General features: G+C 33.5%; 2 protein-coding genes across 6 annotated transcripts; both read right to left on the bottom strand.

Moving 5' to 3' along the window:
- Window positions 1-423: 423 nt before the first annotated feature.
- Window positions 424-28963, bottom strand: LOC129001741 (uncharacterized). Of its 4 annotated transcripts, XM_054429158.1 has the most exons (15): window positions 28823-28963; window positions 24153-24408; window positions 21501-21639; window positions 16736-16953; window positions 15121-15193; window positions 14019-14155; window positions 9400-9587; window positions 8444-8651; window positions 7227-7462; window positions 6076-6211; window positions 5406-5504; window positions 4589-4636; window positions 2873-2958; window positions 1993-2150; window positions 424-1603 (listed from the first exon to the last, which is right to left on the bottom strand). In XM_054429158.1, exons 2-15 carry the CDS (start codon window positions 24336-24338, stop codon window positions 1563-1565), a joined length of 1953 nt encoding a protein of 650 aa, XP_054285133.1. In that variant the 5' UTR covers window positions 24339-24408; window positions 28823-28963; the 3' UTR covers window positions 424-1562. The 4 variants fall into 4 exon arrangements, with proteins under 4 accessions (XP_054285133.1, XP_054285134.1, XP_054285135.1 ...); XM_054429159.1 differs by lacking the exon at window positions 4589-4636 and having other exon boundaries at window positions 28823-28961; XM_054429160.1 differs by lacking the exons at window positions 24153-24408; window positions 28823-28963 and adding an exon at window positions 23094-23273.
- Window positions 28964-34516: 5553 nt separating this feature from the next.
- Window positions 34517-51396, bottom strand: LOC129001058 (plasmanylethanolamine desaturase-like). Of its 2 annotated transcripts, XM_054428210.1 has the most exons (6): window positions 50912-51396; window positions 44828-45039; window positions 42387-42605; window positions 41601-41692; window positions 37267-37448; window positions 34517-36711 (listed from the first exon to the last, which is right to left on the bottom strand). In XM_054428210.1, exons 1-5 carry the CDS (start codon window positions 51081-51083, stop codon window positions 37280-37282), a joined length of 864 nt encoding a protein of 287 aa, XP_054284185.1. In that variant the 5' UTR covers window positions 51084-51396; the 3' UTR covers window positions 34517-36711; window positions 37267-37279. The 2 variants fall into 2 exon arrangements, with proteins under 2 accessions (XP_054284185.1, XP_054284184.1); XM_054428209.1 differs by having other exon boundaries at window positions 34517-37448.
- Between the last annotated feature and the right edge of the window lie 9552 nt (window positions 51397-60948).

Here is a 60948-nt window from a genome sequence, read left to right as displayed (position 1 = left end):
TAAGTGATAGGATGTATCAAATAAAATAAAACAAATACTTTTTACATGTTGATTTTGAATTTTGTGATAAACATAATAATAATTTAGTAAGTAATCTGAAGATTTTAACAAATTATCTATTCCTCACTAGTACATTACAAAGGTAATTCTTTAAATCATGTGTAAATGGCAGTTTTAGAACACAAGTTTCCTTAGCCTAACATACACCATACATAAAAGCCCCTATGGATTACAAAGGACCATTAATTTTACGTACACTTTGTTTTACAAACAATTAGCCTATTGTTTTTATTTTAAGTTTTATTAAAAAAATAAATTTCAACACTCAAAGCCATAATTTAGTCAAATAATTGTTGCAGGGTTTAATATATTACGAGATTTATACATTTGTCATGAAACGCTTGGTCTAAAAGACATCCGATTTACAACAGTAAAACTATGCGGAGGAAAAAAGGTTTTTATGAAGTCGATTATAATATACTACAATAAATAGTATACTACGTACCAATGACTTCATCTCCATTCAGGCTCTATTGCGTAGTTTTGTTAGGTTACATAAAAAATATTTAAAATTCAACTTAAGTAGGCCTATACACATTGTGGAAAAAAATTAAAAATTTCATATGAAGAAATATGCTAAGTAAACTTTTGTGCCATCGGGCTACGCCAAAATCGATAATCACAAAACTTTGTGCAAAAATAAAACTGCAATTGACTAAAGTTTTCAATTTCTGTCACTACATTTAAAGCTAATATATTCGGGATTATGGTAAGAATATGATCTAATAAGTAAAAACACTCATAAGACCGACAATGTAAGTTTTAGGAGACTTGTAAAATGAATAAATTTCTTATTTTCTTAGTAACAAGGAATTAAAGCTTATGGAAAAATATTCAGGTTATTTAGGTCTTATTTACCTGTATTTGGAATAACTCAATCTATTTTCTATTTAGCCTTTTCTAATAATTAAGGTACTTGGCATTACACAATCATGCTTCTCGTTAAAAGCTTCATATTAACAAACATATTATAACATTTATTAAAGTGGTTGAACTGGTGAAGGTTGTAAATAAAATATCAATCCAATTTTCGACTTTAAAGCTGTGATGATAAAATTCTATTGATTAAAAAGAACGATGTATTGAATAGCCTGAGCAAACAAAACTACAACCACCTAATACTGTACAGGTGAAATGGAAGGATTGTAACGTAGCACACGTATCACTAACAGACTTTGATTTCAATAACGTTAACATTAAGCTATTTAAATACAAACAGTTCTATATTATAACTTACCTGTTCATGTACAAAAATCACATTCAGCGACTTATCCTACATATTCACAGTTAAAGACTTTAGTACATGCCCCTTATGTATTTACATAAAGCTTGAAACTTAACAAATCAAACTTCACAGTACGAAAGTAGGTAACTTAAAGCTAATAAAACATAAAAACAATCGTTTCTTCGTCTGTACACCGAATATAAAATACTTAGGCTTTAATTCGCTTAAAATGACTTCCGTTATGAACGTAAAATATGTTGTTGAACAACAACAGTCATTACTGAAATTCTTCTTCGTCAAAGAGTACATTGTCCAATACTGGAAACAGAACATTAAGTTAGAGATTATTTATTACATTAAATGGTTTTAGCTGCTTACTGTGTATTATGGTGAAAAAGTATTTAAAACATATGTATATAGACATACATAAGATAAGATATGTATAGAACATTATTTTCACGTAAAAGAAAAACACTAGACTTTCAAGCAGATTTTGGTCACATCAATGCAACAACAATTAATTGCTTATTTAACGATTGACAATAGGAGTTGAAAAAAGCTAGTTTTAAAAATGTATTTAGTAAATAATATAGTATGCTAAAATAAAACAATCTAAAGGTATAAAAGTAAATACTGTAAACGGAACTGACAAATGAATTGACACAGCATATTTCCAAATTTTTTTATCATATTGCATGCTGCTTTACCTTTGAGCATGGATTCCAGCCTCTTAAGATTCCTGAGGGTGGTGGCCAGTTCCCGGGACGGACTCTTGACTTGAGGCGACCCTGGCTCACTGGCCTCCAGCTGGTCAATCATGGCACTCAACTGATGGTTCTTGGGACTGTCCTCATCATACAGGAACCTACAACACAGAAAAGGTTTTGACTGAGAATCAGTACACAGTATGTTAGGGAGCATTCTATATGAATATTCTATATTTTGAGTAGGGTTGGGAAAATACATTCCAGTTCATTGGGACGGGATTAAATTTCATTGGGAATTTTCTTTGGATGGGATTTGTTCCCCCATTCTCAACGATTTTGCGAGTTGCAACTGATGATAATGACATCTCCCCAATCACGGAAGACATCGCTGGTTATAATGTGACACAAATTCAACATTTAAAAGATTACATATTTGGTGTTAATTTATTTATACTGTATTGCCATAGTCAATGGTACATCCCCAGTCAGAGAATGTCTGATGTGTTATATTTACATGATTAAATAGGTACTACTAAATCATTAAATAGAGTTACCTTTGTCAATCAGCTCATAGTAGTATTTACAATGTTACGGCCGTTTCAGCATCTTCGTGCTATCATCAGACGTTCAGCTTTAGTGGCGTTGTTAATATACAAAAACACAAACTGTCACACGCGACGTAAACATACATAATCATAAACGGCCGTAACATTGTAAATACTACTATGAGCTGATTGACGAAGGTAACTCTATTTAATGATTAAGTCACAAGATCAGCTCAGGGGCTAAAAAATGTGGATTTTAATTAAATACTAGTCGCTAAAATTAATTTGTTTAAAGTTTAGTATTTAGAAAATGTACTAAATATCTAGTTTCTTACCTTAGCTTGTTGAGTAAGCTGCAAGAGTTGCCCTTGAGTTTGCTAGAGAGTCCAGCCAGCGCGCTGATCACCAGTGTGTCAACACCCTGTAAAAATCATCAAAATAATACAACCTAAGTCATAAGTTTATCCAGAAAGTCACAAAGGTACTTTTGACAACTGAGTTCAATCAAAACCAAAGCGTTGAACACAATAAAAAAAAAAAAAAAAACTGCTAAATATTCTGATTTGAAAAAAGTATAACTATTAAAAACCAAGAGTCTGATAACAAAAATAACAAGTAAAAAGTTGGTTGGTAAAGTTTGTCGGAGGGATTTAAAAAAATGTGTGAGCAAAGTGTGTGGTGTGTGAACACTACTAACTGGAGTTTGTCATTGAATGTGAAAATTGTAACACAACAAAGGTACATTAAAACCCAAACATAAGCTACATATGACTGGTGAAATGATTTATGGTAACTTAGCTACTGACTAACATCAGCTGATTCATTAGGCAGGATTGCTGATATCAAAAGCCCAATGTTAAAAAACAGCTGGATCCAGTATGAAACCATAAAAAAGATTGATAAAAAAGATAACCATCTGATTATTACATGAGTATTGTTACCACTCAGCTTATTTGTATTAAGTTATAGCTTTTATTTATAGAGCAGCACATTTGACATCAAACATGCATCAAAGCAGCTCAAGATCTTGTAACGGCAGTGGGTGGTATGTATTTGGTTGTTTGGTATAGTTAGTACTGTATCTACAAACAAAGGAAAAGTAAATGATAAAGAAAAAAATTGAAGAAAATTAATAAATTATTTTTCTAATTAAGATAATTAACAATTGTATGGATGTTCAAAATTATTTTTTAACATTTCAAGATGCATATTGAACTTGTATTAAATCACGTTTATTTTTTAACATCCTACGGTTCTGCCACAAATGGACATAAAGTTATTGGAAATTATGGATTGATGCAAACATTTAATCAGGGTTTTGTCAAAGTTTTAGTTGCTTACAAATTAAAATCTGTAATTTTTATAGTAAACTCAATAATTTAAATGACAGAAAAAAAAAACAATAATAAATTGGAAAGCAAATCCTAAAAATCATCTATAGCCCTGCCAAGCTTTTGTAGGTGATGAAAAGTGAAATGTGTAGCAAAGCCACTCATACTGCAATGAAATGAGGCAATAAATAGTACAAATTCATGGTGTCTACTGGTCACGGTAGTCACAGCACTGATTTTTAGGGAGTCACTGAAAAGTCACTTAGGGGGGTAACTGAAAAGTCGCTGGTTTTACTAGGGGGTAACAAAGTGGTCACTGAAAAGTCACTGATTTCACTAGGGGGTCACTAATTTGGCCAGGGGAAGTAGGGGGAGGGGATCACTGAAAGTAACAGATTTTCATCTTAAAATCCCAAAAGGCCCCTAATCGAATCTAACTACAATACAACTTATTACCTTCTTTAAAGGTATATATGGTGCAATATTGTTGATCTTTAGATATATATTCACCCTACTTAATTCCTACTGGTTGGGATATGTTGTGTTTATATGTAAACAGGGGTGAACCCTTGTTGAATAACTATTGAATAACCTGTTGAATAAATAAAACTATCCATGAAAGCAATGTGATGATGATGAATGGCTCCAGACTGTCAATAAGACTGGTTAGTTCGGCTCAAACACAATATACAAACACAACACATGAAATGTCACTCTCACCTCACTGTCTGCTCGACCCTTCACTTTTATAAATACTGGTTTTGTCACCTACAAAACACAATCTCTGTATTTTTAACCTCAAGCTTTATGTTACATTAGAAAACTGTGAAATAATTTTATTTCTTCCAGTTGGTGGTAACATGGCAAAATTCGAATTGAAATTAAAATCCATCTTAAAAAAAGAGATAAAGTTTATGACTTTGTTTATTTTTATTTTTAATATTTTTTTTTTAATTTAGAAATTTTATTCACAATAGCAGTAAAGGCAAATTTAAGACTAATCCTAGGAGGTTAATTTAAACTTTTTTTAACTACAGAAATTAAGTTAGCAAAGCAAAATTTCCAAAAAACAAGGATAATATTTGTGGGATGGTAAGCAAAAATTTTGTTAATATTTTTGTTAACATATTGTATTCGGTCAAATGCCACGCTCAATACTCCAACCCTAATTTTACATACCTAAATTTTGTATAAAAAAGTGAAAGTGTTGAATATCATACATCATCACATATCTGCAGAGAGATCAAACTTAAATCGGACTAATCATCTGAGGTGATTTCTTTAGGTATGTCTATGTGTTTGTTCTGGGTACACTAACATTATCAAACTGAGTGGGATTAAATAAAAAAATTTTATCAAAAACACAGCCAAATATATAGGCTTGAAAATATAGGCCAATTGTTCACAGTGAGAGTTTCTATATTGCTTTCTTGAACTGTGAAATTTCCAAATGTATCAAAGCACATCACCCTTCCAATATGTAAAAAAACCTGCACATCAGCCAATAATTAATAAGAAGGTAATGTACAAATCTTACCTCAAGTTTTGGCCTGTTGCGCAACGGAGGGGTGGGGGAGTTGGAAGTGTTGCTGTACAAGGAGACACGGCTGCCTTGAGGAGTGTTCTCTAAGGAACTCTACAAAACAAAACTTTGTTGAAACTTTAAAATGGCGTGCTTCTCCTTAACAGTAGAGTACAGTAAAGCCTTAACTATCCAACCTCCCAAATAGTTTCCTTTTGACAAACTCAAGAATTGGTGTAAAATTTAAGTTTCAGTTTATCGGCTGTTATGCAATATTTTTTTCCCGGTCAGGGAAGATAAAAATATGAAGTTTTTGAGATCACAGGAGATTTTAATTTGGCTGTGATCGCAGGATAAGGTGACATCTTAACTCATAGAAGAGGATTTTCAAAATCTAGCTGCTATGGTACTAACGGCTTATGGTCAATTTGTTCTTGACGTCATTTTATGTGTGAAAAACAAAATTCCTAATGATGTCCCCCCAAGAACCTACACATCAATATAACACTAGAAAAAAGAACTCTACTGTATAAGGTAAAATAAACACAGATTGGAACTCTGTGAAAAAAAAAAACAACTGCTAGTGAGAAGTTTGAAAAAATAATCCCAGAATGTCATGCAATGTTTATGGGTAACCACTTAAATATCAAATCCTCTGCTTAACGACTGAGTAAATGATAGTTACCCTTGGAACCTGTAGTACTGGCCAGTCTTCATCTTCGTTGGAAAGTGTGATTTCTTCTTCTTCCTCCTCCGAAGACGAGGCTGTCAACTGGTGAGTGCCGTGGAAGGAAGCGGATCTCAACACGGGGTTCACAGGACTGAAAATTAACATCAATGAAAAACAATAAGCTGTAAGCAAAATAAACACACACAGCATTACAGCATTATAGCTATATCGTGCATGCTGGTAATATTACAGCTAGGTACAAAACTTTGGCAATGAGTAGAGAAATATCTAGCAACCAATGAAACTATAAATAGTACTATTAAAGTTTGGTATAATAGTACTTTTAGAGCATAGTGGGTGACCTAACGTAAGTTGTAAAAGGTCTTAAGGAAAAGGGTGTAGTAGTTCTACTTTTTTTGTCTTAAACAAAGCTTGTACTAGTACCTAAGAATCAAGAATTTTTATTCATCGTTAACGCTATGTACAACACATGCTATGGATGAACGTCATAATAGTAGCCTAAAGTTTACGGGCAATAAGGCTAAATAAATATAAACAATAAAATATTAACAAGTGCAGTGTACATGCCTGAAGTTGTATATGAAGGACGTCATATACCAGTATTTAACAAAAACACGTTTTATTCTTTAATACGTTTGGTTACATTTCAGATACAGTCACAACGTGTCTACCTAAGAAGAGGGCTGATACCAATAAAATATATCTTATGCAAGTTAAGCTTGGTAAGGTACTGTATGGTTACATAATGTTAGGTTAGGTTTAATTTGATTAGATTAGGTAAATTTACATCACCATCATTTTCATAGTGGCGACCCTCTTCTTGGAAAGACCTGACACTTTTCAATATATGACTCACAAAAAAAGTCATCTTCTTTGACTCTTTAAGATTAAACAATGATGAACCACTTGGGATTACACACACAACACCAAGCCGTGATCCAAAAATTGAACTTGCTTCATAACAAGACTCTCGCTAACAAGTCAACCTTGATAACAAGTGTCATTTTCAAATTCTCTTGAATTGTGATCCCTAATCACATGTTATCGCAAACCTCGATAAGAAGTCAACCTTAAAACAAGTCTTATTAAATAATACTTAAAGAGTCTTTTTATCGAGGTTCTACTGTATAAAGCAAACCCCTTACCTCTTAGGTGTCGTGATGGTAGAGTTGGTAGACTGAGTCATGGCTGATGGAACCTGTTTTTTCGCTGCTTCCTTCTTCTTACCCTCGGCAGCTGCTTTCATCGGATCGTAGCTTTTGCGTTTCTTCCAATTCTGGTATTCCTTTTCTTTGGAAGACAAGGTTGAGTTGCTTCTACCTCCCCCAATGCTTAGCTTCCTAACGGGTTCTTTCTTGATGGTCGGCGCTGTTACAGGGGCCTGTAAAAAGGGAACTGTAAGTAACTATGTACCGTAGTTTAATAAAAATACTCACATTTTACTATTCAACTTACAATTTAAGAAGCCAAATTGTTTATATTCCTTCTGGATTTGTTTAAGAAAACAATTATTACAGAATGACGTATGCAAATCTTTCTAAAAAATATGTTAAGTCCATTAGTTTAATGGTTTAACTAAAGAATGTTCCATTGAGTTACAACTATCACGGAGCTGTAAATAGTTGAAATAACAAAATAACAGTGAGCTTTTAGCATGGAATATTAACATTGACTTTTGGTTATGGAAGTAGACATCCCATCTATATGGACCAGCTGCAGCCAATAAAATAAAAAGTTAAATGAGGACGCTGTTTTCACTTTTTTCTTGTTTATTTTTTTGGTACTATGATAATTATTCGACATAAAAGACTGTGTTGTCCACAATAAGTTATCGTTTGGATTTGGCTGTGTTAAAAATTTTCCGTATTCAAAATAAGTATAACATCAGCACATGGTAGGATTGGGAGTTTTATGAGGAAAATTGAGTTCCATAAACTCCATAAACATAAAACTTTGCAGTTTCTTTCTGAACTGTATCAAAGGGCTTTAAAAACAAATAATTTAATACAATGGAATGTTGTTGTAAATTAGAAATTCCAACCTTATTGTTGTAGGGACTGTTGTAGATTGCTTGATTATGGATGTATTTAAATTGAATTTGGCAAATTTATTTATTTCATACTAAGCTATCAGCATACAAAAAATACACTTCACTACCTTCCCTGTAGCAACAAATCTCAAATAATGAAAAATCAATGTTTTTTAGATAGGAAATAAATCTGACAATTTTATGGGAATATTTTGTTGAAAATTCAGCTAGTAAGTGGAAATTTGCTTAGTCTGCAGTTTTGCTGCGGCAGGGGTATTTATTCTAAAACTTGGTACAGTTTTAGCATGGCTACAGTCAAAGGTATTTCTTCACCTGATGGAGTGGTCGAGGAGATCTCATACTAAAGCGGCCACAGTCGGTCCGAGCAAAGGTAGACACAGGAGCCGAGCTGGGCGGTGGATCCGACATTCGCTTCACCACTCTCGGAGGAATCGCTTTGGCAGGAACATCTTTAGTTTTGTTTGTAAACAAAGAGGATGTACTATTTTTCTTGGGCTCTTGTAGCCTTTCTCTTCGTAAACTAGAAAATAAAGTGAATGTGATCAATGATAAGCCTTGGACAGTACACTAAATTGGACCTCACATGTCGATAAAATATGTAATAAAATTAGCTCCGGTATTTTTACTTTAAGACGACTATATCCCCTTTGCAGTAAAGAAATTTTGCGTAGAAATTATGATTTGCTAAGTGGCAAATTACACACTTTAGGGAACAAAAACTTTAAAAATCAAGTACAAATTTAAGTGATTTTGGTCAGGAACCTGATATTGCAAGCAAAGCAACTTGGTTTATGACTTGCCAATGGTTATTATTCACAATCTACATTAAAATTATTTTGTTTTTGGTGCAATACAGGGGGGGGGGGGGTTCGAGACAGTGGCTGTGCTGAGGCTTCCGTGACGGAGTGCCGTGCTGTGTGACGGGATGCCGGATAAAGCTGTAAACATTTCTGATTCTAATTTTACAACTAGAGGTGTGCAAGCAGAGGTGATTTTCTATCCAAGCCAATAGTCAAACGTAAGACCTCTAGTGATCAAGCTTTAACTATGCTTTTAAATTCAGAGGCGCTAAGCAATGTTACACCACGACAAACCTTAAGGCACCCACCTCCATCCCTAATTGCAAGATATATTATTTCCTGAATGGAGAAGTATGAACGAACAATACAAGGAAGTAAGTTACTAAAAACCAAGTCAATACATTAAACTCAGTAATAGCCCATGTCTTATTTCCTAGTTTCTCTCTTCGAGAGTTTCTAGTGACTAACCTGACACTCCTGTTGTACCGCAGACCTCCCCCGGAGTCTCTCCGTTCCGCTACATGATGCAAACTGTTCTCGGCGTCACTCTCACCACCAGAGTCCAGTGACTGCGATACCCTGGCTTGTAACACTGAGATTGTCCGTTCTGTCTCCTTGGCCCACTTGTCTCTCTCCGGCTCCGGCGTTGTCAGCTCCTACATCAAATAATTGATTATCTTTCAAACGTCCCCTACGGGCTACTCTAACTGTAGTACCTCACTAGCACTCCACGTGGACTACTAGAAATGTAGCACTGCGCTCCCCTCACTAACATCGCGTCGGTGTGAGCCCAGCATTCGGTGGGAACTTTGTTATTGTTGCCGGTTTTATATGTCATTTGGCTGTAATTCATTTATGGATCGGCCTTTTTTGTATCTTACTGTGTCAGTGCTTTTGACCCCTTGTGGGCTTATATTTAGTGACATGAAAGAAGATAACAATAATGACTATAGTGTAGCATTATGGCAGGAACCTAACCTCAAAATTGTGCTTGATGCCTTTTTTGCAGTATTTTCTTATGGTCCTACATTTGGTAATACTGAGGGGATGTTACATTTAGTACTGCTATCTGTTGGTTTCTTGTAAAACTACGTCCACTACACAGTACATGCCTCTACTGTATATTTAACAACAATTTAAGTATATGTTAAATTTAAGTAGTTTAACAAGTTACCAAAAGCCTTGCTGTATTGTATTCCTGGCAAGTAAAAAATCCTTTTTATCATCATATAGATGAATATATGACATGTGAGTTTTTGTTGCCTAGTTAAGATGACCTTATTGTAGACAGATATTAGTTTACCCTCATTACAGAAATTCAAGAGTCATATTCTTGTTTTACTGCACTCCATTACCAAAGAAGAGGCCGAGACTTTGATTAGACCAACCCATACTTGACTCTGACTAAAAATCCTCGACCCTTTGACCCCCCCCCCCCCCCCCCCCCCCCCCGCCCTCCAAATGTCTTTTTGTAGACAGATATTAGTTTACCCTCATTACAGAAATTCAAGAGTCATATTCTTGTTTTACTGCACTCCATTACCAAAGAAGAGGCCGAGACTTTGATTAGACCAACCCATACTTGACTCTGACTAAAAATCCTCGACCCTTTGACCCCCCCCCCCCACCCTCCAAATGTCTTTTAGCGAATTTCCCTATAGGGAAGTAGCTATTACCGTAGGTGGCACGGTAAGACCTAGACCCGGGACCGATTTACTTTTTCATTTTGATGTCCCCAGAGGCCAAAAACACCATTCGTTCAAATTTTTATATATGTATATATATATATATATATATATATATATATATATAGACTTATATATATATATACGTCCGTGAACGCGATAACTTGAGTAATTTTTGTCCGATTTTGATGAAATTTGGTTTAAAGGTGTAAAGCAAGATAAACTTGAATGAGTTCGCGAACCAGCACGATCGGACCATGGGAACAGGGCTTTACGGGGTAAAAATTGGTTTTTCTCACTTTTGACCCTTAAAACACAAAATTTCCCGATTTCTCTTTAGACCTTTTTAAAGAGCTTAAAAAAACAAATAATTTAGTATATAAAAGTATTTTTGTTTGATTATTAGTAACGGAGAAAATTAAAAAAAAAAGTAAATTTAAAATTCCCATGTTATTCTTATGGAGAATATTGTCAAATGTTGCAGTTTGCTTGTTTATGGATATATTTTGATCAAACTTGGCAAATTTATTTATTTTGTACTAAGCTATCAATATTTTACTCAAAAACACACTTTATTAGTTTCCTTGTAGCAGCAAACCTAGGTACTTGTTAAACCTAATGTTTATTAAAATATATTTAACTGAAAATCAATTCAGACAAATGGAAATTCGCTTAGTCGGCAGGTTCGCTGCGGCGGGGGTATTTTTTATTGAACTGGCCGACATTCTCAACCGCATTTCAGTTTTATTTTAAATAATTAAGAAAAAAAAATCTCTCATATTCAGTTTTTGCCCTTAAAATTTCGCAGACTGATAACAACCAGGCCTACGCACAGGCACCTGCCCATGTAGGCCTATCCCATAAGTATGGCAGATTCATTAACAATTATAGTTGTACTACTATAGTTATCTTGCTCTCTGTTTTTATTTATCTGTATCTTTCTGTACAATATTGGGATAAATAAACGTATTTCATTTCATTTCATTTCAGATTAGATATATTTTTGTGACATTTATATATTATGTATCTTTTGACAGAACAAATATTTGTTGTCTTGTTTAAATTTAACGATGTCCATTAGAATTTGTGTATATTGTTGAAGGAATAAATTTGTCTATTGCCTATAATAAGCCTCTAGTAATGGATGAAACTAAATTTAAACTTTTTCGTCCACTCATCTACACAGCACATTAAATGTTCCTGGATCCGGTCACAGCCAACTACAGTGAACGTGTTAATACATTTTACATAACATTAGCGATCAATATCGATGCTTCTTTACTAGACAGACTTGGTAATATCTTTGTACTCCAGAAAGACAATAGAGAATGGTGCTTAATTGGTATGGTGTTGATTGAGTAAAGCCTTCAACTGTTTAGGATTTAATAAGAGATTCCATCACGTCATGAGCTCAGGAAGAACACAACAAGAGACAGGCTAACCTCTATTAGGAGTAAGGAAGCTTTCCATAAAAACAGAGTTAGTTTTGTCACCTTGAGGGAGAGGTAAAAAATCAAAGTAAAAATAGGACTTGTCCACTATCCAAGAATGGTTTAGAAAGCATCTGCAGTAACATTGTTTTAAATGATAACTTATTAACTTACCAATAAAACCCCAGGAGATAAAATAACAAATGTATACCAGTTTATTTCTATCCTAATATTTTATTTTTACTTTTATGTAAAGGGAAAAAACATTTAAAATATTCTAGTATAGGAAACAGTACAGTACAAGAATATATTCTTCAAAAGTAATAGTTTTACCAAAAAGACTTTTCAATACGTTATTAAATTTTATTTTTACCCTTTTATAAAAATTTATTAAATACAAAATTATTATGCATTATAAAATTATCATTTTTCTATTTGGTACAAAATATTGGTGGTCAAAACCAACAATTTGATACCAAAAACCTGTGTAAGTAGTTATTTTCAATTATTGCGTAAAGGTGTTAAGTTTACTTAAAATATTAAAATACAGTTATTTTGTAAATATTGAGTTACTTAGTTTGAGTAAACTTGGTTTATGAATCATTTTCACTTTTTTAACGAGTGAAGTGAATTATTTACGCAGAAGATTCTTCAAGTGGTAACTGATATCAATAATGACTCATCTTTACAGTGACATTAGGCATCCACTGATAACGCTGACAACCTATTTGACTGATTGCTCAGTTTAAATTGCTATAAAAGAGGATCGTTAACTCATTTTGTACCCAAGCTACAACTCTAGCTCTCTTAATATTTAGTAAGATGATACTTCAACGTTGTTCTTATAACACTTGTTGAAAAGGATTACTTCATCCAAACAGTTAACCAATTTTCTCAAGCTCAACTTACTAACTTTGAGAGCCAAGGGGACAAGCCATAAAATTTTTTTTTAGATTGGAAATAAGACAGAAAAACATTTCCCGTTCATAGTAGTAAGTTTCATGGTCATAGAATACACAGTTTGGTAAGGCACATAGTCCAAGTTTTGTATTACAGCAGAGTCTCTTAATAATCTGATTTTCATTTATCTAACCTCCGTTTTATCCGAGCCTCTCTTCAGACGACCGAGTACAGTGAAATTGTGCACTATTTCCGTTTGGACTGAGCACTGTAGTGCAACCACTTCTATTCCCTAACTGCGCTTGGAAGATGTGTGCTAGGCTTAAGATACCTGCACTTAGTTGTCCTTCCAGATTACTTTAGCACACTGCATACTAAACAGTTTGTCATACATTCTCAAACCTGTACTCTACTACTCCTGTACTCCTGTACTCTCTACTAACCTTCACGTCTTAGTTGCACAGCAAACAGAGACCCATGGTATATGGGTGAGAACCGCTTTACCTTATATTTTACAGATACAGCTGTAGTGTGTGCAATAATTTTACTTTGTCTGTTATTTGCTAAGTTATTTGTTATGGCTTCAAAACAGGAGGAAGTTATTGGTTTCAATAGTAGACAAACAAAGGCCTTGAATAAATATTTCAACAAGAAGACTTGTTTAATTTTATTATTTCAACAAGTTTGGCATGGTTTTGTAATGATTTCCATCTTGACCTTTTTGCTTATACGACCTTGGTGTATTGGTTTAGTTATTAAATAATTGATTATGATTGAAACTCTATTCTATACTAGATATCTAGGCCTAGATAGATAAAAAAATTATTGGAAATTACATATTGACTATTACAGCATGAAATTTTTGTTCTAGATATGAGATACAGACAAGTACACGTTCATTGATCTTGATTAAACCAACAGTGTCATTTAGACATTACAATAATATCCCATTTCTTGTTAAACTACTAACTTAACAAATAATGCTACACTACAACTAGTTGTAGACAGTACACACAGTACAAGCGTTAGGTTGGTTATTCCCCCTAACACCACAACTAGTGTTTGCTCCTACCTGAGCTGCGGCCGGGTACGACTTGCGGTTGAGACAGGACCTGAGAGGCTCATGTTCCTTCACAGGAGCCACCAGTGGCAGCCGAGATCTCATGTTGACTGGGGACGGGATCTTGCTCAGGTTGATACTCGTTGTGTCTGAAAGAAAAAAGTTGTTGAAAAGTTGTGAAATGACTCTTCACCTTGACTAGGATCTAAAAACATGAGAGATGACTCACAAACTTTTTTTGTAATTAAATCATAGAGAAACTGTGTAAGCACATTTGTTGTTTAATTTAACATTACTTTGACATTACGTTTGACATTACATTACATTTGATTTGACATTACGTTTGAATCGTTCAAAATCTAACACTTGTTACCCCATAAAATGTTAGCAAATAATAAAAAAAAAGTAAAAAAAAAAAAAAACACAAGGCATATTAAACTGGAAAATCTGGAGGGGGGGCGGGGGAGATTTTGAAGAGTGAAATGAGGTAAAGTCAGTTCCTAAAAAGATGTGTGTGTGTGTGGTACCATCTTGTAAGACTACTAACTGGCAAAAATATAATATATTTAATGAATAATATACAAGCGTCCGGAAAAATACTCAATCCTTTTAAGGAGATCTTACTTAATTTGGAAAAATGTGATTTGTTCTTTAAGATTATTCTGGTTTCATATATTTTCTGTGCAAAGTCAACATTTGCCTCAAAAATACAACTGGAACGCAAAAACACTCCAAATAAGCTTAACAGTCAATTTAATAAAAAATGTAGTGATTTATGTTATTTATGGTAACCAACAGGAATAAAACAAACTTTTTATCGATTTATATTGTTGATATTGTGCTACCATGCATTGCGTTTTTGCCATCCTCAACAACAGTAGGTAGTGAATTTACACATTCTATTGGTGGTTAAGATAACTAACAATGGCAACTAATAAAAAAATATAATTTTGCCAGTATTAGTGTATATTTTTTTCTGTGTCATTGGCAACCTTATTTTTTAAGGCAGACGTGTTTATTTTTATAAATAAATTCTTTTCTCTAACTAATGGTGGGAGTATACTCCCTCCTGGTATAGTAGATGATAAAATTACAATTTTTCCACCAAAATCACCTGTTTTTGTTGTGATGGTAGAGTGCTCTAACCATTGCGTGACCTTGGTAGATTTGGTGTGAGTGGAATTGACCTGAAAATAATAATGACAAATTATAATGTTTACATTACAAACATAAAAAAAAACTATTTAAGATTCCAATTACTATTAAAAACAATCAGGATATAACACGAAAAAAAACAATTGAGAATAACGCTTAATCTCAAGTAGGGAGATTTAGATAAAGAACATTTCCACACCCAACATTCTCTGAATGACAGTAGAAATCATGTACTGATAGATAGATAGAACATGCTGTAAACATTTTCCGGATTGAAATTAGTGGATAGAAATTCTCATGACATAATGAGTGGGAGGAGGGGGGTATTGCAATGCGAGCTCATATTTTGAATATTTATTGAAGAAAAAAACTAGTCATTCTAATTAAAATTAAAAAAATAATAGAGAGGGTTGTTAAAAAGCCAATTCTAACCTATCCAAGCTAGCACTACTTTGTCTAACGTTGGTAATAGTGAATGCTAATGGAGATGTTTCCACAAGTGATAACTGGAATATCTACACAATTGATTTCCAACTCATTCAGTTACCATATTAATAAATTCCAGATGACATAAAAAATCAAGTTTTCAATTTTACGACGTGTTTGTTTAGCGTCAGAACCAGTGTAAATGAAAAGATTTTGTTACGTTTGCTAACTCTAACTATGGACTTTCTTTACAGACTAAGGTTACGAGCTTGTGATGTGCGGTTTTAAAAATAGACTGACATTATATGTCTGACACTTAGGGTGCTATACACAGACCAATGTAACATATTTGTGACTTGAGTTTGTTCTTGCAAAACATGTCCTGGCTGCCAGCCAGTCTATCTGATTGTCTTTAAATGCATATCAGACTACAGCAATGTCTGTTACACACGTCCACCTAGCCCTTGTAAATTCGCTTTAGTAGCAAATGGTCCTAAGTTTACGAGCTCCAAGATTTATAACAAGATCCCAAACGAAATCAAAAAAATTGAAGACATAGAAAAGTTCAAGATTTTACTAATGGAGTAGGTTATCTATTGAAGAGGCCACACTATTCACCGGCAGAGTATTTTGAAGATGAATGAAAATGGTCACTATTTTTGACGACCACGGCACAGTGACGCTTCCCGTGAGAAATCTTTCAAGTATCAAGTATGTCATGTTACCTGCATGTGAGACTTTTTTTCGCTTCAGGGGTGGGGGAACACCCCAAAATCTGCACAAAATGTGCAACTTTTACTTTTATAAGTGAATTGGGTGTTTTTAAGGGGTTTGAGTAAATTAAACATTATAGGCTAACATATACAAACATTTTGATCTAAGGAGTTGGATACCAATTTGTGTTTGGTCTGTACGAACTACATATTTTTTACATTTGGTATAATACAAATCAATACCCATGCAACACATTTATGTAATGAGCATTAGCAAACATGTTGGATTAACTTAACACATTCACTACCCCTCATACAGAGGAGTGTGACAGCTGGTAGGCAGCTAGTTAAATTATCCATGGTGGGTGTCCTATTCCATGTAAAAATCTGAATATGTAAAATATAATTTATTCGACTAAAAGACAACCGTCTCACCTGGTTTTTCTTCACCTCCACCGTCTGACTCTGCACTCCGAAGACAGTATCGATGTTGTTCCTAGCCGTAGTCACCTCGGGGCTGTCCTTGTCAATGGTGTAGGTGCCGGTCTCACTGACTACGTCGGAGCTTGTGTCATCGTCCTGCTCATCCCCGGCCCCCACCATCACCTCCGCCTCTCCTCGTCTCTCCTGCGCCGCATTGGTCGACTTGCCACCTGCAAGTGTAGAATGGAAACTAGTCATCCAAAAGAAAAGTGGTGGAACCCAATTCAACGTCAATCTTATTTGAAAAAGTAGTTTTTAATGTATAAAAACAATACTAATATGGACAAATAAAAAAGTTAGAACAAATAAATTAACTAAAATCGTGTGATTTAGCTTACAAAACCCAATTTGGATAAGGACCTTGCAGTTTGATATTGCAACAACCTTTTCCTGGTAGCAGAAGCTTAAAAAAATTAACAGTTATCACTTAACACGACACATGGCCGGAAATTATCCGCTGTTAATAGAAAAAAAAAGAAACTAGCTGAATAGTTCAAGAAACATGACTTTAGTAAAATGTATACTAAAGGTACATCAGCACTGTGGATATATTTTGTTTAGCAGAGCAGGTACCGGTATAAAGGTTAGAGTTGGATTAAGTATCGGGTTAAAATTCAACCAATTTATCAATGATTAAGCTATAAGATAGTAAGCAGATGGTTTGAATACTAACTTAAATACAATTGAAAAAAAAAACCTAATTGACAAGAGTGCTTTTATGGCACGTAGATTATTAAAAAGGTTTAAAGAATCCTAAAAATATGGGGGCACAGCCTAGATAATGTTCTTGACTGAAAAAACCATTAAAAATCGGATGTACCTAATATGTAATAAACTGTAATAAATAATTAATTATTTTTTATTTGAAAATATTAAACCAAGTATCAAGCTGATAAAACCATCAAAGCAAGTTACAAATCAACCATTTATTTGTACAACTTGTCTTATCATCTTCTTCAGGGTCAAGATGAATCAACAACCTTTGCCGTTGTATTTCCTTATTTTATACATAAATAGCATATCATCGTCAATATACGCCATTCATAATTTTAATATCTCGGATGATTAAAACTTCAATGACAAACTGCAATATTACCAAGACGATCTGAACTTCATTCCTTTGATAAAACAACACGCAAAATTACTATTTTTACTTTCCCCCTCTATAAATAGTATATTGGAGAAAGTATTGTTTTCGTGAACATTTTTGAGTTTGAGTTTTGAGTGGATATATCTGTTTTGGATCCCCCTGAACCCAAAAAAGTGATTTTCAAAGTGATGACTGTGTGTATGTCCATGTGTGTGAATGTGTACAGAGCTACAGACCACAGGCTGCAGTCCGATTTTCATGAAATTTATTATGTTGGTAGGTACTAATCCATGGTATCTCCAGATTTTTAAATTTTTTCAAAATTTTGATTTTTACTGGTGATATTCCCATAAAAACCTGTAAAGTAACGGAAAAATCAGATTTTCTCTAAAACGCGCCAAACAATTTAGATACAAATTTTGTATGTTGTAGTCCTTTAGATTTTGAACAAAATTATACAAATCCCGTTTCCGAAAAATTACGGTTCCAAAAATATTGTAACTTATGTTATTTCCCCATAAAATAACAAAAAATCTGTTTTTAGGAAAAAGCCAGATTTTGATTAAAATAATGTGTTATGGTCCTTATAATTCTAAAGAAAATAGTGCAACCACCATTGCTGCAACAATTACGGTTCAAAGGTTATTGCAACTTTTACAATAACCTTCCCTATAAAATATTACAGTTACTACCACCGCTTACCTATGATAAAGGTTGTTGACAAGCTTATGTGAGAAAGTATGTGTCAGATTGCTGATACCGTTTATTAACTAAACAATTAAAACATATGACTTTAATTTGTATGTATAAGTAAACAGTTTTCGAGCAAAGTAACAGTCAAATATATTGAGATTTTTAATAAATGGTCATTTAACTTACCTTTAATAGTGCGTCAAGCACATAGCATTTACATGGTGGCAATTAAATTTTAATTGTACAGGCTCTACAATTCTACACCATTATGTTCTCATTACCAAATCAATTAGACCAATTGATTAAACATTTGGCTTTAATTTTCTTCTATTCATTTACGTTTTTTTTTATACCAATGACTAGGCCTACTTAAAAAACGAAAAGGCCTAAAAATAATAGTGTTTGCACCTAGTCTTGATTTAGTACATTGCTTAGTGGGAGTTGTTTCATGTAATTAATTTCCAAACAGATATCTATACTATTATAAACTATAGGCCTAGTTCACGAATAATTCATTCTGTCCCAAAAATATAACTAACACAACAAAAATGTATCAAAACTTAGGACATTTTATGCTTTAGGGGGATGTTTAAAAATATGATATTAAAATTAATTTTTAACAAATTTTTTATCAGAAAGATTTCCAGGGACTTTTTCACAATTAGCCATATGCCTCACCAAAAATACATTTGGAAAAAATATATTAATTAATTCAAATATCGCTAAAAATGTAAAGTACCCAAAGCATGTTGCAACAAAATCTTACAGAGAACCAAAACTCTTTTCTCTCCAAACAAAAATTAAAGTTACAGAATTGAAACATAATTAAAATAAGACAACTCTGAATTTCAATTAAATGTACAGTAAAAGTAAATTACTTTGACTTACGGAATTTAAAGACGTTGACAGTAGAATAAAACTGTTTTAACTTGGACATGTTGGTGCCAAGAAAGCCAGGATGCCAATGTGCCTTTGAAACCAGGACTTTGACCCCTTGGGCCTAGCATGGACTACTAAACACGTTCAAACAGTGTCCACCTTCCGTATAGGACACTGTGTGTGTTGGAATGCTTATCTTAGTCCCCAATAGACAGTTATAATTCCTATTTTGTAATTTTTAGTGGTCCTAAAATTCCTATTTATAACTTGTCAAGTTATATAATTTTTTCTTTGCAAATTATAAACCATGTTTGTTTGTAAAATTTTAAAATATGGTTATTATTTTTTTTTCTGCATATTATTTTGATGTAGATATTTTATGAATTTTTAGAAAAAGGCTGCGGCAAAACATTTTTTTTTTATTGCAGCAGGATTTAAAATTGTTATGTATTTTTTAAAGAACATAATGGTTACATGTTTATAATATTTATCTCTACCTTGGAATGCATTTATAAAATTGCCCGAATTGTTAATATTTTATTTCAGTTCAGTTTTAATCCTACTTTTTAACAACAGTGCAAAAAATTGATGGACTCTGAAATAAGTAAAAATTTCAAAACAGCTTTTAAAAAATACAGTCCAACCTCAGTAAAACGAATCTGAAGGGACCGAACTGAATATTCGTTATATCAAGGATTTCGTTAAAACGAGGTTCGTTATATAGAGGTTATGTTTGCAGGAATTTCGCTAAGTCGAGGTTCAGAACCAGCGTCGGTCAATATAGGTCGGGATTAGACATCATTAAAACACAATTAAAGTAGTGTAGGCTACAATACTTTACAGTACAGTGTTTAAATTGTACAGTAGAACCTAAATTATCCGGCATAAAAAGGGGAGGGATCTTGAATATTGCGCAATCATGAAAATGGCATTGACCTTGGTACAGGTTAAACACTGTTTAAAAGTTTAAAATCACAGCTTGTTCTAACCTACTTAAAGTACAGTACTGATTTATCACAACAGAGGAATGTCAATAATAATCATTAACTATAGCATTGGTGTTGCTAGTTGAAACAAATCGTATTGAAAACAATAAATTATTAGATAAGTCATTATAAAAGTGTATAATCATAGCCAACTTAAGATAATAAAAACACTCGAAAAAGGAATGTTAAAATAACAATGTTGCTATTCTTTCTCTTTGGTTTTGTTTTTAAATTCTTTCTTAGGTTTCACTTTATCCAAAAATTGTACAATTCACCATAGTTACTTATCGCCCAATAACAGCCTACTAAACATTACGTCGTCATCAGTCCTCAGTGAATGAAATCAGCTCTCAGTTGCAACATAGCGTGCGCAGCGACAGCAGACAGAGATGTGTAAAACGGAGCAGACGAATGTTAGCGCAAGCAATTACGTCACCTTTCCATTTCATTTGATAAAGAAACAGATTTTCAAAAACAATAATGGGGTAGGGGATTTGTTATATCGAGGGAAAGACGTAGACAATTCGTTATGCAGAGGTTAAATTCGCAATGTAGAGGTTCTGACAATGATAAATTTGCTATATTGAGGTGTCTTATTTTAGCCGAAATCACGAAAAATTTGTTAAATCAAGGTCGTTGTTATGGTTTGTTCGTTATGTAGAGGTAAAATATACATTGTGTCTTATGGAGAGTTCTAGGGGATTTAAAAAAATTTGTTATATCAAGGATTTCGTTGTATTGAGGTTCGTTATACCACGACAGTCTACAGTCACTATAGAGTTACAAGTAACACAATGTTATGTGTTAGACTGTTTGTAAAATAGTGCCACCATCAACAATTATGTAAGAGCTGTTTTTTCATTATATCTTATGGTACGGTAGGCTACCTAAACGGTTAACACACCCTTTAAAAATGTTAAATAAATATTTTGAGTTTCTTACATCCTTTTGTGCCTACTAAAACAATAAATTTAGCTTTAATACTTGATACAACACTTGTGTCCCCAAACTCACATACTTTAAAGTTAAATTTAATAAAAGAACAAAAATAAACTCAAAGATTTCTTACCTTTACCATCAGTGTGTTTCAACTTCATCTCAAACAGCTTTGGTTTAGAATCATCTTCAGGATCACTGGAGAAATATCCTTCTGAATGGTTTCCAGCTTTACGAGTGGCTCTTCCATTCACAGGACTGTCATTGTTTACCTATACAGAACATACAAAATATTGTTCACCTCGGTTCTCCAAATTTATGGTTTCAAAGTTTTTTTTATTTTTTCACATTTATTTTACTTTGAACGATCAAATTTACTTTGAACGATCAAATTTACTTTGAACAATCAAATTTACTTTGAGTTAAACTTCAAATTTAATATGATTCCATTATAATTTCCTTTTAAGCATGTAATTCTTATTGCTATTATTATAATTGTTATTACTACTAACTATATATTTCATTCAAATATTTCAGTCGATTCAAAATTCTCACTTTATACAGCTCTTATATTTATTATATTTCTATGATGGTCAAGAGCAACTTGGATACACTTATGGAGAGTCAGCCCTCTCACAAACAAGATACATACAAGATACAAAAAAAATAATAAAACCATTGCAACATAGACTAAAATTATTTCATTTATCCCCACAATATATGGGACCCAAAATTTATAATAAGCTGCCTTCATCAATAAAAGAAATTGATTGCATATTGAAATTTAAAAAAAAACACTCAAGATATGGCTTCTGGAGAAGGCATTTTTTTCACTGGAAGATTTCCTAACAAATGTATAATTATTTTTAATATTATGATTGTTGTTTTGTTACAATAGATTTTAGTTTGATGACAAATCACCTGTCAATCATTGATGTAATGTGATGATAATAAATAAATAAATACAAATTGAGCCGGGGAATCAGCCGGGTGCATATTTTAAATCAAATATGAGTGAATGATGAGTATAGAAAGAGTGAGATAGGCTACATTTTACAGTAATATTAGATCCACTTTTACAAAAAATAAATGAATAAAACATAACTAGCCTAACTAAATATTTTAAATACCTTAAGAAATTACAGAAGCATGTAAATTACAAAAATGTTTAAAGAATAACAATGGGATTTTATTTACATACAGAAAACACATTTTAAATATTGAATCATTAAATAGGCCTATTGTGCTGGTTTTATAATAATTAATGCCAAAATAAAATCTCATTTGAAAGATAAAAACTTAAGAGTTAAAAAACACAAATGGTATTAAATCAAGATAGCATTGGTGTCTAAAACTGGACATGATTCCAGCTAATAAACAAGGTTTGGTAATGCAATGCATAAAATATAATTGCACAATAAATGTATTTTAAAACTGTAGGCCTACACAACTATCAACTGTAAGTATATTTTTGGGTTTTATTAAATTACACAAGTTTCTCCTATGATTCAAGTCAAATTAACACCTCCAATAGTTTAGGATTTGATTTAAATTGTGTATTCTCCAAAAATGTTGTTATTTTTCTTACACAAGTTCTCTTGCAAAACTTTTGAAAATTTTAACATATACCTACATTGATTAAGAAATTGCAAAAATTAAGTAATGTTCAAAACTGTAAATAACTAGATACAAAAACCACCATTACAAGCCAATTACAAATACTCACACTGCGAAAACTCGTGTTCCGGTGTACGATCGGTGGCCGTCTAGTCAGTGGCGTGGTGATATCTCTCATAATTAATCAAGTTCACGAGGTGTAACCGCGTTATAAAACCTAATGGGTCTGTAGGCACTGCAGTTACGGTGTTAGTTGTACGGTAACCGTCACATTATACAAGACCCCCACTTTCCCGAACGTTACCACTCGTCACTTCACTCTCTTGGCCTACATCAGCACTTATCACCTGGCGGGAGTGATAGCGCTGCCAAATCTATTTATAGCCACACTAGATCTGACGAGATTCCTTCCACAATACACAACTGTTTGTCAACGACGGAGCTATTTCGGGGTTGGAAACTGTGTTATGTGTCAAGATTGAACTGTGTTAGTTTTTAAGTTTTGTTTTCCTTTTGAGGTTTTGAAATTAATTTGTTGTTAAACGGTTTTATTTTAGAAAATTATTTCTGTAATTAGATTAAACTGTAGAGCTAATCAACTTGCAATTATATGTACAAGTAATGTAAGGTAATTAAATTTATTCAATAAACATTGTGTGGCTATTTTATTTGTATAACTATTTTTTATAGCAAAATTTAACGCTGCAGTGAATTAATCTTACAATAAATATTTATAGATAAGTTACATACTAACTTTTTATGTTTTTATATTAGAATTTCAGTTGCAAACAAGAATTTTGAAAACTATTTTTAAATTGACTGAAATAAATTGTTTGCAGTGTAAGAGAAAATAATATGTTAGTGTTTTAGTTTCAATTTTGAAAATTTATTAACCATATTAGCTCTAACTGTTAAAAATCTGCATTATGTTTCTAGCTCTTATAAATTGTTCAAAATAATAAATAATACTAATAAAAATTAGTGGCATAGACCATTATTGTGAGAAACATTATCCTCTATTTTCATTTAAATCATAAAGATACAATTCTATACTGCACCTCTTTTAATGCTTTTTACTGATGAAAAGCTTATAAAATTATGTTCATAAAAAACACATTTACCTAACACGATCAGAGTAGAATACTGTATGGATCTAAAAATCACTCACCTTGTTTTCATAAACTTTTGAAATAGGCAGAGATAAATTTCTGATATGTCTTCTAGCAAATTTATTCGTTGTTTCACCAGCAGGTTTGGCATTGTCAAAATGGACGGTAAATGCCAGTGATTGCGGTAAATTGGCAATTTCTTCTGACAATGTACCATTTTCTGGACTTTCGGGTTCAGAATCCATGGTTTTCAGTTATCATGCAACACCATAGCTACTCATTCAAAACTTTTAAGGGTGTGTATCTTACAGCCTCCTGAAAAAATAATTTCCTGTTGAAAAATGTGTGAAGTTAAAAAAAACTTTGTCAAACTGGCAGAAAAACAGCTATTTTTAATGCATGCGCGTGGCAGGTCTAAAGTATCATTTTTACTTTTTAGGGAGAAACAAGCGTTTTTAGCCCCTAGGAAGTAAAAATCAGCTGTTGTCACCTCAGTTGTAAAAAATTGCTTGTATCAATTGTACATCTTTGCTCATTGTAAATATTTCATAATAGATTGTAAATAGACATATCGTTAGTATAATGAACACTTATACGATCGTAAGCCAAAACGATTATATCACTTACTAAACAGCTGATGCTTGTTTCCATTAGCAAATTAAATTGAAAACAAGTTAGAAGTTTTTTGAGAGGTTATCTTTGAATGAAAACTAATTTAGTTTTGTAGCATAGTTTATTAAAATAATGGTGCAATATGATGAAAACTATAGTTCATTACATGAGCAATTCACCCTCGCTCATTCGAACTCGACTTCACCTTGATCGTAAAACTTGAGCTCGGGTCGAAAAGAGTCATTTTAGGCCCTAGTGATGAAATAGGTGATGCGGAAAAAACAGCCGTTTTTCATGCGTGCTTTGGGGGTGTAAAGTAGCTTTTTTACTCCCAAGGGAGTAAAGGTCAGCTGTTGTAAACTTTGATAGTAAGAACATGTAGTGATGTATGCCGGAAATATTCCCAATGGGAGGGAACTTATAAAATGGGAATATTTTCCGGGAATATTTCATTAGCCCATGAAGATTGCCAAAAATTTGGAATTAATGAATACTTCTAGATTTTAAATGTTTGGCTACTTTTACTAACACAGCCTTAACTGTTGACTAAGTACATTTTTACATTTTAATCCAAGAAATATCATTCCATCCAATCATTTACTGTAGCCTACTTAAACAAGTGGGAATTTATTGAACCAAATTTGAATTCTCAAACCATTGATAACAAGTCAGGTTGCATGCAATTTTGCCTTATTTTATAGCAAAAATAATTATATTTCATAAATTTTGTATATTTAATATCTTAGTGGCGTTCGATTGGAAATCTTAAATGCTAATAAAAAGTGTTCTCGACATTTTTTTTATAAAATCAGCCATTATTTAGAAGGGATACACTTAATTAAAATTAAAATGTCCGCCATTTTGAAATATCAAATGCACCAAGTTAGTTTGTTTTTCTATCATGAAATGTACTTTTATTTAAACACAACTTAAGTACTGTAACTAAGTTTAATAAAGATTGGTTGAAACAATAAAAAAATGTTTATGTAAAAAATAAAAACATGGCAGAAATCTGGTTAACAAAAAAGAAATGCAATTTTGGAACAAATGTTATTCTTAATTTTTTCTCTTTTGACCCATGGAATTATTTTCTGGAGTTTGGCTGTTTACTTAAGGGACACCCTGAATATTCAATACTACCTAGGGTACTTTCCTGTTAAAGGGAACATTCATTATTATCGATGATTTTTTTCTCGATACGGTATATCGATGTTTTTGTTTTACGATCCATTACAAATTGACAACTAACTGATCTTGTTTAAGCTAAAATAGTCTATTATATGGATTAAGAAATGAAACTGTTCTAAGCTAACCTAACATAACCAACCAAACTTGATGTACCATTTAAAAATTCCGTTTGGGTTTGAATATAAAAGGCAAGTTATAAACACGGAATTTTTAAATGTTACAGCCAGTTTGGTTAGATATGTTAGGTTTCATTTCATCAATGTTTGTTGATACTGAACAATATTTTTCGTAGTTGTCAGCTGATATGTTTCAATTTGTTAATATCGATATATCGAGAAAAAAATCATCAATAATAATGAATGTTCCCTTTAACAGGAAAGTACCCTACCTAGGCCTATAATTATATTAAAACATTCCGTTTCTTAATGTTTAGGCTACCAATTTTACACCTTTTGTCATTATTAAGGAGTTAGGCCAATAATTGCCAACATTGCCATATTATTTAGTACCGTACATTGAAGTTCCTGAAGGTCCTATTTCATCTTGTAGCATTGATGCTGGACGCTAATTTGCAAGGAAGTTTGCTTGGCTACATCGAACTACTTGACACTAACTTATATTTTAGGTTTGTGATTGTATCCAGAAGTGTAAGTGGTCGTAATAAAACAGAAAGTTATTTATTTAATCATACAACTAAAACATAGCGCTCGCCGTTCAGGGTTTTCCTAGCTTGACACAAGTATATTTCCGGTATAACATACCAGAGCTGAAAGAGTCCCATGAGGGTTTTCTCTGTACCCTACCTTACTTCTCTGTGTTTATAGTTATTACAAGAGCACCTTATGGACAGAATCATTTCTACAGTGTTTTTACAGCTAGCCTATTTGGACCTCTTTTTTCTTTACTTGGTGCAAGATTCATGCACCAGAGAAATTATATGTCACGTAATACAGTAGCCTACACCAGCGACCTCTGATTGGTAAGTTTCTTGGACACCAGTAACCTAGGGCCTATGCAGCTAACTTACGGCAAGATGACGGGTATATCAAATATAAATAGGCTATAGGCTATTCAATTGTTTATCAGTATGATGGCTTAACTTAACTTATATCCTATTAAACTACCATACGTAATGATTGGTGTGAATAAAAACTAGTATAAGCAAATACTAGGGATTTCTTAAGTAAATGCTACGTTTTGTGTGAATAAACACTCTAGCACTTGCTAGGGGTAACTTAGTAAGTACTACAGTTTTCCCGGACAAGTAGTAAATAGGCCTAGGCCTACTTAAAATATGGTGTGAATAAAACTTATGAAGTAAGCTAGATTGTTCTGTATCATATGCTTCGATATTTTCAAGCCTGGTCTGGGGCATGCCAGACTTTTTCCTAGCAATTATCCTACCTGACTACTCAGTCCACAGTTTGTTGGTCATGGCTGAGTTTATGCCTATTCGTCAACGGAAAATTTATTCTGTTCGCTCTGGAATAAACAAACGTAATTGTAAAGAACTGTTAAGGTTTAGCAGTGAGAGTGTTGATTTCCTTGCGGCACAGTTTCTTGAAGAAAGTGATACTCGTGGCGGTGGTATTTCCAGAAGACAGAAAATGGAAATATTTCTGAGTTTTGTGGGTGATCCTGGCTTTCAGTTTGGTGTAGCTCAAGATGTGGGTACATCGTACTACGGCTAACAAGACTATAAGGTACGTGATGAAGATATGACCGAGGCTAAAGTTTTGTGGCAGACATTTTCGTTTGCCATCTGTATTGTATTGGTGCCCTTGATTGTACTCAAATTTAGATAAAAAGCCTGGGCTGCACGGTGATGAGTATATTTTTAGAAAAGGATATCGTAGTATTAATGTCCAGGCAACATGCAACGTATTGGAACAGGGGCCTATTCCTCCATAGGACTCTACAACTCTTCACTCTGCACAAGTATTAGTGCAGAGTGGCCCGGCAGTGTTCACCACGGCAGAGTGTGGAGGAATAGTCTAACTTAGTCATGTCACGTTAAAACCTAGCATTTACTCGGTCTAGCATGTACTAATTACCCTGTGAGTAAGTGCTTGGGTTTTTCTGGATTCGATTAGACTTGACCTAGTATTTTCTACAAATCTTTATACGCAATGATTTGGCCAAATACTTACTAGACCTAGCATATGCTAGTTAGAAAGAGGTAGTTTTTATTCACACTACGCTATCGGGCCTACCTAAGTAAATAATTTATGTTATTCTGTGAGCGCAAGTTTGTTCAATTTTAATATTATAAAGTAAAAAGTAAATAGTAGGTAACTTAAGTTAGGTTTATGTGTAAATTACAATTTTATATGCACTGTAAACCGTTCTGGGATCCCAAGACCCTCCCAGTTGACCTGGTCTGGTACCGGTAAGTAAGTTAAATCACTGGGTCATCTGCACCGGTGCACCAATAAATGTTCCCAAAATGTGCCCAAAGTTATTAAAACATACCTACTTACTTATTAAGTTATTAAACAAACAGAACTTAGTAAAGGTTGCCTAGCATGGTATGTTGGAACTACTGCCATAGACATACTGCTAATTGTCCCAAAAACCAACTCGAAATACCGGTACCTATACGAGTGCATCATCAAAAAGGGTTCAACTAGTTCCTTTTCATACTTGAGTTAGATATTTTAGTTATGTTTAATTCATAAGTATTAACTCCAGTCTAAGTTAGGCTACTTGGCACATTGTTGAGTTTAACAGAAAGCTGTTTCCTTAGGAATAGGCTCCTAAGCTAAGAGCTAAATTTTGCAGGCCTAAGTTAATACTGCTATGATTTGATCATTACTATAACTAACAGCCTATGTGCGATAATACAGAGCTTCCTAAAGTATTTAAGGCGTATTATTGTATTTAGGTCCAAGTTGTTTATAAAATTGTGACACTTATGATGGTGACTCACCAGTAGTTAGGCTAGGTCAACGTGGACAAGTATTCGAGAGGGTAAATACTAATAAACTCTATTAGTATTCAATAAATTGAATATGCAAGCAAATTTTGATGTATAATTTAAACCAAAACTTTAATAATTTAGTGGGAGTTACATTAACACAGACTTATCTTGACGAATAAACATATGATTCCTTCTGCTCTGCTACACTAAACATTTACATTCCACCGTTCTTGTCATCTTGACAAACAACTACCTAGTACCAACTGTTCAACAGTAGAGCATTATAAAAGCTGCAATAAATATAAAATGTAAAACTACATAAAAACGTAAATGGCAGATTTATCATAATAAACTGCAATAGTTACAAAAATATATCTGAATATTTAACAAAACTTTAGTTTTATCTACGATTTTATATATTTTCCTATTCAAATTTCAGAGATAAGAGATAAATAGTTTATGTTTAAGGTCGTCTCATCGACTTTGGACATTGGACATTGCAAGAAGACTTCAAACCCAGTTGCATAAAAACTCTGAAATGCGCATCAACCACGGCCACCTTTTTAAAGGTGAAACATTGATCGAAACAATCGTCAAAACATTGATTAATAACACATAAACTTGGGATTGAATAAAAAAAAAAACATAGTTTTATTGTATTTAAAATCATATACTATATTCGAAATTTGAATTCGGACCGACCGTTGCGTGGTTTATTGCGCCCGGGGCGAGGCGTTTTTAAGGAGCCCACCCAACGCACAATAAGCGATGCTCGTGCCGGGGTACCTGTACCTCGTACCTCAACTGAGCCATCGTCTGTACTGTAGAGGATACGCCATCATTCGTCCTCTACGATCGCGGCAAAATCCCGAATATCTCCCGCTGTCACAAAAAGATCGTCATCCTCTTCCGTAACCGTGATCGTGGCAAAATCCTGAATATTGGTAACGGAAATATTGTCATTGTCCTCCACGATTCGGCAAAATCAAGATTACCTCCTTCGCTCATAAAGTCATCAACGTCTCCCGTGATCGTGGCCAAATATTATATCAATGAGTATCGGAAATATAGTCATCCTCTTCTACGATTGAGGCAAAATTATTCCACAGTTGCGAAAACAATCATTTGTCTCCTGTGGTAGCTTATCATCGGCTTCCACGATAACGTTAAAATCTTGAAAATCTCCCATGGTACGAAAATAATCATCTTTGAAAAATGTGTCTTTCAACAACCCAACAAATAGGTTTTGCTATTACAATTATTGACCACTTTTGTATCTACGTTAAAATAATAAGTTTATACGATTTTTGTTCTCTAAAGTACCAAAAAATGTGTCAGCCATAACAAATACTTCTTTCAGTACCTACAAGCACAGACTATTCTATAGACTGTGGTACAAGTTTCTATCATACAAAAACAAAACATCATAGTTATTCGGGAACCCATAACTACTAATCTTAGCTATAACTATTTTAAAACTCAAAATTTCTCACTTTACCAGCTGTACCACTCAGACCGCCTAGCTAGACAACTATGCTCATAGTGGTAGAACTATTTTGATCAAAACTTCATAGCACATAAACTGCCCAAGTATCAACACAACCATTCTTAAAGAGTACATTTAATAGAAAATAGTATCGGGTCCACCTAACTTTTCCATAGGGCCAGGGCTGGGGATCTGGAATAACCCACAGGAAAAATGTGGGTCCAGAAAACAGTTTGACAGTTAAATAATACTAGCCGACCTGAGCGAAGCATTCACACCATTCTCAAATCTCACTTATTGAAGTACACAACATTCAGTTAACACTGGGTAAGTGCATCGTTGTTCTAAGTATATATGAGTCCTTAGTTCAGGAGTAGATGTATGTTTACATGTTAGATACTTTTAAAATATAATTTTAAGTTGTTTACGTTTTTGCATGCTTACACTTTGAACACTTATATGTTTGAGTATGGCCATATACGATTTTTGTGTTGGTGGCTGTTTTGGTTTCTACACAGACATAGTTTTCACGGAAAAATCGGCACCCTTGACATAGTCACAAAAAACGGCAATCCAATATGGCAATCCTTCCTTTATTAGAGTCACGGCAAAGGTAACTTTAAAGGAAAATTTTTTCTTAGTCAGTTTGAAAGATTTTGAAGGATTTGTTGAAGGAGCTTTTTAACATTTAGAAACTGGGTGGACCCAGCCCCAGGCCCTCTTGCATGTGATGCGCTATGGGCCCGAGATATGATTGCGCCTCTCCACCTACCTCTTGGAGGAATTTTTTCTCTTCCTCGCTTCCCCAACAAACCTAAAACTCTCCTTGCGCCCCTCCACCGCCCATTTATTAAAGCTGCCCTGCCCAGTCCCAGCTGTTCTCATTTAACGGCCATGGCTAAAAGAACCAGCTGATCATAGTCAGAACAAAGGCTTGTCACCTAATTCATCTACTCATACTCTTTTCACAAAATTTAGGCGGTTTTAGAGGAAGAAATCTATCCCCTCCTCTAGATCCTACCTTTAAAACAATAGTACAACAGCTGAGGTTAGCCAAAATGTCAATCAGATGCAACATTAATAGTCTAGTAAAATTATGATTTGACCTGGGCAAAATTGCTTTATAAGCCATTGAAGTGGTATTCGACTCAACAAATGTTACTTTACAACATATCCAAAATCCGACAAAATCCGACCATGGGAAAGTGTCTAAAAGTAAACTTTAAAATGGCGGCTATTTTTCTTAAGAGCCATTTATTTTAAAACAACAATAGTCAGATAAATATGGGATATGGCCTTAAAACAATGCAAGAAAATATTGTACGGTTTTATTTGGTATAGTGTTAGGTGCGCAGAGTGACGTACTAAAAGTTGCCAAAAATCGGTCTACAGGAAACCCCCTCTAATGACGATTAAAAATGGCAGTTATCCCCAACATTGGACACATTAAAAAATATATCACATGCATTTTCATGCATATTTTTTAGATATTCACTCATTTGTTATTTTGTTATTTATTATTTGAGATTACCACCGATATTTATTGTGTGGCTAGTCCTTTAATATGATAGGGAACACATTTTGGCCGCCATCTTGGATCTGCCATATTGGTTCCGCCATATTGGATATAAATATATATTTTTAAACGTAATGATAGTGTTGTGACACATCATTATAAATTAGATTTTCACGCTGATTTCAATGCTAAAATCAGTTTTAAAATATATTTTTTCGTTTTGAAGATATATTCAAACGAAAATTCTCCCTTATCCATTTCTTATGGACGTTACGTAGTTTGAACATTTTTTAAGATAATTTTTCTTATATCTCACGTTTTTACTAACGCTTGCAGTTTGTTCTAGCCTTAAAATATTCGGTGGTAATAGTGTTTTCATTTGATCTATTGATCATTAAAATCGGACGTGTTATAGACGAGCTACAAACCCTAATACAATATTAAATTTAACTTTTAAAAAAATATTTTTTATTAAAAGATGTATATCTTGGGTTGCTAATATGTCACCAAGTTCTTTCTTGTCTCAAATTACTCAGTGGATGTTTAGCCTTAATTTTATGTATCACTTAATAAAATCCGACAAATTTAAAATGAGTCATGAATCTTTATTTAACAGTAAATTATTTATTTTAAGAAAATTGTCTTTAGTTTATGGCATTCATCCCCAATTCTAATAACTCCCAATAAGTAATCCATAGCTAAAACAAAAGTCAATAATGTTACTATGTATTTAAGACCGTAAAGATTTTTGGAAGTTATTTAGAATTGGGGATATATGTCTGAAACTAAAGACAAATTTTGAAAAACAAATAATCTACTGTTAAATAAAGATTCGTGACTCAATTAAAATTCATCAGATTTTAATAAAATTTTAATAAAATTAAAGCCAAAGATTCACTGAGTAATTTGAGACCAGAATGAACTTGGTGACATATTAACAACCCGAGATATACAACTTTAAATAAAAATGTATATCTAAAAAGTTAAATTTAATATTTTTTTATAGGGTTCGTAGCTCGTTTCTGAATCATCCGATTTTAATGATCAATAGCTCAAATGTAAACCCTTTCATCATAGAATATTTTAAGGCTAGAACAAACTGCAAGCGTTAGTAAAATCTGGAGATATAAGAAAAATTATCTAAAAAAATGTTCAAATTACGAAACGTCCATAAGAAATGTATGGGGGTACGACTTTTTGTTTTGTAGTCTTTTTGCATTGCCTATTTTGATATGTTTGATGTTTCATACTATAGTATTCATGTTTACTGTTTCATATAATAGTTATTTTTCACATATTTGTTCAAACGTCTGCGAATAATGTCCTTCTTGGTGCAAAAACTCGTACTGCTGTACAGTATCTGAAATACCGCCAACCCTAGAGTGATTATTGAAACTGGTCCATTCTTCTTTTATAACCCATTGCGCAACTGTGGATGTAAACATAATGGCCTGTTTTGTTCTGCTTTATGAGGGGAGTACCAGATCAATGAATGTAAGAACATTGAAACGAAATGATAACAGTTATTTAAATGAATAGTTTTTCCAAGAAAACCTATTAAATTTAGTTCTTTTTAAGTAACTATGGAAACTAAAATGTACATACAAATATGCCCTTGTCATTTTAATAAAGTCTATTCTTGTAAATATTTGATATTTCAACATCCAATCTGATATTTCATTTATGTATATGTGCTTTCCGTCATCCCATACCGCCAAAAGTCCTAAAACAAATATCACAAAAATATGAAATTTTGCCGCCATTTTGAATTTGATTTTTTAGTAATTTCCCATGGTCGGATTTTGTCGGATTTTGGATATGTTATAAAGCATTATTTTCTGTGTTGAATACCACTTCAATCACTTGTAAAGCAATTTTGCCCAGGTTTAAGGGTAATTTGTCGTATTTTTCCTGGACTATAAGAAGAAAGAAGTAGTGGGCCAGCTTCTCCTAAACTGCCTGCATTTTTTGACCAACTGGGCTTCACTGGATCCTTACCTTAAAATACCCACCCTAGAGTGAAATCTAAGCCCAATGTCTTAGGTCTTGTGATCGCTTAGGTATACATAGCTAGGATTACACAAAATTTGATTTAACAATTCGAATATACTGGTAAAAGGACTCAGCTTTTTCAAAAATGCTAAATAAATCAAATATATAATGAGACACTTTTACTCTTTATTACTTGAAATTGACAGGACAAGCAAAAGACGTTGAATTATCAAGAGTTTTGAATCCACAAGAGTTGAATTTATTGGGAGGGGACAAATGAAATTGCTGAGGGTTAATTAACTTTAAGCTCAGTATGAAATGGATTGTATCACGTACCTGGTGGAGAGCTCCATATTTTTAGGGGTGCTGAATTTCCAAAAAAGGCTTTTTTTTTACAATATTGGTTTATTTTATAAGTGAGTTAAATACATATAAAACAAAAACAAATCAGTAATTTAACCCTAAAATACCCTTAAACCTTTTTTAGAGTACTCCCATTAATTTCAAAAAATTTTCAGGGGAGGGCCCCGTCTGCCCCCCGGAAAGGTGCCAAATCTTTTTTCAGCCCTAGGTACTGATCACCACCCGCACATGTATAGAATATTTAAAAATTATCACAATAAGTTACATGAATATTCTAACGTTACAACAGAGGAAAATCAAACATATTACATATAAATTGAATTTTTATTATTAAATTGTGGCGTTGTCTTAAAAATAATTATGGACATGTTTATTAATTATAATTTATTATTAAACACTTAGTGCTCTAAACTATCACAGAGCAATAAAGCTTGTAGCCGAGTACACAAATATTTTTTAAATATTTATGAGTAGAAAAATACTCACTCAAATAATTTACTTTGACTTTCTTAACAATATAAAATAAACCTTGTTTTATCTTCTTGTCTGTTTAAAAATCACTCTTTTTTACAAAAAGTCCTCCTAATGTAACTTATATGCTAATTTATTTTTAGCCCTAAGACTATTACAGCACAGACAATGGTTTTGTTATGTTAAAATAAAATTAAAAAGCTAAAAAAATAATTAAAATTATAGGCATAACAGTTAAACTGCCTTTGTTAACATTTTCATACATTACTTACATTGTAATATTGAAATTTCTATTGAATTGTTTTGTATTGACTAGCATTACACTACACAAAATGTAATGTGCAAAACTTATGGCACAAAAAGCCATAGGTATATTTTTAAAATTTCACTTAATTTAAAAACCAACCTAAAAAAAATTTACTAAGGATACTGATAGAATCGCTTTTCACAAATAAACCTGACTGTTGCGAGTATTATCAGACTGTGTGTTTCTGTCAAAAACTTAAAAAAATAGTCAATATTCATTGGCTATTCATTGCTTCAAATTCTATTAATTAACAAAAACTCAATATTCTACATTACTCGAAAACAGTCCAACCAGATTTGATTTTGGCAATGTTGCCAAATTTACATTGAAATAAAACGGTATCATAAACAGCTGTTACAATTTCTATCGGACCATTTTCATGCAATACAATGTACAAAGTAGTGTGGTTCTGGGACCTTGTTGGGGGGTGCCCCCCCCCCAGAAAGGAAGGGGGTTCAGGGGTCCTCCCTCAAAAGATTTGGTATTTTTAAAGCAGTTTCGCAACTTTTTAAAGCTATTTTTAACGTCTAGAACTGTGTCCAAAAACCTCTGTTAGGTTTTTAGGACGACATGCATGTTTGAATCGATTCTTTCAGGGTCCTATGGGTGTGGGGGGGGGGGAGCTTTAGCCCCTATAACTTCCCCCTTGGAACTGTCACTGAATGTACAATATAAACTCATAAATTATGACTCTTAAAGCACTTAAAGGAAATTTGTGAGGTCTAAGGCACAAGGCACAGCTGTACAATCCACAACAATAAATCAACAAAATCTATTTGGTCCTTAAAAAGTTGTTCATGGAATATGAGTCTTTACTCAATGACTTTTTGGATACTAACATTACAAATGGATTACTTGAATGAATAACAATTAATGTGTTATGAAAGTTGGTGATAAAAATAGGATATTCATCCATAAAAGTTTACTGTTTTCTCTGAAACTGTGAAGACTATGTGATCGTTGCTGAAACACTTTTATTTTATTAATAAAACTAAAACAGGTTTTATTGGAGTGTAGTTTGAAATACTCTACGAAATTTTAAACAACAATTTAGACTTATTGGCAATGAGATAGTGGGTAGACAATTGAAAACGGGTGGCATTGTTTCTGTATTAGAACAATAGTCTGTTTTTGGCATAGTTTCCAATTGGAATGACGTACAGTAAAATGTTTGCTGATACTGGGGAATTAAATGTAAAAACAAGCTAAACAATATTAATCTCACAAAAGAGGTATGCTTTAAGACCACAGGATATTATCAGTTACACAAAAAACAAAGAATTATATATGTTGAATGAATTATGACATGACACTTGGTAATATTAAAGAAAAAATGGTTTCATCTTTTAACTTCCACGCCATAGTCTTCAAAATGTAATTATGGGTGATTCATTGTTGTCAATGATTTATCTAAGCTGCCTAAATGTTATAGTAGTACTGTACAAGGAAAATTAATAAATTTGTCCAACTCCAAAAACTTCTTCAGTGACTTAACTCAAAATGGCTTAAACATTATTACCACTTTTAAGATAAATTATATTATTTTTTAACACATTACTTTAAAATTAAATCATACATTTAACATTTATATACATAAGTATTAATAATATAAGGACAAATGAAACTTATAAACCTATTTAACAAATTTATTATTTTTTCACGATACAAAATTAATGATAGTTATTGATTCGTTTTCTTCATAATTTGGAGTCTTGATGTTGTTACACAATTTTGGGTAAGCAACATGGTCATTACACTGAAAACTGCAAAATCTACAGTTAAATGTGGTTATTTTGAATAATCTATCAGTACAATGTATAAAGAAACTGATGTAATATGGAGTGTTTTTCTATTCGGTTTCTCATATTCCTTAAACGATTTTAATGATTCATTGAGATTACAGGACTGAATTTTCCAAATGATCCAAAGTAACAATTCAATAAACATTTTTCAGCAAAAATAATTTACAAACAAATGATCACTTTACCGATTGGCCTGGGGCCAGTCAAACAAAAATAAATAAGTGTGACTTGATGGACGTGAACTTTTTTAAAAGCAAACATACCAAATCCTCACTTTGCTTTCAATAACAAAATTAATCAGTGAACGCTTACAAGTAAAACATTAGGGACAAAATATTCAAATTGCAATTTCACCCTCAAACAAGTCATTACATGAGAGATTCAATGTATAAAATTCACAATTAACCTAGAGTTATAAAAAATTAAATGCAAAAATATGGCGCATTGACTCCGACAGTGTGGCTATCAAGCTCAGTGGGTAACAATGAAGGTACGAATATTTACAGGGATATTTACAATTTGTGAGTGGTCACGAGCGTTTTTGAGCCCACTTGAAGTCGTCGTCACGCGGCTTGCAGCCCGTCACAAGGGTGATGATTGTCTCCAGCGTCGACCAGAATTTGACGACTTCTAGCGGCCAGTTGAGCCAGCCGGTGGTGATGCAGTAGTAGGTCTCGTGGGGCGCCACATGGTGGAATCTAGCGACAGACCATGGTCGGGGATTAGAAATGTTTTTGGTAATTTTCAGTAAATTTTAGTTAAAATAAGGTATAAATAAACTTTTATGAAAACAATAAAAAAGGTGCAATTTTGACAGATTGAAAGAGATTGAACCCGATAATATCAAACTATAATAAAAAGCCACATGACAAAAACACCCTGCAGTCAAATTTTGAAACCATAATAAAGCTAGACAATAGCCAAAACAATGCTGTACTCGCTACAAAGGTCAGATAACGACCAGCTTTTTCCTATTGAGTCTTGACACTCGTCTGGCTCGCCTCCATCTTCCTGTCCGTGCACAAGTAAAACTATGTTTAATAACAGTGTTTACTTGTTTGTGAACTTTTAACGCACCTCTTCAGGCAAGAATAGTTTGTGTACTGATCTGACAATGGAAATCGCGCCGATAAAGTGCATAATCCAGTAGGATATACTTAGTGACAACAGGAAATGTAACCTTTTCATTTCTCAATCAATTGGTTCAGAAACACTTCAAGAAATAAGGTATAAGGTGCTCACCACTTAGTACGGTGCAATTAGATCTTAACCGGGACATCAAAAAAAAAAGTTTCAAACCAGCGCCAAATTGTTGAATACACTTCCCTCAATATGTAAAAAAAAGTTACACTGATTTGAGTGTCGGGTTTGGGGGGGAGGGGGTGAAAATGGGGTGGAAATATGACTTTTTTTACTTTTTTTGCAAATACCTAAAAAAAAGTGAGTTTTTCTTAATATACAATGAATTACAAAAATAATCTACATTAAATTTCGAATAAAATGATACCATACAATACCTATCTACAATGAACGGTTCAGGAGATTTTGAGGGGTGAATGTGATTTTTTCTTAAAATTCTAAAAAAATTGTCTTTTAAATGGAGAAAACCCATGGACACCCATAAAAAAAGTTTCTATTGAGTGCCAAATTGTTCAATATACCCCCCTTAATATGTGTAAAAAAGTTACACTGATTTGAGTGTCGGATTTGGGAAGTAGGGTTTAAAGAAAATGGGGTGAAAATAGGACTCTTTTAACTTTTTTGCAAATAACTCAAAAACGGCGAGTTGTTCTTAAAATACAATGAATTACAAAAATAATCTACATTAAATTTCGAACAAAATGATACCATACAATACCTATCTACAATGAACGGTTCAGGAGATATTGAGGGGTAAATGTGATTTTTTCTTAAAATTCTAAAAAAAATTGTTTTTTAAATGGAGAAAACCCATGGACACCCATAAATTATCTTAATCCAATAAAGAATTTTAAAATGGTGGCCAGTTAAATATTTTGAATTTAAATTGCAAAAAAGGCTAATTTTATGAAAAATGTAATGAAAACTTTTATTTAGGTTTTAAAATTCCCTATCAAACGACACCAAGCTCAAAAAGATTAAATAAAAATAACTAAATAATTACGATTTTTAGTTGTAAAATTATTAAGATCAAGGCTTCGCTATTCAGGTTTGCATCATTTTACAACTAAAAATCGTGATATTTCATTTATTGTTTTTATTATTTTCATCATTTTAAAAGCTAAATGAAATTTTTATTGACATTTTCTCATAAAATTAGTAATTTTTTGCAATTTCAATTTAAAAAAATTTTAATGGCCGCCATTTTGAAATTTTTCATTGGATTAAGATCATTCTTTTTCTAACGAGAGTCTATTTTACCTCAACATACATACCAAGTTACATAATGATCGGTTAAAAAATTCAAAGATAAAATAATGTTTATGTGTAAAAAAACAAAATGGCAAATATCTGGTTAACGAAGTAATTTTGGGAAATAATTTATTCTTGATTTTCTTATTATTTTGACCCATAGAACCTTTTTCTGGAGTTTGGCTGTTCTTACGGGACACCCTGTAGGATGTCTCACGTAAAGTGAACCAATAGCGTTGAATCTCAACTTTTTTATTATGAGTTATAGAGTTGACTTCTTATGGAGCACTCCCCTTTACTTTTTAGATGTTTTTTGGGATGATTTCCAATTTTAAAAATTTAATATGTTTGCCATTTTCCAATATGGCTGACAACTTTGTTATTTCTTATGGAATACCCTGGGGTTTATGATTGTTTTATAATTCAAATGCAATTTTAAAACATTTTTAATTTTGACATTTTCTCTTAAAAACTACTCACTTAGGAGTTACAACGTAACGTGTTACACTTATGGAAAAAAGGCTTGCTGTTAAAAGTCAAAAATGGAGAGAAAATAGACTCGATACTGAGCAGAAAATAATTTAAATATTCACAAAAGAAAAGTTACTCAATTTAAGTAAAATGCTACCAAACTATATTCTGTTATAATAACATAACAATTAATCAAAAATTCATGTGTGTCAAAATTATAAAAGTTCATATTTTCATAGCAGCTGGAAAAGACAATACAAAATATAAACCATAGATTATTTAAATCAAATGTTTGTATACTATATCCAACACTTGCTGTATACATTCCGCATCCTGTAGCTCATATACGAATAAGTTTATAGAGAAAATGCAAAAAACATAAAGAGTTGAAATCACATTTATATCTTAAACAGACTATGAAATACAGAAGGTTCCGATATTAAAGTTAGCTGCCATTTTGGAAAATGGTGGCCATTTTTTTTAGAAGGAAATCAATATTTTTATCGTATTTTATTATTTTATTAGAATGTAGTTGCAATTTTTACAACCGTTCATAGTTGATAGGTATTGTAAATATGATTGTGTTTGAAATTCAATAAAGATTTTTTTTTGTAATTCATTATATAAAAAAGCACCCTTTACGAGCCTCCCTTTTTGAAAAGCCCTCCTACCAAATCAGGGACTCAAATCAGTGTAACTTTATTACACATATTAAGGGAGGTCTATTGAATAATTTATCACTCATTAGGAAATTTTTATGGGTATCCATAGTTTTTATGAATTAAAAAAAAAACTTTTTTAGAATTAAAAGAAGAAAATCACATTTACCCCTCAATATCTCCTGAACCGTTCATTGTAGATAGGTATTGTATGCTATCATTTTGTTCAAAATTTAATGTAGATTATTTTTGTAATTCATTGTATTTTAAGAAAAACTCACCGTTTTGAGGTATTTGCAAAAAAGTAAAAAAAGTCCTATTTTCACCCCCTTCCCCCCAAACCCGATACTCAAATCAGTGTAACTTTTTTACACATATTAAGGGAGGTATATTGAACAATTTGGCACTCATTAGATACTTTTTTTATGAGTGTCCATGGGTTTTCTCCATTTAAAAACAATTTATTTTAGAATTTTAAGAAAAAATCACATTTACTCCCCAATATCTCCTGAACTGTTCATTGTGGATAGGTATTGTATGGTATCATTTTGTTCGAAATTTAATTTAGATTATTTTTGTAATTCATTGTATTTTAAGAAAAACTCACCGTTTTTGAGGTATTTGCAAAAAAGTAAAAAAAGTCCTATTTTCACCCCATTTTCACCCCCTCCCCCCCAAACCCGACACTCAAATCAGTGTAACTTTTTTTTACATATTGAGGGAAGTGTATTCAACAATTTGGCGCTGGTTTGAAACTTTTTTTTTTGGATGTCCCGGTTTGCTCTTTTTTTAAGCTAATTGCACTGTACTAACTAGGCTAGCAAACAACATTAACTGGATTTCGGTTCCATAGATCTTGTTTAATACAAGAATTGTCTGAAAATTAAGGTCTCCAACAATTAAGCTTCTGTTACAGTTAAACTATAACCACTAACTACTGTATTTCAAATCTAAAAATCAATGCTGTGGTTTTTACTTCATCCTCTACCATTCATGCTGGTTCCCATCCCTAAGCGATTAGTAGTCTCATCATAACAGCCAAAAAATAACAAACTAAGGGAAAATCTAAACTACGGCAAAGTTGTGCGATTTATGTGTTCTAAAGAGTCAACTCCTGAAGTTCATTGAAAGTTGACAGAGTGCTTTGCAACATCGGGCTTTGGGCTCTAATATAGTGCTGAGTACTGTGGATTGCATCATGTGCTAGGTGCTACAATCAAGTTTTTAAAATGTTATCTATGAAATGTTGTAATATCTAGAGGAGTAATGAGCAACTCCCATTGAAATTTTTAAAAAGTAAAGTTGATGGTTTAAAGCGCTGATGCTTACCTATGATGTCGTCTGGGTAGGATTACATGGTGCTCTTGAAGCCAAATGACCCATGGTGGGAGACCAAAGTATGTATGAGACCACTTATGGATCTAAAAAAAAGATTTGAAATAAAATATTTAGTACACAAGCACCTAGCCTCATTCTTCTGGGGAGGCTATCCCTAAGACACCATCCCCGTATGAAGCAATGCATGGTTTCACTAACAGTCATATCTATTGGACTATATTTCTGTAACAAAATTAATTGTCGTTGATGAATATTATAAGACATAATCTAATATTTCCTTAAATTAGTCTATTTGTGAAAAGAACGTTTTTAGATATCTGATAAACTGGAGAGGGAAAAGATCCCTTCCGATTTATCTTTTTTTTTCTATGGAACAGAATATTAAGAACAGTTAGTTAATATTGTTAACTAACTGATGTTGTTTCATGAAAAGAGCTATAAAATAATTCATAACAAATGAATAATCAATCGCCATAAATTATGTGGAAGTACTTTCTTCACTTAACTTCTAACTCAACTCAAAATTAACAACCATTGAGTCTCAAATGTTCAATCAATCTTTCAGGATAAAATCATATTTAAAAACTTTAAGGTTTTTGTCTTGTGAACTTTTACCTTTTCCCAAATATTATATTATACAGTCAAAAATATCGTCTGCATTTAAAAAACTCTTAAAATTATCAGTAATGATTCCTTAAGGGACTATCATATATCTGGAAGGAAAATACCTTAAGTGCAGATAAAAGATAATCATCAACCGAGATTAAGAGATCCTACCTGATTTGTCATGGCGACGAAGATTGCGAAGAGGAAAATGAAGCAAATGGAGGAAAACCGTTGCTGCAGCTGGACTTCGGAGTCTGTGAGGAGTCGGTACAGCATGAGCAGCAGGAACGGGATGGTTACCATGAAGTTGTCACCGTTGGTCTCGATGAAGTCATGGCGGGTTATGGACGTAGGGTCTATGTGATGCTCCCTGAATGGCCGCAGAAAATTCTTAAAACAATCATCCTTACGTAAATACCTCACAGGACTTACGTTGAAGTTAAGGTACTCACTAATTTTAACCAATAGAATTAACATGTTATTTTTTAAATACTGTAACAACGAATATGTCCATGTTTTCTGAATGGCTGCAGAATACTCTTTAATGAATCATATCATCGTTATGAAAAAAACTCTCACAGGACAAACTTTTGTTGCAATTACGCACTAGAGCTTTAGTCATCAAAAACTTAAGTACTCTAACAGCACAGCAAAGTAAGGCACTGAGAAAACACTCAATGGTACACTTAAGTGGTGTCTAGGGCAAAGACGAACACCGCCCCCTTGTACTACAACGCTCACCGTGGAGGAAGACCCTGTGCAATGGGAATTTCTGCACAATGTTTTCCGCTAGGGCTCTTCCTTCACAAATATATTTCCGGCACAACATACCAGCACTGAAAGCCCATGGTTGTTTCATATCCATGTTTCCTCTCTATCTTTTCTGTGGTAACAGGATAAAAACTTCCAGCGTTGTGAACACCCAATATACAAATCCTTTTTGCTGTGATTTGGTACCGTAAATAAATAAATCCATAAATTTAAATTCTAAATCTTCCAATGACACACAAAATATTAGACATGTCCTTCTCCTTGAACTAACTTTTTAACGTGTTGTCTAGAAGTGTAACTCAGAAGGATTTCACTTATCCATTCAGTTTCCATCTGAGCATTCCACTATGATTCTAGATGGACCTCTCCCGTCAGCTCTATCACAGTAAGGTGAATTTTTTATAAGTTGCAAACTATATCCAACCGAGACCGGATCAACAGTACTGGAATGACATCGCCTTAGACTGCTCAATTTTTCATCTTACCTAAGTTTCAACAGCAATGGTGACATTTTCAACCCAATGCTCTTGTAAATAAATTCTGAGCTATTGTATCAGAACAAGGCAAACACACTTTTCAGTCATTTTTGTTAATTTATTTTCACATAATTAGTCTTTAAATGAACATTTTGTTACTCATAACATCCAACATATCAGCTTTGGAGCTTAAATGGTTAAACACCGATGAGATAAGGGTATGGAGTACAAGATACAGTTATGATGGTACCAATATTAGACTGACTCAAGGCCTTGGGTATTGTTGCTTCACAAGTGGAACGAAACCTCAATCAGCTGTTGTCGTTCTCAGTGTTTGTTTGAAATATCAAATGCAAATGCAGATGTTCTTCTGTTCATATTCACATTCACTAACAGAGAATGTTGACTTGATAACAATAAGTGTAAAATCTCTTGGGTATAATTCTTTGAGGTATTCACAAAACTAATAAACATAAAATAAAGTAGCACATCTCTGCGAATCAACATAATAAATGCATGTTTAATTTTCTTTTATTTAATAAAACACTTTCTTGTAGTAAAGATTATTTGGTTACTATAAACTTATCAACTTTAATTTCAACCATCAAGAAAAAATTATTTGATAAAATGGCCTTTTCATATTTTTGTAAATGAAATTTCAATTTTATTTAGGTTTTAAAATATACAGAGGATGCATTTAGGTTTTCAGTTTGTATTTCGGCCATTGGCACCCTTCTTTGGTTATTTATTTTTATTGTACTAGGTACCTTTGATGGTCTTTAAAAACCCCCCAAACCATGGTAGGGTTTATTTCCTTTAATTACTTTTTTCTTTGAAATGCTGTATTTGTAAGACAATTACAAAGGTATAATCTGTACCGTTGTCTAATAGCATTTTTTAAATATTTTTTACAACGAGAGGTTAAAATATAAACTGAGTAAGTGATTAATTAATAAATGACAATTCACACTTTGTTCATTCAATTAAAATATTATGGACTCCGGTTTATATAATTTTATAGAGGCTATAAAACATCACAAGTCAGTACCTTTGCAGATCGTTGGTTTAGATAGCTACAGATACAGTCACAAATGTTCACCGATAAATAAATGGCACTGAATACAAGAAATTGGTATGAATTTAAGATTACATTGAAATTTATAATTGGTTTGTGATTGGTTCTAATGATTATAGTTATACTGTATTAACTTTTGAACACATTTACAAGAGCTATGATGTATCATATTAACATTCTGAATATTCAAATTCTTCTATATTAACAGCTAACTAAACATAATATGATATAGGATATTACCTAAACTTTCTGATGATCATAATGCCACCTGATAGGATGTTTGCACTTACCTTTCCGATTATCGGTAGGTCTATCGAACCCCACGTGTCCGCTAGCCAATGGACGAGGCCGGAAGCAAAGTCGGCTGACACAATACCGCAGAGGGCAGCCAATATGATCGTGGGAATATTTTTTACGTGTATGTGATAAAATATAAGACAAGTGTTGACAGCCATCAGCGTGACGCAAATACTGACGCTTATGCATTCTTGTATACGTTTTCCTGAAATGGAAACAGTATATGTTAAAATGCATTTTAAGTAATAAAGTACAGTAAAGCATTGAATCTGAAATTGAAAATAGTGTTAAAAAAAAAAATTAAAATTCACAATGTTCTCTAAGGATTTTAACAGATTTTGGAGAAAAATAATTATGTTTTTAAAGTAGTATAAAAAATCCAACTTTTAAAGAGTCAACTATCATGTTTTTTAATAATTTACATGAACATGTTTTTGAAGGAGGGCATTTTCCTCTAACCCCTGTCTGTAATAAGATTCTAGAATGCTTCCCTAAAGAAAGTTTCTGCAGGCACTCATAAGGTGAAGCATACCATTATCCAACATAATTTTTATATGTAAAGATGTAAAAGCTCAGTAAAACGAATAAGTGTTGTGCATTTTCATAGGTGTTAGCTGTAAATATTAACTAAATACTAAAAACTGTTAATATACTCCAAGTGTTTGTCTTTGACTAACTAGAAAAGAAAATGTGTTGCTTTGCTCAACGATTTTTTCAGGACAATAAATTTGTTTACTTATGTGTGTTGAGATCAGGGCCGGCGAAGACGGTGGTTGCCCGGGGCCTCGGCTGGGGGAGAGGGCCTCACTTTGAGCCTCAAAGGAAATTTTTTACTCTTGAAAAATTAATTCCACCGATAATCTGTTAGGAGGTTTGATTTAAGCTCTTATTCTTGTGATCGCCGAAAGCGTCCTCTAAGATTGTGCGATCCAAAATAACAATTTTGCTGCAACCTTATAGGAGACTACAGTGAAGTCTCCACGACCACAACACATATTCACAATTTCACCATCAACGTAGGAGACGTTCACGATTCCTTGGCGATCACGGAAAAAGTCCACAATTTTGTCACGACCGAGGGAGACAAAGCTTGTGTTCCCACACACAGCAGATGTTCACGATTTATTTTTGAGCGCAGAAGACGTTGAAAATGTCTCTGCAATCACAAAAGATGTTCACTGTTTTGTTGTGAACGTGAGAGACGTTTACAGCCCTTTGCGATTGCGGAAGATTTCCTCGATTAAAACTAATGTTCTGAAAAATGGCTTAAAGACGAACGCACTTGTAAGACAAAGCCAGCTATAGACGTGCGCCCTGACAGCTGTTGACTGTAAAGTTAAACTTAGTGCCGAGTTAGTGAGGTTTTGCAGCATAATGTTTTGAATTAAGGTAAAAAAGTGTATTTCAACAGTCATATAGTTATGTACCAAAGTTTCAAAGAAGATATCCAAACTATCTATAGTGTTTAACACACAGTTTGTGTAGGGGTAGTAGAACAACTGCGTAGATCTAAAACTCATACATTAAAATGTCTAAAATATTTAAATTAAAATCTATTTATTTATTTACCAGTGGTATAGCCTTTTTAATTATTGATATCATGTATAGTTATTTGTACAGAGTGTATTAAATTTTAATGTAGGGTAAGAGAAAAATAATTGGTATTTAAAACCCTTTCATAGAACATGCCTTATAGAAGATCCGTTTTCTCACGTTTGTTGTAAGTTATCATGATAGTTAATGAGAACATAAATATGCTATACTTTGCAATAAGCTGTGCTTTTGGTTGCATTTGATTAAAAATATTGTGCATTTAAGAATGTACTAGTGGAACCCCGTCGAAATCGACGGTTAATCTTGAGGTTTTATGTAAATTCAGCTAACTGCGATAGATAGAGTGAAGTCATTAAAATCTTAGTCAAATGAAGGGAGGATAAGCATAATAATAAGTATGACGATTGTGTTCCCTAAAAAACGTGATTGTTGAATTCGTTTAACACAATATTTCCTACCTTTTTTTTGGCTTTATGTTGCCCAAAAGGTTTTTTAGGAGTCGTTATAATTGTTTGTTCATGAGTTTGTTTCATGTCAAAGCCACTTTCACTATCTGGGAGAATGAGTTCATATAATTAATCTATCATGTTACGGAAAGAGTCAATATTTATTACTAACAACTAATTCCAACTGCTTTAGAAAAATCATTCAGATTGTATCCAGATTTATAAGTAAATCTTCATCTTTAGTCATAAAAATACAGAATTTTATCATCATTTAAATAAGTTTTTTCTGTATTTGATAAAAATATCTGATTCTCCAGATAGCAGTACCTAACATTCTTACTTCAATCTAAGCAATTTTAATTCCTTCTCTTGCCACATCGACCCATGTATTTAATCATCCTGTTCTTACTTGATAATTCATTAACTTAGGGGGTAGTTTTGCCTGGCCATATCGACCACATAAAGCATGTTTTTCGTGGATGGAATGAACCATAATTGTAGGAAATTTGATCACAAATCTTGAACATTTGTGGAACCAAATGCATAACCTAGTCCAGCCTTGGTAACAAATTATGCAAATGCGATGAGATGTGATGACACTGTTGTGTTTCCGAATGTGTTGTATGTAGTGAGGTTCAGATGCGTTGTTCGACCTAGCTACATGTGTACATCAAAGTAAAAACCCTGTAGGCCTGCACATTTTTCTAAAAATACCTGAATTGACATTAGTTCACCTACTTCACCAAAACCATAGATGAAACATACTCCGTAGTTAGTCTATTCCAAACTTGAACACAGCTCTCATCCTCAATGCAAGTTACTCATCTATGACACAATTTTCCACCCGATTATCGAAAACTTTCATACCAATAAATGAATTTGTGGTGTTCTCTCTTGAATTGAAAAATAAATGGTGATTGAAAGTAGGAAAAAAGGCAAGTGCCAACCTTACAATACATAAGCTAACCTGATAAGGAATAGTTATATGTTCCTTTGAAAATGATATGTCACACTTATTTCATAATTTAACATTTTCTAAGAGCAATAAAGCATAGATTTTTGAACAAAACATTTAAAACGTATCATAAATTCATCATTTTGTTGAAACTATAAAAAACTTACCATGCAGTGGAGAATCATTTTAAAATCATAAATAATAATGTAAACATTTAATTTTGACAGTTTCAGTAGACCTTTGAATACAATTTTAATATTAACAGCTGGTTCATTAAAAGTAGTGTAAAATTATCCATATGATCATAATGTAAACAAAATTGCAGAGTGAACTTTAAAGGCCTCTGGGGCAGAGCCCCAAGGAAATTTACCTCTTTTCTATTTTGAGGGCTCACCTACAGACCAATACCTGTCTTTAGACACCCTTACCAAGTTTCTACACCCAGCCGTTCTCTCAAATTAGCTGTGACAAAAACTCTGTTTTCCTCCAATTAGAATAACATGGAATGGGACTTTAAAGGCCACTGGGGCAGAGCCCCGAGGGAATTTACCACGTTTCTCTTTTGATGGCTCATCTACAGACCAAGACCTTTCTTTAGACACCCCTACCGAGTTTCTACGCCCAGCCGTTCTCGTTCTCTCAAAATAGCTATGACAAAGAAAAACAGTTTCAAATTAATATATAGAGATTACAACAGCACACTATGTCATTCGCATAAACATTCTAAAACAAGCTTAACTTTAACATGGAAATAGAACGTTTAGTCCTAATTCATAGTATTTCCAAGAATGTTCATTTTATTTGTTGAATGTTAAAAATTGAGCTAAACTGTAAACAACAGAAAACTTATTGATAAAAAATAAATTTTCCATAACTTTTCTACTATCACACGATAGACATCCAATGGCAGACCGAGGATGAGATAAAAAGGATCAAGTAAGAAAGGTTGTCACCAAAGATGAAACAACACTTGAAGATACAGGGATGAGAAGAGAATGGAGATGAATTGTTGTGAAACCTTTAGAAGTTTTGGCCATCGATGTAAGATAAGAGGTTTGATACTAGTCTTGTATAGTGTGTGTGGAGACACAGTTAAATGGTCGGTTGAGGTTTAAATGGTATTTAATAATTTACATTTGCTAATAACAATGTAGGCCCTCCCTATTGAAAAGGGATTGTTTAACTTTTTGTGGTGGTGTAGGGTACATACTGTGATGAGGTTATTCCCACCTCATGAAAATAAATAAACAAATAACCTTTTTGCCACTGTTACTAAATTTGTATCAGTAAAAAAGATCTTTAAGTCCTGCCAACATTTAAGTGTTGGTAAACTTCCAACGCTTTTTGGTAACAACCTCAAAGAAGATGATAATTTTATATCTTGGGTCCATAGCTATCACACATATTATATCATGGGCCTGTTGCCGATCTTTGTTTTCATCTAAATGGCATGCAATTTGATTTATTTTATTTTCAAAGGAATAGGAATAATAGAATTTATTTATGTTACTGGCTTGTATTATTAGGCCTAATGAACTGATGGTGGTTATAAATGAAGAAGTAGTCTATTTTTATTATACTTATAAGACCCCATTACAAACAAAAAAATAAATATTTCTAGGTCTTTATTATATGAATATACATGGTTTTGAGTACCGGTACTGAGTACCGTACTTAGACAGGCCATCAAATTAATTAATTGATGAATCAAAAACCACCAATGAAACAAATAATTTGTTTGAGTAAATATATTTTTTTGTTAGACTCTTAGCTACTGGATTTAACTTAATCACAACTGGAAGATATATTAAATTAGGTACAGTTTAAAATAGTTTTGTCCTGCTAAAGGTGTTTTCTAATTCTAATTAAAGTAATTACCTAAGTTGAATTGAGTCATTATTCCAACCAGATAAAATAATAGTGTGAATTGAATATCCTGATCCCTTATCATTGACAAGCTATTGACAGGTGGGCAATCTGTGATACTAAACCAGATGAGATAACTGAAAGGTAGATTTTTTTATGAACTTGACACATAATTTCCGTAGTTGGGGAACTACGGAAATTATGTGTCAAGTTCATAAAAAAATCTCATACAGTTTAAATGTAGGCCTATTTGTAAGTGTTGTAGGTTAAAGTTTTGTTTTTGTAGTTTATACACGAATTGTGTATGTTTGGTGTGATAAAAATTGTATGTGATAGCTTAGGTAGATGGATCAATTAAGTATTCATTCATCGGTGGATTTTACTGGATTGAAACACATGTTAAAAGTATTTGGCAGGATGGTTCAGATTATTAAATAAGTTCTGATGGAGCAAATAGGTATTTTATTAGAAACACAATGGACAACTCAGACTTCTCTTTTACAAAATAAAATTAGTCATAGTTTGTCCTAGATGTGATATGACGAACAATAACTAATTCGTTTCAGTTTACTATGAGTGTAAATATATCAGATAGTGTTGGGAGACAAATTTGATTAATTATATTCCATTTATCTTGCCAAAATGGAAAATGTGAATCAAAAAGCTATTTTTGTATTTGTTATCCTCTTCACTATAGAGATAGAATAGAGAATCTATATATAGCATTTCCTACTTCACTTCCTTCCTTCTACCTTACTTTCCTTTCCTTTTACCTTCTTTCTTTCCTTTTCTACTTTATAGCAGAAGGTATGGTATCTAAAATCAAGTGTACATAGATCTAATCTTATAACATTTTGAAAATGGATATGTGGGATAAAGGGTTAACTAATAAATTTAGTTTTTAGAATGTACTGTCCAGTAACCTTGTCTCCCCAAACTAGTAAATTTACAGAGGTAATAAATAGATTTATAAAAAACTAAGTTCCATTCAATATTTGACTTGAAATAAAAATTATCTATATAGGAAATCCCCCTCACTGCTCATACCTGAACCTCTGGTTTATGATTAGAACTATTTTGTCAGGATTATGTTCATGTCTGAATTAACCACACATCTAGACTAGGTAAAGATAAGTTACCTGTACATTATGTATAACTATGACTATTTTCGATAAAAGTATGCATTGTAAAAAGTTGTTTAGAATACAACTTTCAAATAACACCATTGTTGCAACAGAACTTCAAACTTTACTCACCTCTACTATATAGGTTAGCTAACTCCTGCGCTCCTTTGTGTGTCGGCCCCCACCTGGGAGATAAAGTCTCTTCTGGGAAAACTGAAGAGTTGGCGTTCGGATCATCTTCTAGCATAGAATTCCTAAGAATGTCCTGTTCAGATTTCACAGGCGTCAGAAAAGTTGCCGCCATTCCCACACACTGCTGGAATCATGAAATGCCACACCTCCTTGACGTAACGCACTCAAACTGATAAGGACTTGGACCCATCGGCACACCTGTGGCTCGGAAAACCACACTCGTGAAATCGGAATATTGCGACACAGAAGCGAAACTAACCTAACACTGTCACTAGCACATCCTGGATAACTAACGCATCCTTTGTTTGGTTTCCGTTTCACACAAAACACATATGTGAAAACACACAACAAGTCATCAGCCAGCTGTTGTGCGTCAGTGACTGAGTCGTGAACTACACTACTGAACTGAAACTGAACTGAACTGAACCGACTGAATTACTGAAATGTGAGTGTGTGAGTGTGAAGTGAACGTGAAGCGCAAGTCGCAGGGGGGGGGAGTGTGGAGGTGGTAGTGGGGGCAGAATGAGGTAAGGTTTAGGTAAGAAGACGACTGTTGGCGAGTACCAAACTGACTGAATGAGAAGAGAAGAGCCGCACCTACAAAGTAAAGTAGTGTGTAGCATTTGCGAGTTGCGCGAGGCAAGCCGACGCGACGCGGGCGGAAAATCAACCTCGTTCAACAATCGCCTCACTCATTGTTGCACGTTTCTGAGAATCAACAATGACCTAATAACCAGTTTGAAATGTTCCTGTAAGTGAACAACACGGAAGCAATACAAAAACATTACCCCAGTTCCGTTGATGCAAATCGATTTGGTAACCCACTATGTAATTTAGAACATTGACTTTGGATAGGTACTGCAAAGTCTTGTAGAATTTTTATCCGAATTCAGTCCTTTTGTCGTATTTCATGACCGGTTATGCTTTTGTTGATGTCGACTATATATTTTTTTTGTAAATACAGTATTAAGAGTATACAGTATTAATACAGTATTCAATATTATTGTATTAAGAGGTTCATTGACTATAATGAGAAATCATTTATATGACAAACATCAATATTAATCAGTCTTATATCTGTTATAATCCTTCAATATTTCAAGTGTATATATTTCTGCATCATTGGCAACCTTATTTTTTTTAGACAGACGTATTAATTTTTATAAAAAAAAATTGTTCTCTCTTTATTTCAAGATGGATACATTATACCGTGTGCGTTTTCAGTAACAATTACACAACAAGTAACAATTTCTAATAAATCATTGGAATCGCTCGTAATCATGGTGGAAGGAGGTAATCTATATATATAAAAGGCAAAGCCCTCACTGACTGACTGACTGACTGACTGACTGACTGACTGACTCACTCACTCACTCATCACTAATTCTCCCACTTCCCACTTACCTAGGAGGCTGAAATTTGGTACACTGATTCTTTAGGCATTAAATAGGACAACTAAGTGGTTTTTATTCTGATCGGACTCTCAGGCTCCGCCCCAGTGGTTCTAGAGTTTCCCATGTTAACCTAATGAGTACTCCATATTTAAATGGAATTAATGAATCTTAACAGCTGTTTCAATTAAACAAGTTGGTTCTGTTCTATGATGTTAAATAGCATTGAAGTTACAAGGATTACCAACAGAGTGCAGCACTATTATTTTTTTATTATTTTACAACAGCTAATTTTAAACCAAAAGTGAGTGAGCGTAGCGAACGAACTTCAACCCGGAGGCGAGTTAGCGTAGCGAACGAGCTAACCTGAAGGCAAGTGAGCGCAGCGAACGAGCTCCAACCGTAAAGGTGAGTGAGCGTAGCGAACGAACTTCAACCAGGACGTGTGAGCGCAGCGAACGAGCTCCAACCTAAAGGTGAGTGAGCGTAGCGAACGAACTTCAACCAGGTCGTGTGAGCGCAGCGAACGAGCTCCAACCTAAAGGTGAGTGAGCGTAGCGAACGAACTTCAACCAGGACGTGATTGAGCCATGCGAACGAGGTCACATATGAAGTTTTAACGGGGCAAAGCCCGCGGGTACAGCTAGTAGTTTATAAAATAAGAAAAAATAAATTGTAAACTTATAAACAAAATCTACATGTTGTACAGAAACATGCCCTTAAATGGATTCAGCAGTTAAATAATGCTAAAAAGAAGCGCGATTTTCTGCGTGTGATCTTCTGAACACACACAAGAACACAACTATTGGGTTATGTGTAGCTTTTAGAACAGATTACGTACATTGAGAACCAAGCGACATTCCAATTTCTCTTATGCTAGCATGCAGTTAATTACTAAAACTTTGCCACATAATCAAATTTTAAAGAATGGAGACCACTTTCCAAAGTAAATAAAACCTACTATGCAGTATTGATATGTTTCATAATATTTCTTCCATTTCAAGAACAAAATTTAATCATAAGTTTAATGGTAACTTTCCCTTGCTTTACATTGGGGAATGAGACGGAAATTATGATATAAACCTTTACTGTACTACTGCTACAAAAAATCAGTGTTGCTAATGATTATTTAACTAATTTAAAACATTTTATATAATCAATGGCATTCAAGAATAAGTAAACTTATTAAATAGATTTACAACACATTCTATCTGGTCTATATGTCAATCACATGTGTGGCAGTTTAAAGAAGTACTCTCTAGAAAACATTACAAAGCAAAATAATGTAAACATTAGTATTTTTTCTGATTACATGAAAATCAATCAATAAAAATTTTTTACTTATAAACTAACATGATAACTATAGTAGCCAGAGTTTTGGGATTTATTGTTGTTTGTTTTGGGAATGGGAATAAGGCAAAACGTCCCATACATAAAACCGTTACCTAAAGTTTTACGATGGGAATTAACGCTTAGTAGTGCATAAATAATGCCTACTTTGTTAAAGACAAATATTCTTACATTTTTTATATCTTAAAGTAGGACTCCTAAAGACGACGCCGAAATACCAGAGTGCATAATTTTAGAAAAAAGATTAATAAGCATGAATGAAAAATTAATTACGTTAAAGGTTACTAAGTGCAGTAGTTGTGATTCATTATCCACTCTTATTAAACGCTTGATTATTAAAAAAACATATAATAACCCATATAACAAAAGAAATAGTTATTTGTGCAACTAGTGAGCAAAGTGAGCAATTGACTCACTCGAGAGATACGGCTCGTGAGGAATGGTTTCTCGAGTGAGGCAATTGCACTTTGCACTCGAGTTGCACATTATATTTTTCCTACAGATACCATAAAACAAATAAATTGGTTAAGAAACTTAACATATTTTTACACTGAAGTGAACTTTTAATATGACATTTAATGATATAACAGTACAACAGTTGACCAGCTGATTTACAGCCAGTGCTGCCAACGTATTTCGCGCGCATACGACCTTGTCTGCATGTTACGCGCTCACTATTTCGTGCTTTCACGTTGCAAATATGGAGTGAGACAAAGTAATTAGAGTGAGATAATGTTAACATTGTCTCACTGATGAGCGAATTGGCCACTTTTCTTTCTCAAATCAGTGAGAGAACATGTACATTGTTAGGTAACTGTAGGAAAACGCGCTATATAGCACTATAGCTATGTAGCTATATAGATAGGTTAGAATATTTATTAATCAATGTGCATGTAAATTGAGTTTTGTTTCTTGTCTTGTTGATCTCTTAAAATGTTTATTTATATATTTATCTGTTTTCCTGTTAATATCTATTTATTGAATTATATAAATGCATATTTAATTATTAATTTAAGATTTAAGTATCGTAATCATTTTTGTAATGGTCTTTGCCGTTGGAATGTAAATAAAAAAAAAAATGAAATACAATAACTTGATTGTTAAATTGTTCCGATACGCATCGATTAACATCGGTGAAGCAATCAGCTGTTAGGCAATTGTTGAGCTACCTCGGCCTTCATTATGTTGTTAATTGTTGCAATATCTTGCAAAATCACAACAAATTACACTCTAATTATTGATCGTAGTACAACACGAAGTTAATCTTGAAGAAGTTAAACTTAAATAAGTAATGAAAACATTGCTTGAGTCGATTTTAATTTATTTATGTTATTTTGTTATTGCACTTTTAATTATAATTCTTGTACCATACACATGCATCCAATGATTCAATTTTCTGAATTCAAATCAAAATTGCTTCAGCAATTTGATACATGCCTACTCCTATTATTTGGTCAACAACCCTTTATAATGAGCAAGCGGTGGGTGAAATTATGATGTTATAGGGCAAATAACAAAAATTGTAATACATTTTGAACCGTAATTTTTACAGCATTGGAATTTGTACCATTGTTACGCGTTAGATGGACCTTAACGTACTCAATTTCAGCCAAAATCATTTGAGCCAATTCATTTTTCATCAAAAATCAATCGGTAAAAATGTAATCAAAAATAAAAATTTAAAGAAAATGCATTTAGTTACCCTGCTACCCATACCAAATGCTATCAAAATCAGACCACAGGTGTAGTCTATAGCTCTGTTACACATACACACATACAGATACAGACACACACAGACATCACTTCAAAAACCACTTTTGTGGGTTCAGAGGGACCTAAAACGAATATTTTCACAAAAAACTCAAACTGAAAAATGTTGTCGGAAAAAACATTTTCTCCATACTGTACTATGTATAGCGGGATGAAGTAAAACCAGTACATCTAACAAACCAACACTTTTTTAGATAGTTTTTGTATAAATACGAATAAATAATACGTTTCAAATATAAACTGAGCGCGGCACTTCTAATTGGGATTTTTTGTAGGTTTTAATACTTTTGTTGCATAATTCCAAAATATTTCTAAAAATATATATTTTGTTTCAAAACAGACCAAATCTTCATATTTATAACATTCCCATTCAGATTAAATTTACTACAACGAATGAACGCGAAGGTTGTATATGTTATTTCTGCAAACGGTGTTGTAGATGTAGGTAACTAATGGGAAGATTCGATTCACGTGTCCAACTGATTGGTTCTCGAATTCGACTCCTTTCTCATATTTTGTCTCTCCCTAATAGTAGAACAGTAAAACCAGCTTGTTCTGGCACAACAGCAGGTTACAATGGCTCACTGAAAACGTCAGTGAAATGCCAACCTGTCTAGTTCAAACTGGAATCGTCTGCCAGACCAATTATTTGAATCGACTATATTGAATGTTTACTTCTGAGGTTAGTGGAGTTTGCTAAATAAAATAGGCTAACTAACAAAAAAAGAAGGGGATATGGAAACAAAGTGGGAAATTACAATTACAGTGTGTAGTTCTTTACATCATCGTGTGTATAACATGACGCATAAAACGTCAAAGCGATAACGCATTACACCACATCCTGTCGTATTGATTAACTTAACATGAATAACTATAACTTGATCTTGTGTAAGTGATTGTATGATATCAGAGAAAAATTAACTCTAAGCTTAGCTCTTAGTGTCTTGACGCTTACACTTACCTTACTCATTACTTACCTTACTGTTAGTTTTCTTACTGTTACTTTCCTTACTGTTACTTACCTGACTTTCCTTACTCGTACTTTTCCTTACAGCTACTTGTCTTACTTTCCTTACTCGTACTTTTCCTTTTGGCTACTTGTCTTACTTTCATTTACTTGTACTTTTCCTTACGCTTACGGCTACTTGTCTTACTTTCCTTTAACTTTTCTTTCTCTTACTTACCTTACTGTTAATTTTCTTACGCTTACGTACTTTTCTTACTGTTACTTTTCCTTACTCATACCCTCATAACCCTTATGTCTTGTTGTTCCTTTCCTTACTGTTGGGTACTTTTCTAACTGGTACCGGTACTTATTTTACTTCAACTTCCCTCAATATTACTATTACTTTTCTTACATTTTCCTTACCTTTACTTTTCTTCCTCCCTTTAATGTACTCCCACTATTTATCTCTGTTCAGACATAAAGTAACAGATTTTTCTATACCAAATATAGTAGTGGTAGCAAAAGTTTAAAGGCTCAAAACTTTATCCGACAAATCAATACATTCTTTTTACTATACAAAATGAAAGCAGTGTTTTTAGATCCTGTAGACAACTGTGGCGTAGTAGGTCGACGACATAGTCAGTAACCTTGATACCAGTGATGTCATCGCTGATTTTATCTTCTTGAATAATACTTGATCAGCTGATCTGATGAAAAATTATACCTATTGACTTTGGATACTAAAAAGTAGATTTTTCGCCCTGTTTAAAGTTTAATTTGATTTGCTTTATTTTTGTGCTCACATATGTTTATCAAACATAGATATTCTCTGAACACATACATTATAAGCCTAAACTCTTGTAGGACACCAATATTGATGTTACAACCATTGATAAAAATTTAAGATTTTATATAGCCAATGATTAATCATTCTATGTTAGAACAGATTGTAAAGTATATAATAAAAAATCATCATTTTGTAAAGTAAGCTAAATACAAAGCTATACTCCAGTATAGCTTAAATTTGTGAATTTTAAAGGGCAACTACACAGAATATAAACGAGATTGTGAGATAAAATTTCATGATCGTAAAAATAAATCCTGTTTCTGACAGAGCTCGGATGAGTTCAGCCAAGGAGCGCCGGTGTGATGTAATACTTGGATTGCGTCATTACCTGAAATGGTTGAACCTCTTTGTCCGAAACTGTAGACAGGTTCAATCTCAGATTGTCAGTTTGTAAGGCTGAATCTTTACGTAATCTTGTAAAATTAAAATTTAATTTATCAGCTGTAGGATTTAATAGAACGAGTCGAATTCAATCGTGATCAGCTATTGCTGTATCTTCAATTTTACATAGTAAACTTATGATGCTACTATATTTGATATCTAAGTAAGTTATTGTGGATTAGATACCAATTTTATTTTACAGTAAATGTTTCCAATAATAGAGGACAGTATGCAATTTACAATAGGTATCATTTTACTTGGTTGTTATCATTGTACTTACTTACTTACTTACTTTGATACTTGTGTCCTTAATCCTTGACCGACAATGTCGGATAGATTGCGTCAGTGGCATATTAACATACTATTTACACATTAATTAAAAACTAATATTTACAGACCTCTTGCATAAAATACACTTAAAAATTTTTGTTTTTTGGCTGTGGCGGTTGTATTCCTAACCTACTGGAGTGCTGTTTTCAACTGACTTTTAGTGGCACCTCCTTCAATTCCTCTAATGAATAGAGGGGTCTATTTACCAGTTGGCCGTGCAGTACTGTCTTGAACTTCGCACTGTCCAGCTCTCTCACTTCTTTTGGCAGCGTATTAAAAATCTTAATAGCTGAGCGAGGGTAGCTCTTGATGGAGTGGCTAAGCCTACACCGCGGCAGATCAAGGTCTTGGGCCTTACGGGTGTTATGGCTATGTTGGTTTTCCCTCAATTCAAAACGGTGAAGGTTTTCTTTCAGGAGTAGCAGGCTGCTTAGGACATATTGGCTGTGCACTGTTAGTATTCCTAACCTCATGAAGAGAGGCCGGCAGTGTTCATCAATGTCTGAGGATGTTATGATTCTAACAGCCTTCTTCTGTAAGAGGAGAATGTCCTGAGCTTGTGGTGCGTGTCCCCACATTGCTATGCCATAGGTGACATGGCTATGGAAAAGTGCATAATACACATTTAGTAGATAGGTCGTTGAGATGACGTAACGAAGCTTTCTTAAAAGACACAGTACTCTCGAAAGTTTAGTACATACCTTATCTATATGTGTATTCCAACTTAGCCTGGGGTCCAGCCAAAACCCAAGAAGTTTCACGGCCTCATCTTTATGCAAATCAAGCTTCAGTTAAACTAAAGTTAAGCTAAAGTTAGCAACAAATCTTTTCATTTAATACAATACGGGGTTTCTCATAACACCCTATTTTCACCGGGCGGGCATTAATTGCGCCAACTGACCTGAGTCAGGTGGTCGGGTATTCCTGAATTGCGCCAACTACTCCAGGGAGCCACCCAATACGTTCATTAACTGCACCAAGTAGCGGCCCTCTTTGACTGTATAATTGAGCTAACATACTCAATTATAGGTTGGGTTTGGTTAGGTTAAGTTAGGTCGGATTAAGTTAGGTTGGATTAAGTTAGGTTAGGACACAGAAAACATACTACTATAACCGCGTACACAGTATTATGTTTTCTGTGGTTATGATGACATGTAAACATGGACATTCCTTCTGCCGGCAACTCCCCCCTACCTTGGATTTGGGTGCAACTAAGGAACAATTTTTGGGACCCTTTGAGGGCTTAGCGCAAATAAGGAACTCTTCTTTTCACCTGTCATACTATAGATTGTCATAACCGATTTCTACGTTTGAGGTGTCATTTGAAAGGTGTCTATCGGAGGGGCGAATGATAACTAAAAAGGCAATTTCCTCTAGGGATTACTACTGTACCAAGCGTTTTATTTATTTCTAGAGTTTGCTTTTAAAGATCCGATGACGCTGACCAACAAGGGACCCCCGTTGAACAAGGGGACTCATAATCAAATGGCGTTTCCGAGGTAAAATAATCCAGTGCAATACACATTTACCTTTTCAAGATTGAGGTTTTTGGAACCGTTACTAGGCGAATAGAGGTCGGCCAAGAAACACTTGGAGGAGAACAGTTGAAAAGGAGGCAGCTATAGAGGGAAAGACCTGGGGGGAGCTCAGAAGACTGGCGGGAGAAAGACAGGCCTGGAGACGTCTCGTGGACGCCCTATGTTCCGATCGGAACGACAGGAATTAAGTCAAGTAAGTCAACTAGGCGAATAGAACTAAAAATGTGCAATACGGGTAAATTAGTTAATTTTACATTTCTGATAAAGAGTGATTTGCCTACCTCAATTAGGTCAAAATTGTAAAAATGTAGTTTATTTCACACAAATTTTCATAAACTGTTTAGTCCCTTGTTTACAATCTGACTGTGGTTAAACACTCAACTGAAGAAACAGATAAATTACAATTCACACTTGAACCGTTGTAAAGAAAGATGGACAGCAAAACTCGATCCTTGAAAATGGACTATAGAAATAAATTAAACACGAGGGTGCAAAGCCCTATAGGAAATTGCCTTTTTAATTACCATTAGCAGGTGCTCTTGGTAATAAGCTTCAAAATGACACCTATATCGTAAAAATAGTGTAAGTAGGACGGTTGAAGAAGGGATGTCACAGAAAAGTATATAGATAGGTTGTAATCTATTCAACAGCTGTAATCTAATTGAGGTAGGTTGGTAGAGCCATTCCCCCGTCTGTGGTAAAACACCCTGACCGTTGGAGCTATACCATAAATCCAAATTATCAACTAATTCAATTTATTGTAAATTGGTTTCATTCACCTAATGACATAAACAAACGTACCTTTTGAAAACGTAAATTTATTCGTTTTCCTCATAAACAAGTTTTGAATCCTATTAAAATTAGCTATTTGCGCACGGCCCGTGCTAAATAATTGATATCTCATGATTATAAGTCTTCATGCAGTATCCAAAGTCAATGTTTAGACCTGAAGGTATACTTTGTGCAGTATCGGCCAATAGCCGAGCTGATGGATTATTAAGTATCTCGTGCCGCCCTTGTGGGGTTGGCCGCTTCCTCCTACCCTTATACATTAGATATATTTAGTGTCCACTTAGCCTAGTCCTTCCTGGTAATCAATTATGTATTAACTCTACCGTTAGTGCCATAGGTTCCGTCCATCACATTACTGTATGCGATCAAAATATGGTCGAATGCTAAGTAGCTCTGCGAACTGGGATGACCCCAGTTAAAAAAAAGTTAGTGCTTTGAAGCTAGCCTGTTTTATTTAGGTATGAAGATTCAAATAAGATGACCTTAGAAAGCTAAAAACATAGTTCATCTCACTCATTTATATTATTTTCAATGAATTTTCAGCTTAAAATACGCATCCATGTAAGCGATGCAATCTTAAAGTAATGATAATGATAAAACTAGTTGTTTTACCCGTGCTTTGAAAGGTGGAA

This window comes from Macrosteles quadrilineatus, unplaced genomic scaffold, assembly GCF_028750875.1.
Source record: "Macrosteles quadrilineatus isolate MER2022 unplaced genomic scaffold, UCM_ALF_1.0 Scaffold_8__2_contigs__length_117827958, whole genome shotgun sequence".
Classification (NCBI taxonomy): Eukaryota; Metazoa; Arthropoda; class Insecta; order Hemiptera; family Cicadellidae; genus Macrosteles; species Macrosteles quadrilineatus.
This window is presented reverse-complemented; position numbering and strand designations above follow the sequence as displayed.

Coding starts and splice junctions, on each gene's coding strand:
- LOC129001741 (XM_054429158.1), bottom strand. CDS start 24,338: ATGGATTCTGAACCCGAAAGTCCAGAAAATGGTACATTGTCAGAAGAA. Junction 5,505..6,075: donor CAGTACTACAGGTTCCAAGG/GTAACTATCATT, acceptor TTTGTTTTGTAG/AGTTCCTTAGAGAACACTCC. Junction 2,959..4,588: donor AGGGTCGAGCAGACAGTGAG/GTGAGAGTGACA, acceptor TGATTTTTACAG/GGTGTTGACACACTGGTGAT.
- LOC129001058 (XM_054428209.1), bottom strand. CDS start 51,083: ATGGCGGCAACTTTTCTGACGCCTGTGAAATCTGAACAGGACATTCTT. Junction 42,606..44,827: donor ACCTACCGATAATCGGAAAG/GTAAGTGCAAAC, acceptor GATTGTTTTAAG/AATTTTCTGCGGCCATTCAG. Junction 37,449..41,600: donor CTACCCAGACGACATCATAG/GTAAGCATCAGC, acceptor GTCTGTCGCTAG/ATTCCACCATGTGGCGCCCC.